The 72089-nt window shown below is 43.7% G+C and overlaps 1 protein-coding gene across 1 annotated transcript; it reads left to right on the forward strand.

Annotated features, from left to right (window-relative positions):
• Nucleotides 1-23262: 23262 nt before the first annotated feature.
• Nucleotides 23263-51724, forward strand: LOC132217311 (carcinoembryonic antigen-related cell adhesion molecule 21-like). The gene is made up of 5 exons (XM_059667398.1): nucleotides 23263-23347; nucleotides 24413-24586; nucleotides 25804-26049; nucleotides 49868-50221; nucleotides 51447-51724. Exons 1-5 carry the CDS (start codon nucleotides 23263-23265, stop codon nucleotides 51722-51724), a joined length of 1137 nt encoding a protein of 378 aa, XP_059523381.1.
• Nucleotides 51725-72089: the final 20365 nt, after the last annotated feature.

Below are 72089 nucleotides of genomic sequence, written 5' to 3' on the forward strand. Positions count from 1 at the left end.
TTAGATGCAGAGTCTCTGATTCATCGCACACCTGCCGAGGCAGAATCTGCATTTTTAAAAAATATTTTATTGATTTATGTTTTACAGAGAGGAAGGGAGACTGATAGAGAGTTAGAAACATCGATGAGAGAGAAACACTGATCAGCTGCCTCCTGCACACTCCCCACTGGGGATGTGCCTGCAACCAAGGTACATGCCCTTGACCAGAATCGAACCTGTGACCCTAGAGTCCGCCGGCCAACGCTCTATCCACTGAGCCAAATCGTTTAGGGCAAGAATCTGCATTTTAACAGGATGTGGAGACCCTCCCTGTGCACAGGAGAGGGGCAGGGCCCCCCACCCTCACATCATAGGGTCTCATCCTGGCATCCATGTTGCTGGGCAGCTGCAGAAGCAGCCTTTCAAAAATGTCACCAGTGCATCCCAATCCTTTCAAAGTTTCACAGGTGATCCAATGCAGAGCCAGGACATCCCTGCGACAATTTTCCTGAGGTGGCCCCAGAACTCTTGCACTGAAGAGAAAACTCAAATGTGCACTGACAGGAAGCTGTACAAAATGACCAGGAACTGGACGCCCCAGGCCAGTGCTCTCTGGGCAACTGTCTGTGCATGTGTAAGTTTGTGTTTGTATGTGTGTGTGTTGTCAGAGTCTTCAGGAGTTCCAGGGAATCAAAATACAGAGTAAAGGTAAAATGAAAAGGGCAACAGGGTTGGAAAAAATGAGGGGAGGAAGAGGGAGGTTCCTGGGCCCTGACCCCTCCCTGGCCCACATGACCAGGGAGGTTATCTTGTCCCAGCAGGAGGCTCAGCACACAGGAGGAGGGACAGCACATCCCACCTGTCTGGACAGAGGTGTCTGGGAGCCTTACTGGACCTCACGATCTTCTCTCAGAGAAAGGGATGGAGCAGGCAGCAGTCCCCATGGAGTTCCCTGCAGCTTCTGCCCACAGAGGACGTGTCCCCTGGCTGGGGCTCCTTCTGGCCGGTAAGGAGGGGACGATCCCTGGGAATGGAAGGGAAGTTGGGAGTTGGGGACTGGCCAAGGTCTCTTGGGGAGGATAGTACTCTATGAGGGAAGAAATGGCTTCCCTTTGGACCTGAGTGAAAGGACTGGGGTGTAGAGTCAGATGATAGAGGGGACTCAGCAACAGGATTATCTCAACATGTAGAAGTGGTGAGTGGTAAGAGGCAGGAAAACCTCAATTGCGGTTCATTTGCTAAGTGATTCATCCCTGAGTATTAAATTTTGACAACTGACCACAGTCATGACAATTTATTTCAGGTGATACCAGAATCATTTTAACCAGGGGTGTAAACATTGTCCCTCCAACAGCTACAAATATGGGAAAATACAACATGGGACGTGGACAAGTCTGGGGACACCCATTCATTCACCCACAGGTTTTTGCAGCCTATTGCAGGCACTGGGGGCACAAGATCACAAAATCCCCAGCCCACATGCAGCTCACATTATATGGGGAGAAAGGAAACAAGAAGAGATCCACGTGTGACATCAGGTACCCACAAGTGCCCTGAATTTCACAGAGCGGGGACAGGTCAGAGATTGAAGATAGAGGATCTTTAGAGGATGTGGTCAGGGAAGGTCTTCCAAGAAGGCCACCGAGAGTCAACAGGGATCTGAGGGAAGTAAGGAGGACAGCCACATTCACAGTTAGGAAATAGAATTGTAAACAAGAAGCATAGGTTCTGAGGTGCTGAAGCCATGGTGGACATGTTGCTGACCTTGACCAAGGAGATGCACACACGAACTCACATGAAGACTAAGGCTGAGAGATGAAGGGAAATGCCTCATCTCTCCATCCCAATGCATAGATCAAAATACTGATCAAATTCTCTCTTCCCTTCTAGCCTTCCTCTTAACCTTGTGGATCCCGCCCACCATTGCACGATTTGCTATTGTCTCTAACATTGCTGTTGAACAGCAGGATGTGATTCTACGTCTCCGCAATACGCCTCCCAATGTTACAGGGTTTATGTGGTACAGGGACTTTGAGATGAAGTACCAAAATTTCATTGCGTCTCGTGCAGGGTATTACAGTGATATCTAACAGGTACCGAATACAGTGGTCGAGCGGAAATAAACCTTGATGGATCCCTGTTCATAAGAAATGTCACTGTGTGGGACCAAGGATTCTACATGGTAGTAGCTGTACTTCCAAATTCACGAACAGTTAAACGATTTGGATGGCTCAAAGTATACCGTGAGTGATTGCTCTCTGACTCTAGGTGTCAGGTGGGGTGAATTCTACTTCACACACAGGACTGCCAGCCCTGGACTCTCCTCTATCCCCCACTTCATCGTGTCCCAAGCTGGGTTTGGGAATTTGTGCAGGAAACACACAGGGGAGACAAACATCCTAAGGTCAGAGTTTCCTTCCCAGATTCCAGCCCCACAGACATTCACCACAGAGAGAAGGAGCAATTTGAATGGAGTGAGTCAGCAGAGGGAGAACAGTCTCAGTCCAGGTCCCTGGGCCCCTTTCCCTAATCATTTCCCTGAGATAGAACATGCAGGGATCTGTAAGGACCTGGCCTGAGCGGCTCTCTGGGTTCCTCACAGAGAAACTCAGCTTGGGCAGCCACTCTCCAGGCCCCTGTCACAATGTCCTGACTGCATAGTCCCTGGGTAGTTGGTGTCAGGTTGGGTTTTGCCTTCTGTGAAGGGCTGAGTGAAAGCAACATTTTCCCATGTGCCAGAGTCACAAGGCACTTGAGCTGTTCACCAGTTTGGGCTGAGCCCTCCTTCACCTGAGAATGTGTGTGGAGAGCACAACTGGACTAGCTCCCCAGATTATTATCTGACTGTTCTACGGGACTTAGGAGAGTCCAGAGAAACATCAGTGCCCAAGGGAAGAGCAGGAGAAAAGATGCTCCTGGAAGCTGCTCATCTACCAGGGATCAGCCCAGAGGATTCTCTCTTGAAGTCCATCAGTAACAGATGCCTCTGATTTGAGCAGTTTTCCTTTCCAATATTTATGTCAAATACTGTGAATATTTTATGATTAGTACATAGTCAGCCTGGCAGTCAAATATTCATTTTTCTTCACTGAGGGGAAGTTTAGGCACAGGTAGATACAGTTCCTAAGCAGAATCACAAAGACCATGAAAAATTCATCTGAGTCACTTGAGGTCTATTTGCAGCCATAGCCCCATCTTTTCCTCCAATCCTAGTGGCTTATTACATGTCTTTGGATTCCCTACGTCAATCATTGGATCATATCCTTCCTTCTTATTGGTCTTAGGCTCAGATGGGTAGATTTGGTGTGGGGAGTGATGGCACATTTAGAATTAATTAATTTTAACTGTGGAACCAAATTACCTCAGAACCATCAGAGTCAGTGCTGATATTTTGAGGAAAGAGCATTGCCCCAGGTCTCAAGCCCACACTCAATCAAACTCTCCCTCTATTTCTTCACAGGGCAAGTAAGTGTGCCCACACTCTAAGCCAGCAACACCACAGTCACAGAGAATGAGGATGCTGTTGTCATGACTAGCCACACACATGGAAGCTCTCCCAACTGGTTATTCAATTATAGGAGTCTGCTGCTCAGGGAGAGAATGAAGCTAACAAAGGACCGCAGAACCCTCTTCATAGACCCTGTCAGGAGAGAGGATGCTGGGAGCTATCAGTGTAAAGTCTCCAACCCCTTCAGCTTCACTGAAAGTGCGCCTGTGTAGTTAGATGTCAAGTACTAGTGATCTTCCTCCCTTCCCCTATGTTATTAAAAATTAAAATTAAAATTAAAATGCACCTCTTAGATTTCTTGTGGTGGATGAAATTGCTTAGACAACTTGCTTTGAATCAATAAGTACTAAAAAATGTGAGCTGCCATTGTCATTATTGTTGATGTAATGTAACAATGCACACTGTACCCCATCTCTGGTTGGTTCCATTTGCGCCATCTCCACAATGGAGGGGACACCATGTGCTTCACAGGAGGGGCAGTCATTGTGTGATGACCCTCAGGAGTAATCTGACAGGAACATGAGCTCGCTCCCATTTCCAGGGAGGCCTGTGGAGGTGCCTGGACACTGGTGATGATGGGAATAGAAAAGAGTACACCTATGTGAGATGCAACAGTGACTTTGTTTCCCTGTTTGATTGTCCCAAAAAATTATTAATGCCTTCTGGAGTATTCTTTTGTTTATAGCAATAGACTTATTTGCATGAATTCAGTAGCACTCTGTCCTCTTTGTTGATAGAATAATATTGGGAATGTTGATAATGCCGCCATGGCTTAGCAAATGTTGTAGTTCAAACTGATGCCCACAGAATTATAAACTACCTCACGTTTTATGGAGCTATTTTTGACCGGTTGAAGACTCATAATCTGTATGAGAGAAGGGCATCACCCAAACCTAGAGACTTCAGGTAATGTGTGAGGGTGAGGCCATATAACCTCAAGAGGTTGTTAAATCCTCTATCTGAGTTTTCATAGAAAAACCATCATCAGAGCAAACTATAAGGTGAATGTCATTCCTCTGCACTTAGGTCATTAATCAGGGCAAATTGAATGACACCATGCATATATGTGATAGGAACAAAATACTCTTCTTCCTTGGAGCTGACCGTTGATCAAAGGGAAGGTGACTGTAGAGAGAAATGTAATGTCTGCATGGAAAACTCCGAAGGACAGCCTTCTGGGAGATCAGATGACATCTGTGTTCAGTTTCTCAACTATTTGGCATCTATTTCTAAATGGCTAGAAACTTGCACTTCTTTATAAATTGCAGTAACTGATGGTAATGCAAACTGGGACTTGGCTGAAAGGTTTTAGTTCTGTTTTCTACACTGTGCCGAAAGAAGCTGTGTTATAAACAAGAGTCCTAATTATTCCCTCATAATCTTTAATTTTTCTTCCTGACTAGGACTCTTATCTCTATTATTTTTTAAGCATTTCTTTACAAGTGTAACTGCAATTTGTAATTGCAGATTCTTTCTATCCTTTCAAAATATACCTAAGTCGCCGAAACCGTTTTGGCTCAGTGGATAGAGCTTCGGCCTGTGGACTGAAAGTTCCCAGGTTCGATTCTGGTCAAGGGCATGTACCTGGGTTGCGGGCATATCCCCAGTACGGGGTGTGCAGGAGGCAGCTGATCGATGTTTCTCTCTCATTGATGTTTATGACTCTCTATCTCTCTCCCTTCCTCTCTGTAAAAAATCAATAAAATATAATATATATATATATATATATATATATATATATATATATATATATATACCTAAGTCTCCTTAAAAGCTTCTTGCCTCCCGGCTGGAGTGGTTCAGTGGTTTGGCATGAACCCAAGAACCAGGAGGTCATGGTTTAATTCCCAGTCAAGGCACATGCCTGGGTTTCAGGCTTAATCCACAGTAGGGGTGGGCAGGAAGCAGACAATCAATGATTCTCTTCATCATTGATGTTTCTATTACTCTCCCCTTATTCCTTCTTCTCTCTGAAATCAAGAAAAGTCTATTTTTAAAAAACACAACTTCTTGCCAGTGATATGATTTCTAGAAAATCTGCCTGGAGGGTTTGGGTGAATTCTGCTAAAATTTAATTGTCCTGTTTTCTGTGTTTCAGTCTCTGAGGAAGTGTAGGAGTTTAACTTGGGTGGGGACATTTAAAACCAAGATGTAAGAAATCCTGCTTACCCTCACCAGTGTGGCCAAGTTGGTTGGCACTTTCTCCCAAACACTTGAAGTTTGCATGTTCAATCCTCGGTCAAGGCATTTTGGGAGGCAACTAATTATTTTCTCTCGCCTCTCTCTCTCATCTCTCTCATAACTAAAAACTTAACCATGAACGAGGTTTAAATGTAACAATAATGAAAACACTCCTGTCAGGATTTCAGGAGTTTAATTTATCTCTTGTGTCAATCCAATTAGCAAACACGGATGCCTATGATTCCTTCCCCTGTTCTTAAAATCTCTGCAGCCTTTTATTTGAAAGGTGTTGAGGTCAGTCTCAGTGCCCTGCTGAGTGACCATCAAAAGTGTTCTCATTCTATATACATTTTCACTGCACCTTCAAAGAACAATATCACAGAGAATTAAACAAATATTCAGTGATTAAAGAACAACTCCAGTAAACATGCACGTCCCTGTGATGTCAGCCACCTGCAGACCTACACTGGACGACCCTGTTTCCAGCCCTCCATGACCCAGATCTCAGGCCAGACATCAGGGTCCTCATTCTTTGTCTCTTTTTTTCACTTGCTTTGCAAATTCGATATGCCTGGCTTTAGAGAGTCAACAGGGAGAACCTATGAAATGGAAATAAATCCCTCCTCTGGTTGTGTTTTGTTTCATGCTTATCGTGGCCTCTAGGGTATTTGGTGGAATATTTTGGAGACCTGGCCTTAGTTGGATTCTGGATAAGCAGAAGGGAGCATAGGAAGGGGACTTGGAAGGTTGGAGTTCGTTCAGAGTCAGGATGGGAAATTATAAAGCTTGGGAGGTTTAGGGGTGAGAGGCTTTTTATGACTTCAAAGGCACCTAGGGGTGTAATGTAGGAAGGCTCTCTACTTGTGAGTGTAGGTTGGGCTGAGGAACTCGAGAGGGGTTGACCTACCTGTTGAGAAAGCAGCCAGTGGAGCTAGTGCAGTGGTATTGGGGTGCCATTCCCCCAGAGCTAGATGGATGTGAGGGTTGAGACATAGGGTTTAAAGGAAGAATAAGGTCTTGGAGGCTTAGATTACTGCCCTGACATTGGGACAGGTGGGGCACCAGATGTACAGGCTGACAGGATGGATGGTACAGAAAACTTGGGACAAGAAAGAGAAGGAGAGAGAATTCAGATTGGTGGTTTTGAGGGATAGGGGCTGGGGAATGTTAGCAACCTCTCATTGGGTACAGAGTTTTATATGGGGGATGAAAATGTTTTAGTACTAGGTAACATGGTGGCTGAACAACATTGTGGCTATACTGCCAGTGAAATATTCACTTTAAAAGGATTAATATCTTGTTATAAGAATTTCACCTCATAAAAAATAATTATGCTTACTGAAGAAACCATATCATAAGGAGAGAATATGATATAATTACATGTATATAACCTTCTAGAAATTGCAAAATTATCTATCAAGAAAGACAGGATGAATGATTGCCTGATGACTGTGTGGTGTGGTGCAGAGAGAGGGACTATAAAAGCACATGAGAAACTTCTGTGTGACAGGGAGTGTGTATTTACGTATCTGTGGTTTATCGCCTGTCACTTATACCACAGTTGAAGCAGAAGGTCCCTCGGGGGTGAGGACGATGGAGCCCCAACACGCTAGGGCGTCTGCATGCACGACTCCAGAGACCAGGTTCAGCGACACAGATCCATTTTATTGTGGAATTACAGGGATATATATAGCATGAGGGGACCAATCAGAGGGAGACACATTGCTACAGGCGACCAATGGCTGAAAGGCTGGGGTACTGTGCACGTAGGTCTAGGAGTTCATTCAGGCTGGCGTTGCTACTTCCTGGTGTGCTGAGGAAGCAAGCATGTCATGGTGGAGTGTGCTCACACCATTGCATGAGCCACAGGGCTGAGACATACTTCCCAAGCTCTACCTACACACAGTCAAGCTGTAATAGGCTTGATGTCATGAATTGCTTGTGTAGTTTGGGAGGGAAGAACCCCTTTATTCTGTTATTGTTGTTCCCAGGAGGGCAGACCCTGGATGTGCAATAATGACAACAGCTGGCCTTTCTCCGGCACACACTGTGTACTGGGCCCTTCAGGTCTATTAGCTCATTTAATCAGCCAAATGAGTCAGTTTAATTCATTTACTTCACTCGACTATCCAACCTCCTGGCATTTGCATCTGCTGTGCCCTTTGCCTGGACCTCTTACTCCTGCCCCTCCATCTGCTCTAGGTTAGCCGGGGCCCTTGCTCTATTAGATGCCACTCTTCAGGAAAGTCTCTGTGGTCCCTCAGTCTAGGTCAGAATCTGAGTTATGTGAGGTAATGATGCTCCATATTTCACCCTTTCAACCATGATCACATGTGTAACTTCTTTACTCACTTATCAAAGAAGACCTACCTACTGTTCACCATCTGCTGACACTGCTCTAAGCACAGGGGGTGCAGGTATGAGACAGAACAGACAAAATCCCAGTCCTCATGGACATGGCCTGCTGGTGGGGTAGGCGCCCAGTAACCCACACAGCAACAACAGTAATAATGTGATAGTACATTAGAGTGAAATAAAGATGTGTGGGTTTTTTTTATTTCTTTCCATTTAAAATGTTTGGACAGCCAAAAGGAGGCAAGGTGGTTGGAACAGACAGAGCTGGAGATGAGAGAAGATGGAATCAGAGAGGGAGGGGCCATAGTCAGTAAACTGGTTTTCCTCTAAGTGACCTGAGGAGCCTGTAGAGGGGTCAAAGCCCTGTGAGCATGAGTGATCTGTGTTTAGTGAAGGCCTCCAAAATTTAGCCTTTCTGAAGTTCCTATTTGGGATATTGATTTTAAGCTTTTAAGAAACAAATCTCAGTAAGAACTTATGACCCCTCCCCACCCCCACCCCCCACCCCATTCCTGCCATAAATTCAGAAAGAAAAACTTGCACAACAAAGAATCAGGATGTTCACCTTAGCCTACATTCCTCAGCACCTGTGTGGCTTCTGGGTGGAGGGCAGGGAGCCCAGTTAGGAGGCAAGTGCAGTCATCAAGGTGACAGGTGAGGGTGGTCAGACAAGCATGGGAAGAAGGGGTCAGTTTCTGTATTTGTTGAAAGCATGGATTCAAGAGGATTTGCTGAAAGATTGGATGTGGGGTGTGGGGGATAGAGAAAGAGATTCAGGCAAATTCTTGAGGAGCACATTGAGGTCAGAAGTTTGGCGGGGTTCAAGGATCTTAGGGCATCTTGAAGTGCCTTTCAGATATTAGTTTTCAAATAAAGGGTTGGACCTCGGCAATAATGTCCAGTTTGTCTCCCTCATCCACTCTCGTGCCTCTAGGGCAGTGGTTCTCAACCCGTGGGGGCGACCCCTTTGGGGGCGAAAGGACCCTTTCACAGGGGTCACCTAAGACCATCGGAAAACACATATTTTCCATGGTCATAGGAACCAAGACAATGCTCCTTTATCCGTCTGAAGGTAGGTCTGCCCACATGCAGATATGCCCACATATGAATACCGGGCGTGATGACATCATCGAGCCAACCCCATCACATACACCTGGTACAACTACAGGTATATGTGACAGGGTTGGCGCCATAATGTACTTATGCAGACCAGCTACACATGTGTCGAGAGCAGCTACTGTGTAGAAAGCAGTAGTATTGGATGTAAAATGACACTTCATGATTTATAATTACTGGATAAATATAAAATCATGTACTGTAAAATCATCAACTACTGCAAAAAAAAGATCTGTACCATGGGAACTTAATCTGGATGCTGATCTTTCTTTTTATATTCAGCTGTGGTTAATGTGAATACTGCCCCCTTGTGATAGTAACTGGTATGTAAAAAACAACAACACAGAGAATGGTAAATCATCGGAAACTTTAATGCACTGTATTGACAGAACTATGCCATGTATCATCTTTTGTATTATTAAAGCTATTATTATATATTATTTTCATTAGCAAACCATCCCATGACTATGGTTCGTGTAGAGAAGAATGCTAAGAAAAGAAAATATAGTGAGGATTTTTTACAGTATGGTTTTACCTCAATAATTACAGCAGGAATTGAGAAACCGTGATGTGTTATTTGCTGTGAAGTTCTATCAGCTGAATCAATGAATCCGAACAAACTAAAACACCATTTTGAAAGCAAGCATCTGAGCTTGGCCAGCACGGATACCAACTATTTTCGAAGCAAAACTGATGGACTCAAGAAAGCCAGACTTGACACTGGTGGCAATTACCACAAACAAAACTTAGCAGCCATTGAAGCTTCATATTTGATGGCACTCAGAATCACCAGAGCTATGAAACCTCACACCATTACTGAGGATTTACTGTTGCCAGCAGCCAAAGACATTGTTCGAGTTATTATCAGAGATGAATTTGTTACGAAATTGAGTTCAATTTCCTTATCTAACGACACTGTCGGCAGAAGAATAGATGACATGTCTGCTGATATTCTTGATCAGGTAATCTAGGAAATTAAATCTGCTCCACTTCCAATATTTAGTATCCAGCTTGATGAGTCTACAGACGTTGCAAACTGTTCAGTTACTGGTTTACGTGAGGTATATAAATGATGGCGACTTTAAAGTTGAGTTTCTTTTTTGCAAACCTCTTGAACTGACAACTACTGCATGAGATGTATTTGACACAGTTGGTTCATTTCTTAAAGAGAATAAAATCTCTTGGGAAAAGGATTGTGGTGTTTTCAAAGATGGTATTCCAGCTATACTAGGATGTCAATCTGAATTTCAACATTTGGTACTGAATGAGTCATCAAAAGTCATCACAACTCACTGTATGATTCATCAGCAAGTATTAGCAACAAAGACACTGCCACAAGAATTACAAGAAGTAATGAAAAGCGTCATAAGTTGTGTCAATTTTGTAAAGGTGAGCACTTTAAATAGTCAACTGTTTTCGCAACTGTGCAACCAGTTGGATGCGCCAAACAATGCTCTGCTATTTCACACTGAAGTGAGATGGTTGTCGAAAGGAAGTTTTTTAATCAGAAAGCAAGACCGCAGTTCGAAGCCCTTTTCGGTGATAAAAGTGAACTGCAGAAAATAGCTTACTTGGTTGACATCTTTGCCATCTTGAACGAGTTAAATTTATCACTGTAAGGACCAAAAGCAACATGCCTCTATTAGTCTGAAAAGTTCCCGAACACTCCAAATGAAACTTCAGCTTTGGCAAAAAAAAAAAAAAATTGTATGAAAATACAATTTACATGTTGCCTACCTTATCTGCTTTCTTTGAGAAAAATGACATTGAACCACACAAAAGGATTACGATGATAATTTCTGTGAAAGAACACTTGCACATGTTTGCAGACGAAATTTCATCGTACATTCCAAATGTACCTGACACCCCTTTTGCACTTGCCAGAAGCCCATTCACAGTCAAAGTTGAAGATGTTCCTGAAACAGCACAAGAGGAGTTCATTGAACTTATTAACAATAAAACAGCGAGAACTGATTTCTCTACAATGCCAGTTAGAAAATTCTGGATCAAGTGTTTGCAGTCATATCCTGCTCTGTCTGAGACTGTGTTGCGCCTTTTCTTCCATTTCCAGCAACATATCTTTGTGAAACAGGGTTTTCCAGCTTGTTGGTTATCAAGTGTAAATACAGAAGTAGACTTGTTGTGGAAGATGATCTTTGTTGTGCTCTTGCAAAGACTGCCTGAAGAATTTCTGATAGAGAGAAAAAAAAACTGGGGAGGTTTAGAGGATCGTGTTGGTGCCTTGTCCCGGAGCAGATAAGGGCGAGCAGCTGAAACGGGTAACATACAGTCCAAATAAGCAGAGGAGATTCAGCTGAGAGACAGTCTGCAGCCAGGAAAGACAGAGAACTCCTAGAAAAAGGGAATGGGTAGAGTTTGAGGCTGAAACCTCTCCGTTTTCACAGGCTCAGCCATGGAGACTGCACCATCTTGAGTGGCTGTTACTGGAATCCAGAGATTGGCTACTAACCCGGAAGCAACGGCTCTCAAGCAGCTCGACTATGTGAACTCAGAGGAGCCCTGCTTCTCCCCACAGAAAGGTTAGATTTCCCCCAAAGGTGCCATTTGCAATTTAGGTTATAGCATGGAATGCGCGGCGGGGGGGGGGGGGCTGAAATCTGCGCCCCACAAAGTCCACGGCCATTGGGGCCAGTGTGACCCACGAGTGTGGAAGGGCTCCTCCAGGGCTCCTGGCAGAATGGAACACTATAAATAAGCCCAAAATTGGACTGGATGCAAATGGGCAGCCTCAGATTCTGCCAGTCTGCTGGCTACTTGATTTCAGGGGCCAGAGAGCGTGCACAGAGACTCCACGCACATCTGGAAGGTGGAGCCCTGTTCACACAGCTTCCCAGGCTCTTGTTTGTACACTTCCTCTGAAATCTGTGTGTTTCATTGTTGAACCCAGTGCATGGGATTACCCAGGTGGGGTCAGTCGCAGATCCTGTAAGGGAAGGTTGTTTTTGGGGAGCCTGGGAAACAGAGCAGGGAGTGACAGCTGGAGAACCAGCTCTGGGCAGAAGACTTTCCCAAGCCAGTTTCAGGTACAATAGAGAACACCTTGTCAGAGAGGACTTACAGCCTCAGAGGTCAATCCCGACAAACTTCCACCCAGAGGCAGAGCCACGAACTGACTCTTCTGTAAATACAGATAAAGGCGGTCTAGGAAACCAATATGGCCTGCTTTAAAATCAGGACTGTGGCTTACAACACGGAGTAACAGTGTATCAGAGGGAAATTCAACATTCTCCTGAATGCCTGGCATGCCAAATAGAAGAGTAGAAGATCTGAAGCACCTTCATTACTGCACATTTTTAATTATTATTTTTATTATTTTTTCACCTTTTAACTAAGAAACCATTTTTTTTTCCTTTTTTATCACCTGATTTTACTCTTTTAATTAGTACATTTTTATTTTTAACCAGTATTATTACTGCTACCATTTTACCATTTTTTAAAGTGTCATTTTATTTTCTCTTTATTTTATTTTGGGAATAGTGTTCTCCATTCCATTTTCATCGTTCCTTTAGCATCATTTTTCTTTACCTCAATTTTGCCTCTGTGCTAAAACCCTCTTCCTCACTTTTCCCCTTTTGCTGTCCTGTTTCTCGTACCTTATTCCTGCTTTAGATTTTCCCTATTCTTTTTACTCCCTGTCTAAATTTCACCCTACTTATATATCCTATTTCCAATCACCTACTCTAAATCCTTATACACTTCTCCCTTATCTTTCTTCACTATCCAAATTTTTTTCCTTATTTTCTCTATTGTTTTGTTGTTGTTTGCTTGATTGTTTAGTATATTGGGCTTTTTTAAGGATTGTTTGTGAGGTTGTTCTGCTTTTTATTTTTATTTTTCTTTTTCCCACCCCAACCCCATCCCCCGGTTATATTTGTGCTTCTGTTTTCCCTTGCCTCTATTGCTATTATTGGTTGCTTGTAGTTTGTATTCATCTCCAGGGATCCGTTGCTGGAAATTATTGGGATTAGTGGCGGTTCTATGGCGGTTTTCTCCTCATATGAATAGTCTCCTCCCCTCTTCTACTTCATTCTCTTTTCTCTCTTACTTTCTTTTTCCTTCTGTTTTCTCTTCTATCTTTTTCTCTTCTTTCTTCCTGATCCTGCAACTCTCTTAGCTCATGTGGCCACCTTTATTTGCGGTTATTAATACCTTAAATACATTTGTGTTCAGTGCCTGGTACGTTGTGCCTTGTTGTGTTGTATTTTGTGCCTTTAAATCAACGCAGCAGATCCAAGAAACAGCAGCTGCCTGATCATCACACGCTCTCTCTGAGGAACAGTTGCTGTGTGTGAAGCCTCCCTCCACCAGCCACAAGAGCCACCACAGCTGTGAACAGCACCCATCAGAGGACCTGCTAACAATGGAGGTGCAGCTGCTACCACAACCGCCCAAGGAGCAACCACAGCCCGTGGAGGCACTGCCACCTAGGGAGCAGCCACTGATCGACTCATTATCTATATTTGTCGGTGAGATCAAACATGGGTAGAAAAAGAAACCCCCAAAGGAAAGAAAAAGAGGACTCTCCAGAAAAGCAGCTAAGTGATACAGAGGCATGCAACATGACAGAAAAAGAATTCAGACTAAGGGTCCTAGAGTGCATAAACCAGATGGAGGAAAAAATCAACAACGTACACAAGAAGCAAGAAGAAACAGATGAAATAATCAACAACTTAAGTAAGACCCAAGAGGAAATGAAGAGCGATATAGCTGCAATAAAAAAAACACCATTGAAAGTATCAACATTAGACTAGAAGAAGCGGAGGACCGAATTAGTGAATTTTCAGATGCTTTTAATCTCCCTTGGCCTAAAGCCCTTCTTATGGTTCTTCTCAACCTGGAATCTCCTTTTTTGGTAAACACATAGCTTTTCTCTTCATTAAGTAAACACCAGTAACCCCATGTATCTAGATGAAGGGACATATGAATCAACCTTATGAAAAAGGAGACATTCTGCATTATTATTAAAATCTTATTAACCAGCTTATATGGACAGATACATTAGTGACATTTATTTACAGGAGTGCTCTCAGCGCATGAAGACTTCAAAGACTGTGAATTATTTTGTCAATTATAAAGACATCAATGAAAGACTCCCCAACATTGTTTGAGGGGACTTTATCAAGTGCCCAACCACAAATGGACATCTGCCCTGTCTCTGACACTTGCCTCCACCTACAGTGAACAAAGACTTTTGAGAATGAGAGGTCACTGACATCAGAGATCAACAACTCTCCCAGACACCGACAAGGCCTGTATAACTACAAATTGATTATCTTTACCTGTCTGTGAATACTAGTGATAATAATAGTTACACTTGTTCTTTGGACTTTTCTCAAACATTGTATATATAGCCCAATTTTTAATAATGACTAAAGGTATATATGATAACTTTTGTATTATTAATAATACTTTTTTATGTTTTCTCTTTTTGAGACAGGATAGTACGAAGCTAGGAAAATTCCTTGGCAAGTGGAATAAAGTAACTGAGACAGACAGCTGAACAAACTGGACAAGCAATTTACAAGCAGATGCAGAAGGCCATCAGGGTGGAGAGCTCCGGGTGCCTAGTAATGGGCAAAACTGCCCCCAGGGAGGCCTTCCCTTCCCTGTAATATTGCTGATAATGAGGTTTGGACCGCCTTCCCTGGCACTGACCTGTTATTAGAGAACAGGACCCTTAAAAGGGACATCTGAGAAAGCTAATGAAAATTTTATTGAGATCTTCCCCTGAGACCTCCACTAAATGTGCACCTTTGGAAAGTAAATAAAATCGCTCAAGACAAAGAAGCCAGTGTGTGCCCTCCTCATGGCACCCCCACCCCCCAAATCTCCTAGTTGAGTGAATTTTCTTTCTTTTAATCTCTATGAGGTCCCCATGAATCTTGTAACCAGGGTAGGAATGGGCAGTAGCATCTTCTCCGGGACTAATTCCATCGACGTGTCCCCCAAAATCTTTTACCTGTGAGCTGACAGCAGCCCCACCTAGACTCACTTCATTCCCATGTTGCTAGAGAGCCCAAACCATCCTGCTTATTCTCCCTCCTACTGTCTCTACCCTAAGCCTTTCCTTGTTTCACTGTTCCAAGCTTTAAAAAACATTCTTTCAAAATCACCTGAACTCATGTTATAAAATCTTTTTGCACCAAATCAAGAACCCACACACTGCAGTCCAACTCTAAGCAAATCAGTTCAGGACCTGGCTCCATTTCTGGTAACATTTTGAAATTTAGAAGGGATGCTATTGCAAAGGAAAGGAATGGGTTGTGTGTGTGTGTTTTTTTAAGAGAATTTAAAAGTAAGTAGTTTTTCCTAATCAGTAGGTTTTTGAATAAATATTTTTATTGATTTCAGAGAGAGGAAGGGAGAGGGAGATAGAGAGAGAAGCATCAATGATGAGAGAGAATCATACATAGATTGGCTCCCTTGTGCAAGTCCCCTGCGGGGGGAAGGAGCCCAAATAATAGGCATGTGCCCTGACTGGGAATTGAACTGTGACCTCCTGGTTCATGGGTTGGTGCTCAACAACTCATCCACACTGCTGGGCAAGTTGGTTATTTTTTTTTTAAGATTAAAAGCACTTTTATGCTTTTAAAGAAATTTAAATTTTTTATTGTTTAAAGTATTGCATGAGTTTCCTTTTACTCCCATTGTCCGCCCCCCCCCTCCCGCCGGCTTCTTCCACCCACCAGCACATGCCCTCACCACCTTTACTGTCAGTGTCCATTGGTTATGCTGATATGCATACATACAAGTTCTTTGGTTGATCTGTTACCCTCTTATCCAGTGTCTTCCCTCATTGGTTGGACAGTCTGGTGCTTCTATGTCTCTGGTTCTATTTTTTTTCATTAGTTTGTTGTTCATTATATTCCACAAAAGAGTGAGGTCATGTGATATTTATTTTTCTCTGACTGGCTTATTTCACTGAGCATAATGTTCTCAACTTCCATCCCTGCTGTTGCAAATGGTAAGAATTCCTTCTTTTTTACAGCTGTGTAGTATTTCATCATGTAGGTGTACCAATGTTCTCTAATCCACTTGTCTGCTCTTGAGCACTTAGGTAGTTTTCATATCTTAACTATTGTAAATTGTGCAGTTATGAATGCTGGGGTACAACCCCAGCAGGTCCAGGGGTCCCCAAAGGTGTGCACAGAGTCGGCGAAGAAGGAATGACACGGAGACAGCGTTCAGTTGATCAGCAGCCTAGCCAGGATCTCTAGCCAGGATCTCCAGCCAAGTTCTGGTCTGGATCTCCAGCGAAGTTCTGTTCAGGATCTCCAGTGAAGTTCTGGTTAGGATCTCCAGCCAGGTTCTGTGTCCATGTTCTCTTGCTAGGTTCTCCAACCAGGTTCTGTCCAGATTCTCCAGCCAGGTTCAGTAGCCAAGTTCCTCGCTAGGTTCTCCAGCCAGGTTCTCCAGGTTCCCCAGCCAGGTTGTATAGCCAGGTTCTGTCTCTAGGTTCTTCAGCCAGGTTCTCTCGCTAGGTTCTGTCTCTAGGTTCTGTGGCCAGTTTCTGTCCAGGATCTTTTGCCATGTTCTCTCCAGCAAAGTTCTTCTGTCTCTAGGTTCTGTGTAGGTTCTGTGTCTAGGTTCTGTGTCATGTTCTCTCACTAGGTTCTCTCGCTAGGTTCTGTCTCTAGATTTTGTCTCCAGTTTCTGAGGCCAGTTTCTGCCCAGGATCTTTTGCCATGTTCTTTCCAGGGAAGTTCTTCTGTCTGTAGGTTCTGCGTAGGTTCTGTGTCTAGGTTCTGTGTCCTGTTGTCTTGTTACATCTGTATTTATACCAGTTGATTCCAATCCTATCAATCTCCATTCCAAGGGTTAGGGCATTTGTTATCTCCATTCCAGGGAGTAAAGTTTATGTACCTTAAGCATGATTGTTCTTAGTTAAAGTGATTAATTACCCGCCTGGCACTTAGTTAAGGGGTTTTATTCCCTCCCTAACTTCAGGGGAAAATACCTACATGGGGAAACAACCTTTCTCAGAGAGGTGACCTTGGTTAAAACACATAGTGCCAAGAAGGTGAGCAAACATATTAAGAACAGTATGCCATATATGCCAGGTCCCTTGGAACAGCAAGGATGGACAAGCTCCCGGCAATGAATATAGGGGTGCATATATCCTTTCTGATAGGTGTTTCTGTTTTCCTGGAATATATTCCTAGAAGTGGAATTAATGGGTCAAATGGAAGTTCCATTTTTAATTTTTTGAGGAACTCCATACTGTTTTCCACAGTGGCTGCACCAGTTTGCATTCCCACCAGCAGTGCACGAGGGTGTCTTTTTCTCCACATCCTTGCCAACACTTGTCATTTGTTAATTTGTTGATGATAGTCATTCTGACAGTGTGAGATGGTACTTCACTGTCATTTTAATTTGGATATCTCGGATGATTAACAACTTGAGCATGTTTTCATAAGTTGATTATTTTTGAATGACTAAAAAGCGATAAACCAAGAAGATCATGGGAAGATCTAGAAAGCTAGTTGAAAAGAAATATTGAGAAAGATATTTTTCTTTAAAAATGCTAGAACGTGATTATGGGAATAAGCTTACACTTCAACATATCAAGGATTACTAAACTATATTAATTAAAATAGAAGCTTTACAAACAAGGCCATCTATAATAGCTGCTGAGACATAGGAAATTTACTGATTAAACATTACTGTCTTTCTTGACTTTGGAATGTTTAGATGGTAATCTTAATTTATAGCATTGTGTTCCTAGAGTCTTGTTTTTGTATATATCTTAAGAATATAGCTTCCAATTGCAAAGCTAGCAGGAATCAGATCAATAATGAATAGCGCTTGTGCATTTACAATGGGAAACATAGGGACCATAGAAAATGGGAACCCATCTCCTGCTCAGATTATAATAATTGAAGAGTTGTATAGTTTGTCCTCAAACTATGAGTATATGTCATACTAGATGCAAAACACAGAGAAATGAGACAGAGAGTAAAACTTGGATTATAGGTTAGAAATAATCCAGAGTGATTTTATTTGGTGAAGTCCCATGGAACCTTCCTGCCTCCCATGTACCTGCTTTTCACTTTTAAGAAAATTCAGCCTTGACTTCCATCCAATGCTACAGTCTTGACCCATCCCCAATGTTTGGTTGTTCAGCAAGACAAATGCTTACACTAAGACTTCCTAGGAATGAGCCTTCCTAGCCCTGTGGGAACACATTATCCAATCAAAATATTTGTCATTAATGCATCCTTTAGATTGACTTATGACAAAAATATGAACGTGTTGACAAAAGGGCCACATACTCAACCTGAAAAGCTCAGGGGAGGCCTGTGGTGGGGATTTACAAACTCAGAGACCTACAGTAACCACATAGGATGGTCTGAAATGAACATTTTCTAAACAAAAGCTAGCCATGGGACGTTGTCATGTGTTTGGCCAATCTCTTCCCTAACAAAGGCCAATCTTCAGTTTAACGGAGCCTGTCTACAATAGCATACCTATGGAATGTTTGTGTAATTTCTTTATTTCCAGACTGCCTACTGCACTGCAGAACCCCTCATTATTATTGTCATCGTGTTAATTGTTAACTGTTAACTATACTGCACCCTCCCATATAAAATTACTATGTGTCTACTTGTTTTCCTTTTTATCAAATCTCAGAGATTTCCCCACTTTGATTTCTCCCACCTTCTAATATTTCACCAATGGATTTCATGTAACCCCTTAAGCCTTCTATTTTGGGTGTAATGTATAATATAAGAAGTAACACTACCAAATGAACTCATAAAAATTATCTACAGATTTGAACACTTCTTACATTGGCAGCAAAAATTCCCACACATTTTATATACCCTCATCTCTTCAGGGAAATTCCAGCTTCTAAGCAAGGTTTTGTCTTTATGGTGACCTGCCCTTACATTGCATCTATCCAGAGGCCTGTCAGAGTTTCTTCATCATCACAAAAGAAAATTTAATCAACCCTTATAAATCAGAAAATTCCAAGTATTTTTGTTGCTCAGTTCTAAGAACCTGGAAATAACACCAATTATCTTTGTGTGATATCACATAGGGAAACTGAAGATTTTTGAGGTGGGATCACTTGCCTAGAGTCCCACAGTCTGCATGTGGGCTCAGACATGCCATGTATTGACACATGATATTTATATTGCACCCCTTTCCATGTTCTCTCTGATATCAGTTATACTGAAAGGTTAAATACTCCATTCCCCCACTCCTTGTGATGAGAATCGAGATGTGAATTAAACTCAGCCTCTGAGATGCACTTGTGTGTAATTTGGAAGCTGGAAAGGAGATGGGCTCATTATTTCTGTTACTGTGATGACTGATGGGTGGCCTCTGGCAGACACAGCTAATTCTTTGCCTGTGGGAGGGGGCTGTGCCAGCGGGACCTTTAAACCCAACTTCCATTGGCAACTCTTCCATTTCCATTTTTCTAGCCCTTTGATAATTTTACAAGCACCTAATTCTTTGTGTGAAAGACTTTTCTACACAAATGTTTATGGAACATTTATCTTAGAGCCTGTCTCTCCTTACAAGTTAAACTCCATGAGCCCAGGTCCCACGTATTCCTGCTCTCTGTGGTGTTCCCAGGGCCCAGCCCTGACCACACACACCACAGATACTCAGTAAACACTCATTAAATGAATGAGGGAAGCCATATAATGGAAGCAGGTCACGCTGTGTGACACTTGCAGTCAGATCATGTTCCTTATCCACACGAAGGCCTTGGTGTCAGCCTGGGAGGAGGCCACAGCCTCTTTCTTACCAGAGGATGTTCCAGGGACAGGTGTTTATCCCACTTAACAGTCAGGAAGAGGGACAGGAACCTCCTAACAGTGAGAGGCCAGACCACTATGATTTCATTGCCAGGAAATCATAGCCCTACCCACCCCTCATCCCTCCAGGGTCTGAAAAGCAGCTTATGTTCTTCCTTTTATCACAGATCCCTGACATGGCAGACATTCTGAGTTCTCCATTCAAGATAGAGTTTCTACCAAGACAGGAGGGTGGTCACACACACCTCAAGGAAATTAGGCAATGAGTCCCCATTCCCAAGGTTTCTGGTCTGTAAACAGCTGCCAGTGGCCCCTAAGAACATCTCACCATCCCACGGTGACCTGGGAAACAAGGGGAACTTCCTCAGAAGGATGGGAAAGGAGGACCCAGGATCTGGGGTTGCTTCATCTCAAAGGTGCTGAGGGTACCACAGGGGGCTCTCCTCCTCTAACAGAGGAACTCACAGTGTCCCCTGGTTGACGTTCTATGTGGAGCTGCTCCAGAACCTGGGCCCTGTGGGGAGGCCTAGAGCAGATGACAGACAGGAACACAGGGGACTGGATGCAACATCCTAATGCTGTGATGAGAAACAGAGGGCATTTGCGGATCAACCATCCAGGCCTGCACCCTCTCCCAAAAGAGCCTCACCAGACCCTGGCTTTGAAAACTTGGAACTGCACATCCTCCTGAAACAGCACATCCACCAGAGGTGACTGCTCCCCAGACACTGGACTCATAATACTCTGGACAAAGCCAGTGCTCTCCCTGGGCACAGCCTGCCCTGGGATGCAGTCAGGAAGCATGAGACACAGAGGAACCAAGCCCCGAATGGCTGGCTCTTAGTCTAGCTGTCAGAGCTCACCTCTGTCCAGGGCTCACAATGACCTCCTGTCTTCTGGATCCTGGGCAGAATTCCTAGTGCAGTACCTGACATTGCCTGCAGGTCTCCTTTTGCCTTACAGGGGGCGATATTGAGAAGCAAATACAAAACACAGGAAATCCACACTTGAACTGGGCTTTGCCTAAGGAGGTGCAGAAGACCTATTTCCATTCCCAGACTAACAGATTTTACTGGTCCCCTCCGTCATGCCTGGGCTGTCCCACCTGCTCTTTCCAGAAACTGTGATTGAAAAAGGTGCTGTGCAAGGAACCTGATAATGCCAGGGGACCACATGACTGGCCTGAGACGCTCAGTGACGCACAGTGTGGTCTGATCACAAATGCCTCACTGGGCAGGTGATGGCAGGTAGTCATGTGTCCGGCCTACAACTTCCTTAGCAAATGTCAGACTTTACCTCAAGTGAGCCCTTTCCCTGTTCTTATGCATCATGGATAACATACCTTTGATATCACATACCTCTAGGAAATTTTCTTTGCTAGACCCATTGAAGAGGCTGTGGTACCAGAATACAAGACCACAGAGCACTCATGTTGCCTGGTTATCTGCACAGTCTCTGTACCTGCTGTAAATGTTAAATATCCTGGACCCTCCAAAGTAAAAATAATATGTGTTTCTCCATTTTGCTTTTTATTTATTTCTAAAGATCTCCCTGCTATGCTTCCCCTCACTTTCCCATAGATTTCATGGAAACTTTTTCATCTTCTTTGATTTTAATGTATAAAATAAGCTACGAAACTGCTGTTCTTCTCAGTATTTGAGATCTTGTTTACAGTCATATAACATCAATTCAGCTGAAATACTCATAACAATACTCAACAGGTTTGGACATTTCTGACCTTGACAGTGTCTAGGAGATCCTGCTTCTTCAAGGATCTCTATGCTGCTCCCCAATTCATAACTGGAATCACACATGTATAAGGCGAAGTGACCTCAAAACAGTCCCTCAGGCAGAGGACAGGGGCTGCCCAAACAATAAGGGAGGACATGGAGAGGGTCAACCAACAAAGAGAGGGAGGGTCTCCTTGAAAACATTCCCCAAGGACCACGGAGCCCACAGCCACCTGGGCTCCCACCACAGTCCTTGCTTCACACCTTACCGTTCACATCTGGAAACTGCAGATCCTTCTGAGACACTTGGTGATGTGGTCCTGTCTCTGGAAACAACGGCCAGGCTGGTGACAACCTGAGCCAGAGGGAACATCTCCTCTGCTGTCATCACCCAGCTTGACGCCATCTCACCCCCAGTCCCCTCTGAGGCCTTCCTGCTGGGAGGAAATCCCAACTTCCTAGGGCATTTGAAAGCACAGAAAAGAACCGGTGCCCAGCTTTGTTTCTGTGTCACCACCAGGAAAAGTCTCCAGTTTGGGGCCTGTGGGGCTCTCTGTGTGGTGTTTATGGACACAAGACCAAGCTGTAGCAGGGGCCAATGCTGGAATGAGAGGGTCATCCTCTCAGGAGGCCATGTGCCTCCATCGGCCTTGGTGTTGCAAGTGGGATCCACAGGCCAGTAAGATCCACCTCACCTGAGAGCTTGTTAGATGCAGAGTCTCTGATTCACCACACACCTGCCGAGGCAGAATCTGCATTTTAAAAAAATATTATATTGATTGATTTTTTACAGAGAGGAAGGGAGATGGATAGGGAGTTAGAAACATCGATGAGAGAGAAACACTGATCAGCTGCCTCCTGCACACTCCCCACTGTGGAAGTGCCTGCAACCAAGGTACATGACCTTGACCAGAATCAAACCTGTGACCCATGAGTCTGTAGGCCAACGTTCTATCCATTGAGCCAAGACTTTTACGGCTAGAATCTGTATTTTAACAGGATGTGGAGACCCTCCCTGTGCACAGGAGAGGGGCAGGGCCCCCCACCCTCACATCATAGGGTCTATTCCTGGCATCCATGTTGCTGGGCAGCTGCAGAAGCAGCCTTTCAAAAATGTCACCTGTGCATCCCAATCCTTTCAAAGTTTCACAGGAGATCCAATGCGGAGCCGGGGCATCCCTGGGACAATTTTCCTGAGGTGACCCCAGATATCTTGCACTGAAGGGAAAACTCAAATGTTCACTGACAGGGAGCTGTGGAGAATGACCAGGAACTGGATGTCCCAGGCCAGTGCTTTCTGGGCACCTGTCTGTGCATGTGTAAGTTTGTGTTTGTAAGTGTGTGTGTTGTCAGAGGCTTCAGAAGTTCCAGGGAATCAAAATACAGAGTAAAGGTGAAATGAAAAGGGCAACAGGGTTGGAAAAAATGAGGGGAGGAAGAGGGAGGTTCCTGGGCCCTGACCCCTCCCTGGCCCACATGACCAGGGAGGTTATCTTGTCCCAGCAGGAGGCTCAGCACACAGGAGGAGGGACAGCACATCCCAGGAGTCTGGGCAGAGGTGTCTGGGAGCCTTACTGGAACTCGCGCTCTTCTCTCAGAGAAAGGGATGGATCAGGCAGCAGTCCCCTTGGAGTTCCCTGCAGCTTCTGCCCACAGAGGACGTGTCCCCTGGCTGGAGCTCCTTTTGGCCGGTAAGAGGGTTCGATCCCTGGGAATGGAAGGGAAGTTGGGAGTCCGGGACTGGCCAAGGTCTCTTGGGGAGGACAGCACTCTGTGAGGGAAGAAAGGGCTTTCCTTTGCACCTGAGTGAAAGGACTGGGGTGCAGAGTCAGATGAGAGAGGGGGCTTAGCAACAGGAATATCTCATCATGTGGAAGTGGTGAGAGGTAAGAGGCAGCAAAACCTCAATTGCGATTCATTTGCTAAGTTATTCATCCCTGAGTATTAAATTTTGACAACTGACCACAGTCATGACAATTTATTTCAGGTGATACCAGAATCATTGTAACTAGTGGTGCTAAACATTGTCCCCACCACCAGCTACAAATATGGGAAAATACAACATGGGACGTGGACAAGTCTGGGGACACTCATTCATTCTCACACAGGTTTTTGCAGCCTATTGCAGGCACTGGGGGCACAAGATCACAAAATCCCCTGCCCACCTGCAGCTCACATTATATAGGGAGAAAGGAAACAGGAAGAGATCCACGTGTGATATCAGGTACCCACAAGTGCCCTGAAGGTCACAGAGTAGGGACAGGTCAGAGATTGAAGATAGAGGGTCTTTAGAGGGCGTGGTCAGGGAAGGTCTTCCAAGAAGGCCACCGAGTGTCAACAGGGATCTGAGGGAAGTAAGGAGGACAGCCACACAGACAGTTGGGAAATAGAATTGAAAACAAGAAGCATAGGTTCTGAGGTTCTGAACCCATGGTGGCCATGTTGCTGTCCTTGACCAAGGAGATGCACACACGAACTCTCATGAAGACTAAGGCTGAGAGATGAAGAGAAATGCCTCATCTCTCCATCCCAATACATAGATCAAAATACTGATCAAATTCTCTCTTCCCTTCTAGCCTTCCTCTTAAACTTGTGGATCCCGCCCACCACTGCAGTATTCGCTATTGTCTCGACCATTGCTCTTGAAGGGCAGGATGTGATTCTACGTCTCCGCAATACGCCTCCCGATGTTACAGGGTTTATGTGGTACAGTGACGTAGAGATGAAGTACCATAATTTCATTGTGTCTCTTTCAGGGTATTACAGTGTATATCTAACAGGTACCGAATACATTGGCCGAGCGGATATAAACCTTGATGGATCCCTGATTATAAGAAATGTCACTGTGTGGGACGAAGGAATCTACATGGTAGTAGCCGTACTTCCAAATTCACGAAGAGAAGTAGGATTTGGATGGCTCAAAGTATACCGTGAGTGATTGCTCTGTCTCTAGGTGTCAGGTGGGGTGAATTCTACTTCACACACAGGACAGGCAGCCATGGACTCTCCTCCATCCCCCTCTTCATCGTGTCCCAATTTGGGTTTGGGAATTTTGTGCAGGACACACACAGTGGAGACAAACATCCTAAGCTCAGAGTTTCCTTCCCAGATTCCAGCCCAACAATCATACACCACAAAGAGAAGGAGCATTTTGATGGGAGTGAGTCAGCAGAGTGAGAACAGTCTCAGTCCAGTTCCCTGGGCCCCTTTCCCTAATCATTTCCCTGAGATAGAACATGCAGGGCTCTGTAAGGACCTTGCCTGGGGGGCTCTCTGGGTTCCTCAAAGAGAAACTCAGCTTTTGCAGCCACTCTCCAGGCCCCTGTCACAATGTCCTGACTGCAGAGTCCCTGGGGAGCCTGTGTCAGGTTGGGTTTTGCCTTCTGTGAAAGGCTGAGTGAAAGCAACATTTTCCCATGTGCCAGAGTCACACGGCTCTTGAGCTGGTCACAGTTGGGGCTGAGCCCTCCTTCACCTGAGACTGTGTGTGGAGAACACAACTGGACTAGCTCCCCAGATTATTATCTGACTGTTCTACGGGACTTAGGAGAGTCCAGAGAAACATCAGTGCCCAAGGGAAAAGCAGGAGAAAAGATGCTCCTGGCAGCTGCTCATCTACCAGGGATCAGCCCAGGGGATTCTCTCTTGAAGTCCATCAGTAACAGATGCCTCTGATTTGAGCAGTTTTCCTTTCCAATATTTATGTCAAATACTGTGAATATTTTATGATTAGTACATTGTCAGCCTGGCAGTCAAATATTCATTTTTTTCATCACTGAGGCGAAGGTGAGGCACAGGTAGATACAGTTCCTAAGCAGAATCACAAAGACCATGAGAAATTCATCGGAGTCACTTGAGGTCTATTTACAGCTATAGCCCCATCTTTTCCTCCAGTCCTAGTGGCTTATTACATGTGTTTGGATTCCCTAGGTCAATCATTCATTCATATCCTTCCTTCTTAGGGCTCTTCAGCTCAGAGTAGTAGAATTGGTCTGGGGAGTGATGACACATTTAGAATTAATTAATTTTAACTGTGGAACCAAATTACCTCAGAACCATCAGAGTCAGGGCTGATATTTTGAGGAAAGAGCATGACCCCAGGTCTCAAGCCCACACTCAATCAAACTCTCCCTCTATTTCTTCACAGGGCAAGTAAGGGTGCCCACACTCTTAGCCAGCAACACCACAGTCACAGAGAATGAGGATGCTGTTGTCATGACTTGCCACACACATGGGAGCTCCCCCAAATGGTTATTCAATTCCAAGACTCTGCGGCTTAAGGAGAGAATGAAGCTAACAAAGGACCGCAGAACCCTCACCATAGACCCTGTCAGGAGAGAGGATGCTGGGAGCTACCAGTGTAAAGTCTCCAACCCCTTCAGCTCCGCTGAAAGTGCGCCTGTAGAGTTAGATGTCAAGTACTAGTGATCTTCCTCCCTTCCCCTATGTTATTAAAAAAATTAAAATTAAAATTAAAATGCACCTATTAGATTTCTTTTGGTGGATGAAATTGCTTAGAAGACTTGCTTTGAATCAATAAGTACTAAAAAATGTGAGCTGGCATTGTCATTATTGTTGATGTAATGTAACATTCCACATTGGACCCCATCTCTGGTTGGTTCCATTTGTGCCATCTCCACAATGGAGGGGACACCATGTATTTCACAGGAGGGGCAGTCATTGTGTGATGACCCTTGGGGATAAGCTTACAGGAACATGTGCTCTCTCCCGTTTCCATGGAGGCCTGTGGAGGGTGCCTGGACACTGGTGATGATTGGAATAGACAAGAGAAGACCTATATGAGATACAACAGTGACTTTGTCTCCTGTTTGATTGTCCCAAAAAATTACTAATGCCTTCTGGAGTATTATTTTGTTTATACCAATGGACTTATTTGCATGAATTCAGTAGCACTCTGTCCTCTTTGTTGATAGAATAGAATTGGGAATGTTGTCAATGCAACCATGGCTTAGCAAATGTCCTAGTTCAAATTGATGCCCACAGAATTATAAACTACGTCACCTTTTATGGAGCTATTTTTGACCTGTTGAAGACGCATAATCTGTTTGAGAGGAGGGCATCACCCAAACCCAGAGACTGCAGGTAAACTGTGAGGGTGAGGCCGTATAACCTCAAGAGGTTGTTAAATCCTCTGTCTGAGTTTTCATAGAAAAACACGCATCAGAACAAACTATAAGGTCAATGTCATTCCTGTGAACTTAGGTCATTATTCAGGGCAAATTGAATGACACCAGGCATATATGTGATAGGACCAAAATACTCTTATTCCTTGGAGCTGACGATTGATGAAAGGGAAGGTGACTGTAGAGAGAAATGTAATGTCTGCATGGAAAACTCCAGAAGCACAGCCTTCTGGGAGATCAGATGCCATCTCTGTTCAATCTCTCAACTATTCGGCATCTATTTCTAAATGGCTAGGAACTTGCACTTCTTTATAAATTGCAGGAACTGATGGCAATGCAAACTGGGACTTGGCTGAAAGGTTTTAGTTGTGTTTGCCTACACTGTGCAGAAAGTAGCTGTGTTATAAACAAGAGTCCTAATTATTCCCTCAGAGTCTTTAATTTTTCTTCCTGACTAGGACTCTTATCTCAATTATTCTTAGAGCATTTCCTTTACAAATGTAACTGCAATTTGTAATTGCAGATTCTTTCTATCCTTTCAAAATATACCTAAGTCTCCTTAAAAGCTACTTGCTTCCCGGCTGGAGTTGTTCAGTGGTTTTGCATGAACCCAAGAAACAGGAGGACATGGTTTAATTCCCAGTCAAGGCACATGTCTGGGTTTCAGGCTTGATCTCCAGTAGGGGCGGGCAGGAAGCAGACAATCAATGATTCTCTTCATCATTGATGTTTCTATTTCTCTCCTCTTCTTCCTTCCTCTCTCTGAAATCAAGAAATGTCTAGTTTTAAAAAACACAACTTCTTGCCAGAGATATGATTTCTAGAAAATCTGCCTAGTGGGTTTGGGTGCATTCTGCTAAAATTTAATTCTCCTGTTTTCTGTGTTTCAGTCTCTGAGGAAGCGTAGGAGCTTAACTTGGGTGGGGACATTTAAAACCAAGATGTAAAAAATCCTGCTTATCCTCACCAGTGTGGCCAAGTTGCTTGGCACTTTCTCCCAAACACTTAAAGTTTGCATGTTCAATCCTCAGTCAAGGCATTTTGGGAGGCAACTAATTATTTTCTCTCGCCTCTCTCTCTCTCTCTCTCTCTCTCTCTCTCTCTCTCTCTCTCTCTCTCTCTCTCTCTCTCATCTCTCTCTCTCTTTCTCTCTCTTTCTCTCTCTCATCAATAAAAACTTTTCTATGAATCAGGTTTAAATGTAACAATAATGAAAACCCTCCTGTCAGGATTTCAGGAGTTTAATTTATCTCTTGTGTCAATCCACTTAGCAAACACGGATGCCTATGGTTCCTTCCCCTGTTCTTAAAATCTCTGCAGCCTTTTTTTTTTCAAAGGTGTTGAGGTCAGTCTCAGTGCCCTGCTGAGTGACCATCAAAAGTGTTCTCATTCTATATTCATTTTCACTGCACCTTGGAAGAACAATATCACAGAGAATTAAACAAATATTCAGTGATAAAAGGACTACTCCAGTAAACATGCATGTCCCTGTGATGTCAGCCACCTGCAGGCCTACACTGGAGGACCCTGTTTCTTCCAGCCCTCCATGACCCAGAGCTCAGGCCAGGCATCAGGGTCCTCATTCTTTGTCTCTTTTTTGTACTTGGTGTGCAAACTCGATATGCCTGGCCTTAGAGAGTCAACAGGCAGAACTTGAAAATGGAAATAAATCCCTCCTCTGGTTGTGTTTTGTTTCCGCTTTATTGTGGCTTCTAGGATATTTCGTGGAATATTTTGGAGACCTTGCCATAGTTGGATTTTGGATAAGCAGAAGGGAGCATAGGAAGGGGACTTGGAAGGTTGGAGTTTTTTCAGAGTTAGGATGGGAAATTGTAAAGTTTGGGAGGTTTAGAGTGAAAGGTTTTTATGACTTCAAAGGCACCTAGGGGTGTAATGTAGAAAGGCTCTCTATGTGTGAGTGTAGTTTGGGCTGAGGAACTCGAGAGGGGTTGACCTACCTGTTGAGAAAGCAGCCACTGGAGCTAGTGCAGTGGTATTGGGTTGCCATTCCCCCAGAGCTAGATGGATGTGAGGGGTGAGAAACAGGGTTCAGAGGAAGAATAACGTCTTGAAGGCTTAGATTAGTGCCGTGACATTGGGACAAGTGGGGCACCAGATTTACAGGCTGACAGGATAGATGGTGCATAACACTGGGGACGGGAAAGAGAAGGAGACAGAATTCAGATTGTTGCTTTTGATGGATAGCGGCTGGGGAATGGGAGCAACCTCTAATTTGGTACAGAGTTGTATTTGGGGTGATGAAAATATTTTAGTACTAGGTAACATGGTGGCTGCACAACATTGTGGCTATACTGCCAGTGAAATGTTCACTTTAAAAGGATTAATATCTTTTTATAAGAATTTCACCTCATAAAAAATTATTATGCTTACTGAAAGAAGCCATACCAAAAGGAGAGTGTACGATGTAATTACATGTATATAACATTCTAGAAATTGCAAAATAATTTATCAAGAAATACAGGATGAGTGATTGCCTGATGACTTTGAGGTGGGACTGCTGAGAGAGGGACTACAAAAGCACATGAGAAACTTCTGTGTGACAGGGAGTGTTTATTTACATATATGTGGTTTATAGCCTGTCACCTATGCCACAGTCAAGTTGAAATTAAGACTTGATGTCATGGATTGCTTGTGTAGTTTTTGAGGGAAGAACTCCTTTATTCTGTTATTGTTGTTCCCAGGAGGGCAGACCTTGGACGTGCAATAATGACAACAGCTGGCTTTTCTGAATCACACACTGTGTACTGGGCCATACAGGTCTATTAGCTCATTTAATCACCCAAATGAGTCAGTTTAATTCATTTACTTCCCTTGAATTTCCCACCTCCTGGCCTTAGCATCTGCTGTGCCCTCTGCCTGGACCTCTTACTCCTGCCCCTCCATCAGCTCTAGGTAAGCCGGGGTGCTTGCTCTATTAGATGCCACTCTTCAGGAAAGTCTCCCTGGTCCATCAGTCTAGGTTAGAATCTCAGTTGGTGAGGTAATGACGCTCCATATTTCACCCTTTTCAAATATGATCACATGTGTAACTTCTTTACTCACATATCAAAGAAGATCAACCTATTGCTCAACATCTGCTGACACTGTTCTAAGCACTGTGGATGCAGGTGTGAGACAGAACAGACAAAATCCCAGTCCTCATGGACATGGCATGCTTGTGGGGGAGTCGCCCAGTAACCCACACAGCAACAACACTAATAATGTGATAGTACTTTAGAGTGAAATAAGGGATGTATGGAGTGCTTTTATTTCTTTCCATTTAAAATGTTTGGACAGCCAAAAGGAGGCAAGCTGGTTGGAACAGATAGAGCTGGAGATGAGAGGAGATGGAATCAGAGAGAGGAGCCATAGTCAGATATCTGGTTTCCCTCTGAGTGACCTGAGGAGCCAGTAGAGGGCTCAGAGCCCCAGTGAGCATGAGTGATCTGTGTTTAGTGAAGGCCTCCAAAATTTAGCCTTTCTGAAGTTCCTATTTGGGATATTGATTTCAAGCTTTTAAGAAACAAATCTCAGAAAGAACTTATGACCCCTCCCCACACTCAACCCCTCACCCCATTCCTGCCATAGATTCAGATAAAAAAACTTGCTCAAGAAAGAATCAGGATGTTCACTTTAGTCTACATTCGTCAGTACCTGTGTGGCGGCTGGGTGGAGGGCAGGGAGCCCAGTGAGGAGGCAGGTGCAGTCATCCAGGTAACAGGTGAAGGTGGTCAGACAAGCATGGGAAGAAGGGGTCAGTTTCTGTATTTGTTGAAATCATAGATTCAAGAAGGTTTGCTGAAAGATTGGATGTGGGGTCTGGCAGACAGAGAAGGAGATTCAGGAAAATTCTGGAGGAGCACATTGAGGTCAGAAGTGTGTTGGGGATCAAGGATCTTAGGGCATCTTGAAGTGCCTTTCAGATATTAATTTTCAAATAAAGAGTTGGGCCTCAGCAATAATGTTCAGTTTTTCTCCCTCATCCACTCTCGGGCCTCTAGGAGAGTGGTTCTCAACCCGTGGGGGTGACACGTTTGGGGGTGAAAGGACCCTTTCACAGGGGTCACCTAAGACCATGGGAAAACACATATTTTCCATGGTCATAGGAACCGAGGCACTTCTCCTCTATACGTCTGAAGGTAGGTTTGCCCAAATGAAGATATGCCCACATATGAGTACTGGGCGTGATGACATCATTGAGCCAACCCCGTCACATACACCTGGTACAACTACAGGTATATGTGACAGGGTTGGCGCCATAATATACTTATGCAGACCAGATACACATGTGTCTAGAGCAGCTTCTGTGTAGAAAGCAGTAGTATTGGATGTAAAATGACACTTCATGTATTATGATTACTGGGTAAATGTAAAATCATGTATTGTAAAATCTTCAACTACTGCACAAAAAAATCTGTAGCATGGGAACTTAATCTGGATGCTGATCTTTCTTTTTATATTCAGTTGTGGTTAATGTGAATACTGCCACCTTGTGATAGTAACAGGTATGTAAAAAAAAAAGTCAGGGAATGGTAAATCATAGGAATATTTAATGCACTGTATTGACTGAACTATGCCATGTATCATCTTTCGTATTATTAAAGCTATTATTATATATTGTTTTCATTAGCAAACCTTCCCATGACAATTGTTCGTGTAGAGAAGAAGGTTAAGAAAATAAAATATAGTGAGATTTTTTACAGTATGGCTTTACCTCAATAATTACAGCAGGGATTGAGAAACAGTGATGTGTTTTTTTCTGTGAAGTTCTATCAGCCGAATCTATGAATCCGAACAAACTAAATCACCATTTTGAAAGCGAGCATTTGAGCTTTTCCAGCAAGGATACCAACTATTTTAGAAGCAAAGCTGATGAACTCAAGAAAGCCAGACTTGTCACTGGTGTTACGTACCACAAACAAAACATAGCAGCCTTTGAAGCTTCATATTTGGTGGCACTCAGAATCACCAGAGCTATGAAACCTCACACCATTACTGAGGATTTACTGTTGCCAGCGGCCAAAGACATTGTTTGAGTTATGATCAGAGACGAATTTGTTACAAAATTGAGTGCAATTTCCTTATCTAAGGACACTGTCCGCAGAAGAATAGATGACATGTCTGCTGATATTCTTGATCAGGCAATGCAGGAAACTAAATCTGCTCCACTTCCAATATTTAGTATCCAGCTTGATGAGTCTACAGATTTTGCAAACTGTTCAGTTACTTGTTTCTGTGAGGTATATTAATAATGGCGACTTTAAAGTTGAGTTTCTTTTTTTGCAAACCACTTGAAATGACAACTACTGCACGTGATGTATTTGACACAGTTGGTTCATTTCTGAAAGAGCATAAAATCTCTTGGGAAAAGGTTTGTGGTGTTTGCACAGATGGTGTTCCAGCTATACTAGGATGTCAATCTGCATTTCAACATTTGGTACTGAATGAGTCACCAAAAGTCATCGGAACTCACGGTACGATTCATCGGCAAATATTAGCAAGAAAGACACTGCCACAAGAATTACAAGAAGTAATGAAAAGCGTCATAAGTTGTGTCAATTTTGTAAAGGTGAGCACTTTAAGTAGTCGAGTGTTTTCGCAACTGTGAAACCAGTTGGATGCACTAAACAATGCTCTCCTATTTCACACTGAAATGAGATGGTTGTCGAAAGGAAGTTTTTTAATCAGAAAGCAAGACCGCAGTTCGAAGCACTTTTCAGTGATAAAAGTGATCTGCAGAAAATAGCTTACTTGGTTGACATCTTTGCCATCTTGAATGAGTTAAATTTATCACTGCAAGTACCAAAAGCAACATGCCTCTATTTGTCTGAAAAGATCCGAACACTCCAAATGAAACTTCAGCTTTGGCAAAAAAAATTGGATGAAAATACAATTTACATGTTGCCTACCTTATCTGCTTTCTTTGAGGAACATGACATTGAACCACACAAAAGGATTATGATGATAATTTCTGTGAAAGAGCACTTGCACATGTTTGCAGACAAAATTTCATCGTACATTCCAAATATACTTGACACCCCATTTGCACTTGCCAGAAGCCCATTCACAGTCAAAGTTGGAGATGTTCCTGAGACAGCACAAGAGGAGTTCATTAAACTTATGAACAACAATGCAGCGAGTACTGATTTCTCTACAATACCAGTTAGAAAATTCTGGATCAAGTGTTTGCAGTCATATCCTGCTCTGTCTGAGACTGTGTTGAGCCTTTTCTTCCATTTCCAGCAGCATATCTTTGTGAAACAGGATTTTCTAGCTTGTTGGTTATCAAGTCTAAATACATAAGTAGACTTGTTATGGAAGATGATCTTTGTTGTGCTCTTGCAAAGACTGCCCGAAGAATTTCTGATAGAGAGAAAAAAAACTGCGGAGGTTTAGAGGGACGTGTTGGTGCCTTGACCAGGAGCAGATAAGGGCGAGAAGGTGAAACCGATACATACAGCCCGAATAAACAGACGAGATTCAGCTGAGAAACAGTCTGCAGCCAGGAAAGATAGAGTACTCCTAGAAAAAGGGAATGGTTAGAGTTTGAGGCTGAAACCTCTCTGGGTGCACAGGCTCAGCCATGGAGACTGCACCATCTTGAGTGGCTGTTACCAGCATCCAGAGATTGGCTACTAAAACAAAAGCAAGGGCTCTCAAGCAGGTCGACTATGTGAACTCAGAGGAGCCTTGCTTCTCCCCACAGAAAGGTTGGACTTCCCCCAAATGTGCGGTTTGCAATTTAGGTTTGAGAATGGAATGCGCTCGCGGGGAGGGGGCGGTGAACTCTGCGCCCCAAAAAGTCCGCGGCTGTTGGGGCCAGCATGACCCACGAGTGTGGAAGGGCTCCCCCAGGGCTCCTGGCAGAAGGGAACACTGTAAATAAGCCCACAATTGGACTGGATGCAAATGGGTAGCCTCAGATTCTGCCAGTCTGCTGGCTACGTGGTGCCAGGGGCCAGAGAGCATGCACAGAGACTCCACACAGATCTGGAAGGTGGAGCCCTGTTCACACAGCTTCCCAGGCTCTTGTTTTTACACTTCCTCTGAAATCTGTGCGTTGGATTGTTGAACCCAGTGCATGGGATTACCCAGGTGGGGTCAGTCGCAGAGCCTGTAAGGGAAGGTTGTTTTTGGGGAGCCTGGAAAACAGAGCAGGGAGTGACAGCTGGAGAACCAGCTCTGGGCAGAGGACTTTCCCAAGCCAGTTTCAGGTACAATAGAGAACACCTTGTCAGAGAGTACTTATAGCCTCAGAGGTCAATCCCAACATACTGCCACCCAGAGGCAGAGCCACGAACTGACTCTTCTGTAAATACAGATAAAGGCTGTCTGGGAAACCAATACGGCTTGTCTTAAAATCAGGACTGTGGCTTACAACACGGAGTATCAGTGTATCAGAGGGAAATTCAACATTATCCTGAATTCCTGGCGGGCCGCAAAGAAGAGTAGAAGATCTGAAGCACTTACATTACTGCACATTTTTAATTATTGTTTTTATTGTTTTTTTCACCTTTTAACTAATAAACCATTTTTTTTTCCTTTTTTATCACCTGATTTTACTCTTTTAATTAATACATTTTTATTTTTAACCAGTATTATTACTGCTACCATTTTCCCATTTTTTAAAGTGTCATTTTATTTTCTCTTTATTTTATTTTGGGACTAGTGTTCTCCACTCTATTTTCATCGTTCCTTTAGCATCATTTTTCTTTACCTCAATTTTGCCTCTGTGCTAAAACCCTCTTCCCCACTTTTCCCCCTTTGCTGTCCTGTTTCTCGTACCTTATTCCTGCTTTAGATTTTCCCTATTCTTTTTACTCCCTGTCTAAATTTCACCCTACTTATATATCCTATTTCCAATCACCTACTCTAAATCCTTATATATCTTTCCCTTATCTTTCTTCACTATCCAAATTTTTTTCTTCTTTCCTCTATTGTTTTGTTGTTGTGTGCTTGATTGTTGAGTATATTGGGGTTTTCCTAAGGATTGTTTGTGAGGTTGTTCTGTTTTTTCTTTTTATTTTTGTGCCCGCGGAGTCTCTGTGCATGCTCTCTGGCCCCTGGCACCAAGTAGCCAGCCGACTGGCAGAATCTGAGGCTGCCCATTTGCATCCAGTCCTATTGTGGGCTTATTTACAGTGTTCCCTTCTGCCAGGAGCCCTGGGGGAGCCCTTCCACACTCGTGGGTCATGCTGGCCCCCAGATATTTTTGTGCTTCTGGTTTCCCTTGCCTCGCTTGATATTATTGGTTGTTTGTAGTTTCTATTCATCTCCAGGGATCCGTTGCTGGAAATTATTGGGATTTGTGGTGGTTCTATGGGGGTTTTCTCCGCATATGAATAGTCTCCTCCCCTCTTCTACTTCATTCTCTTTTCTCTCTTACTTTCTTTTTCCTTCTGTTTTCTCTTCTATCTTTTTCTCTTCTTTCTTCCTGATCCTGCAATGCTCTTAGCTCGGGTGGCCACCTTTATTTGGGGTTATTAATACCGTAAATACATTTGTGTTCAGTGCCTGGTACGTTGTGCCTTGTTCTGTTGTATTTTGTGCCTTTAAATCAACACAGCAGATCCAAGAAACAGCAGCCTCCTGATCACTACACGCTCTCTCTGATGAACAGTTGCTGTGTGTGAAGCCTCCCTCCACCAGCCACAAGAGCCACCACAGCTGTGAACAGTACCCATCAGAGGACCTGCTAACAATGGAGGAGCAGCTGCTACCACAACCGCCCAAGGAGCAACCACAGCCCGAGGAGCCACTGCCACCCAGGGAGCAGCCACTGAATGACTCAATATCTATATTTCTTGGTGAGATCAAACATAGGTAGACAAAGAAACCCCCAACGGAAAGTAAAAGAGGACTCTCCAGAAAAGCAGCTAAGTGATACAGAGCCATGCAACATGACAGAAAAAGAATTCAGAATAAGGGTCCTAGAGTGCATAAACCAGATGGAGGAAAAAATCAATAACGTACACAAGAAGCAAGAAGAAACAGATGAATAAATCAACAACTTAAGAAAGACCCAAGAAGAAATGAAGAGCGATATAGCTGCAATAAAAAACACCATTGAAAGTATCAACAGTAGAGTAGGAGTAGCGGAGGACCAAATTAGTGAATATTCAGACGCTTTTAATCTCCCTTGGCCTAAAGCCCTCCTTATGGTTCTTCTCAACCTGGAATCTACTTTTTTGGTAAACACATAGCTTTTCTCCTCATTAAGGAAACACCAGTAACCCCATGTACCTAGATGAAGGGACTTATGAATCAACCTTATGAAAAAGGAGACATTCTGCATCATTATTAAGAACTTATTAACCAGCTTATAGGGACAGATAAATTAGTGACATTTATTTACAGGAGTGCTCTCAGCGCATGAAGACTTCAAAGACCATGACTTCTTCTGTCAACTGGAAAAGATATCAATGAAAGACTCCCCAACATTGTTTGAAGGGACTTTATCAGGTGCCCAACCACAAATGGACATCTGTCCTGTCTCTGATACTTGCCTCCACCTATATTGAACAAAGACTTTTGAGAATGAGAGTTCACTGACAACAGAGATCGACAACTATCCCAAGACACTGACAAGGCCTATATACCTACAAATTGATTATCTTTACCTGTCTTTGAATACTAGTGATAATAATAGTTACAATTTTTCTTTGGACTTTTCTCAAACATTGTCTATATAGCCCGATTTTTAATAATGACTAAAGGTGTATATGATAACTTTTGTATTATTAATAATACTTTTTTATGTTTTCTCTTTTTGAGACAGGATAGTAAGAAACTAGGAAAATTCCTTGGCAAGTGGAATTAGGCAACTGAGACAGACAGCTGAACAAACTTGCCAAGCAATTTTCAAGCAGATGCAGAAGGCCATCAGGGTAGAGAGCTTCGGGTGCCTAGTAATGGGCAAAAATGCCCCCAGTGAGGCCTACCCTTCCATGTTATATTGCTGATAATGAGGTTTAGACTGCCTTCCCTGGCACTGACTTGTTATTAGAGAACATGACCCTTAAAAGGGACACCTGGGAAAGCTGATCAAAATGCTGTTGAGATCTTCCCCTGAGACCTCCACTAAATCTGCAACTTTGGAAAGTAAATAAAATCGCTCAAGACAAAAAAGCCAGTGTGTGCCCTCCTCGTGGCACCCCCACCCCCCAGATCTCCTAGTTGAGGAATTTTCTTTCTTTTAATCTCTATGAGATCCCCATGAATCTTGCAACCAGGGGAGCAATGGGCAGTAGCATCTTGTCCGGGACTAATTCCATTGACGTTGCCCCTAAACTCTTTTACCTGTGAGCTGACAGTAGCCCCACCTAGACTCACTTCATTCCCATGTTGCTAGAGAGCCCAAACAGTCCTGCCTATTCTCCCTCCTACTGTATCTACCCTAAGCCTTTCCTTGTTTCATTGTTCCAAGCTTTAAAAAACATACTTTCAAAATCACCTGAACTCATGTTATAAAATCTTTCTTGCACCAAATCAAGAACCCACACACTGCAGGCCGGCCTTAAGCAAATCAGTTCAGGACCTGACTCCATTTCTGGTAACATTCTGAAATTTAGAAGGGATGCTATTGCAAAGAAAAGGAATGGGTTGTGTTCTTTTTTTTTTTTTTAAGGGAATTTAAAAGTAAGTAGTTTTTCCTAATCAGTAGGTTTTTTGAATATTTGTTTTTATTGATTTCAGAGAGAGGAAGGGAGTGGGAGATAGAGAGAGAAGCATCAATGATGAAAGAGAATCATACATAGATTGGCTGCCTTGTGCATGTCCCCTGCGGGGGAAGGAGCTCACTGAATAAGCATGTGACCTGAGTGGGAATTGAACTGTGACCACCTGGTTCATGGGTTGGTGCTCAACAACTCATCCACAATGGCTGGGCAAGTTGGTTATTTATTTTTTTTTAAGATTAAAAGCACTTTTTTATTGCTTAAAGTATTACAACGGCTATTACATATGTGTCTTTTTTTCCCCCTCCACCGTTGACTATCCCCTAGCCTCACCCACCCCCCAGCATCCCATGTCCATTGGTTATGCATATACGCATGCCTACAATTCCTTTGGTTGATCTCTTATACGCCTCCCTCCTGCCCCCCAACTTCCCCCGGCCTTCCCACTTCATTTTGACAATCTGTTTTAGGCAGCTCTGCCTCTGTATCTATTACTGTTCAAAAGTTTATAATGGTCTCTATTATCCATGAATGAGTGAGATCATGTGGCATTTTTCCTTCATTGACTAGCTTATTTCAATTAGCATAATGCTCTCCTGTTCCATCCATGCCGTTGGAAATGGTAGGAGTTCCTTCTTTTTTAAAGCAGCATAGTATTCCATCATGTAGATGTACCACAATTTTCTAATCCATTCATCTACTAATGGGCACTTAGGCTGTTTCCAGGTCTTAGCTATGGTGAATTGTGCTGCTATGAACATATGGGTGCATATATCCTTTCTGATTGGTGTTTCTGGTTTCCGGGGATATATTCCTAGAAGTGGGATCACTGGGTCAAATGGGAGTTCCATTTTTAGTTTTTTGAGGAAACTCCATACTGTCATCAATAGTGGCTGCACCAGTCTGCATTCCCACCAGAAGAAAAGCACTTTTATGCTTTTAAAGAAATTTAAATTTTTTATTGCTTAAAGTATTACATGAGTTTCCTTTTCCTCCCATTGTCCTCCCCACCCCACCCCCTGCCAGCCGCTTCCACACACCAGCACATGCCCTCACCACCTCTACTGTCAGTGTCCATTCGTTATGCTCATATGCATACATAAAAGTTCTTGGGTTGCTCTCTTACCCTCTTATCCACCGTCATCCCTCATCGGTTGGACAGTCTGTTCGATGCTTCTATGTCTCTGGTTCTATTTTTGTTCATTAGTTTGTTGTTCATTATATTCCGCAAATGAGTGAGGTCATGTGATATTTATTTTTCTCTGACTGGCTTATTTCACTGAGCAAAATGTTCTCCAGTTCCATCCCTGCTGTTGCAAATGGTAATAATTCCTTCTTTTTTACAGCAGCGTAGTATTCCATCATGTAGATGTACCAATGTTCTCTAATCCACTCGTCTGCTCTTGAGAACTTAGATAGTTTTCAGATCTTAGCTATTGTAAATTGTGCTGTCATGAATATAGGAGTGCATATATATCCTTTCTGATAGGTGTTTCTGTTTCCTGGAATATATTCCTAGAAGTGAAATTACTGGGTCAAATGGAAGTTCCATTTTTAATTTTTTGAGGAACTCCATACTGTTTTCCACAGTGGCTGCACCAGTTTGCATTCCCACCAGCAGTGCAGGAGGGTTTCTTTTTCTCCACATCCTTGCCAACACTTGTCATTTGTTGATTTGTTGATGATAGTCATTCTGACAGTGTGAGATGGTACTTCACTGTCATTTTAATTTGCATATCTCGGATGATTAGCGACTTGAGCATGTTTTCATAAGTTGGTTATTTTTGAATGACTAAAAAGTGATCAACCAGGAAGATCATGGGAAGATCTAGAAAGTTAGTAGAAAAGAAATATTGAGAAAGATATTTTTCTTTTAAAAATGCTAGAACATGATTATGGGAATAAGCTTACACTTCAACCTATGGAGGATTACTAAACTATATTAATAAAAATAGAAGCTTATAAACAAGGTACTCCATAATAGCTGCTGAGACATAGGAAATTTACTGATTAAACATTACTGTCTTCCTTGACTTTGGAATGTTTAGATGGTAATTGTAATTTATAGCATTGTGTTCTTAGAGTCTTGTTTTTGTATATACCTTAAGATTATTGCTTCCAATTATAAAACTAGCAGGAATCAGGTCAATAATGAATAGCACTTGAGCATTTCCAATGGGAAACATAAGGACCATAGAAAATGGGAACCCATGTCGTTGACAGATTATAATAATTGAAGTGTTTTATAGTTTGTCCTCAAACTATGAGTATATGTCATACTAGATGCAAAACATAGAGAATGAGACAGAGAATAAAACTTGGAATATCGGTGAGAAATAATCCAGAGTGATTTTTTTTTAGTGAACTCCCATGGAACCTTCCTGCCTCCCCTTAACCTGCTTTTCACTTTTAAGAAAATTCAGCCATGATTTCCATCCAATGTTACAGTCTTGACCCATCCCCACTGGTTGGTTGTTCAGCAAGACAAATGCTTACACTAATAGTTCCTAGGAATGAGCCTTCTTTGCATTGTGGGAGCACATCATCCAATAAAAATGTTGGTCATTAATGCATCCTTTAGATAAACTTGCGACCAAAATTTGAAAGTGTTAACATAAACAGGCCATATAGTCAACCTGACAAGCTCGGGGAGGCCTGTGGTGGGGTTTACAAACTCAGAGACCTACAGTAACCAGTTAGGATGGTCTGAAATGAACATTTTCTAAACAAAAGATAGCCATGGTGTTTAGTCATGTGTTAGGCCAATCTCTTCCCTAACAAAGGCCAATCTTCAGTTTAATGGATCCTGTCTACAATAGCATACCTATGGAATGTTTGTCTAATTTCTTTATTTCCAGACTGCCTACTGCACTGCAGAACCCCTCATTATTATTGTCATCCTGTTAATTGTTAACTGTTAACTATTCGGCACCCACCCATATAAAATTACTATGTGTCTACTTGTTTTACTTTTTATCAAATCTCAGAGATTTCCGCACTTTGCTTTCTCCCACCTTCTAATATTTCACCAATGGATTTCATGTAACCCCTTACGCCTTCTTCTTTGATTGTTATGTATAAAATAAGAAGTAAAACTCCCATTCTCTGAAACATTTTCTCAGTCTATTGAGTTTTGGCTTTCCAGCAATTCTCATCAGTTTGGCTCAAATGAACTCATGAAAATTATCTTCAGATTTAAACACTTCTTATATTGGCGGCCAAAAATTCCTACACATTTTATGTACCCTCATTTCTTCAGGAAAATTCCATCCTCTAAGCAAGGTTTTGTCTTTATGGTGACCTGCCCTTACATTGCATCTATCCAGAGGCCTGTCAGAGTTTCTTCATCATCACAAAAGAAAATTTAATCAACCCTTATAAATCAGAAAATTCCAAGTATTTTTGTTGCTCAGTTCTAAGAACCAGGAAATAAACTAATTATCTTTGTGTGATATCATATAGGGAAACTGAAGATTTTTGAGGTGGGATCACTTGCCTAGAGTCCCACAGTCTGCAAGTGGGCTCAGACATGCCATGTATTGACACATGATATTTATGTTCCACCCCTTTCCAGGTTCTGTCTGATATCAGTTATACTGAAAGGTTAAATACTCCATTCCCCCACTCCTTGTGATGAGAATCTAGATGTGAATTAAACTCAGCCTCTGAGATGCACTTGTGTGTAATTTGGAAGCTGGAAAGGAGATGGGCTCATTTTTTCTGTTACTGTGATGGCTGATGGGTGGCCTCAGGCAGACACAGCTAATTCTTTGCCTGTGGGAGGGGGCTGTGCCAGCATGACATTTAAACCCAACTTCCATTGGCAACTCTTCAACTTCCATTTTTCTAGCCCTTTGATAATTTTACAAGCACCTAATTCTTCCTGTGAAAGACTTTTCTACACAAATGTTTATGGAACATTTATCTTAGAGCTTGTTTCTCCTCACAAGTTAAACTCCATGAGCGCAGGTCCCATGTATTTCCTGCTCTCTGTGGTGTTCCCAGGGTCCAGCCCTGACCACACACACCACAGATACTCAGTAAACACTCATTAAGTGGTTGAGGGAAGCCATATAATGGAAGCAGGTCACCATGGGTGACACTTGCAATCAGATCATGTTCCTTATCCACACGAAGGCCTTGGTGTCAGCCTGGGAGTAGCCACAGCCCCTTTTTACAAGGGGACGTCCCAGGTCCAGGTGTTTACATCATTTATAGTCAGGAAGCTGGATATTTACCTCCTAACAGTTAGGGACCAGACCACTCTGATTTCATTACCAGGAAATCACAGCCCTCCCCAACCCTCATATCTTCAGGGCCTGGAAAGCAGGCCATGTTCTTCCTGTTATCACGGATCCCTGACCTTGCAGACATTATGAATTCTCCATACAAGATAGAGTTTCTACCAAGACAGGAGGGTGCTCACACCCACCTCAAGGAAATTTGGGGATGACTCCCCATCTCCAAGGTCCCTGATCTGTATACAGCTGCCTGTGGCCCTTAAGGACATCTCACCATCCCAAGGTGTCCTGGGAAACATGGGGAACTTCGTCAGAAGGATGGGAAAGGAGAACCCAGGATCTGGGGTTGTTTCCATCTCAAAGGTGCCGAGGATTCAACGGGGGCTCCCCTCCCCTAACAGAAGAACACACATAGTCCCCTGGTTAACACTCCCTGTGGAACTTCTCCAGAACCTGGGCCCTGTGGGGAGTCCTATAGCAGATAACAGATAGGGACACAGGGGACTGATGGAACATCCTAATGCTGTGATAGGAAACAGAGGGCATTTTGGGGATGAACAATCCAGGCCAGCACCCTCTCCCAAAAGAGCCCTTATCAGGCCCTGGCTTTGAAAACTTGGAATGGCACATCCTCCTGAAACAGCATATCCACCAGAGGGGACAGCTCCCCAGACACTGGACTCATAATACTCTGGACAAAGCCAGTCCTCTCACTGTGCTTAGCCTGCCCTGGGATGCAGTCAGGAGGCATGAGACACACAGGGACCAAGCCCCGGATGGCTGGCTCTTAGTCTAGAATCAGAGATCACCTCTCTCCAGTGCTCACACTGAGCTCCAACCATCTTGAGCCTCGGCTTCATTCCTTGTGCAGTACCTGACATTGCCTGCAGGTCTCCTTTTGCCTTCCAGGGGGCAATATTGAGAAGCAAAAACAAAACACAGGAAATCCACACTTGAATTGGGCTTTGGTTAAGGAGGTGCAGAAGGAGACCTATTTCAATTCCCTGACCAACACATTTTTCTGGCCCCTCCGTCATGTCTGCACCGTCCCACCTGCTCTTTCCAGAAACTGTGAATGGAAAAGAGGCTGCGCAAGAAACCTGATAATCCCAGGGGGCCACAGAGAGGCCTGACAAGTTCAGTGACGCACAGTGTTGTCTGATCACAAATGCCTCATTGGGCAGGTGATGTCAGGTAGTCATGTCCCAGACCCACAGCTTCCTTAGCAAATGTCAAACATTACCTCAAGTGAGCCCTTTTCCTGTTCTTATGCATCATGGATAACATACCTTTGATATCACATACCTCTAGCCAATTTTCTTGTTAGACCCATTGACGGCAGAGCCAGTGGAACCAGAATACAAGACCACAGAGTGCTTATGTTGCCTGGTTCCCTGCACAGCCTCTGTACCTGCTGGAAATGTTAACTGTCCTGAGCCTCCTAAGCAAAACCAGTATGTGTTTCTCCATTTTGCTTTTTATTTATATCTACAGATCTCCCTGCTATGCTTTCCTTCACTTTCCAATAGATTTCATGCAACTTTTTTCAACTTCTCCTTCTATAATAATGTATAAAATAAGCTACAGAACTGTTGTTCTCCTCAGTATTTGAGATCTTGCTTGCAGTCATGTGACACCAATTCAGTTGAAATACTCATTACAATCCTTCACAGTTTTGGACATTTCTGACCTTGTCAGGGACAAGGGGCAGCTGCTTTTTCAGGGATCTCTATGGTGCTCCCCTACTCATAACTGGAACCACACATGGATAAGGCGAGGTGACCTCAAAAAAGTTCCCCAGGCAGAGGACAGAAGCTGCTAGAACAGTCAGGGCGGACATGGAGAGGGTCAACCCACAAAGAGAGGAGGGTCTCCTTGAAAACATTCCCCAAGAACCATGGAGCCCACAGCCACCTGAGCTCCCACCACAGTTCTTGCTTCACACCTTACCCTTCACACCTGGAAACTGCAGGTCCTTCTGAGATTCGTGGTGATGGGGTCATTGTCTCTGGAAACAACGGCCAGGCTGGTGACAACCTGAGATAGAGGGAGGGTCCCCTCTGCAATCATCAACCAACTTGATGCCTTCTCTCCGCCAGTTACCTCTGCGGCCTTCCTGTCAGGAGGAAATCCCAACTTCCCAGGGGATTTGAAAACACAGAAAAGACCAGGTGCCCAGCTGTGTTTCTGTGTCACCACCAGAAATAATCCCCAGTTTGAGTCCTGTGGGGTTCTCTGTGTGGTGGTGAAGGACCAAAGACCAAGACGTATCAAGGGCAAAAGCTGGAGTGAGAGGGGCATCCTCTCAGGAGGCCATGTGCCTCCATCAGCCTTGTTGCAAGTGGGCTCCGCAGGAAAATATATTCCACCTCCCCTGAGAGCTTGTTAGATGCTGAGTCTCTGGTCCACCACACACCTGCCGAGTCAGAATCTGCATTTTAACAAGATGTGGAGACCCTCCCTGTACACAGGAGAGGGGCAGAGCCCCCCACCCTCAAATCATAGGGTCTCATCCTGGCATCCATGTAACTGGGCAGCTGCTGAAGCAGCCTTTCAAAAATGTCACTTGTGCATCCCAATCCTTACAAAGTTTCACAGGAGATCCAATGCAGAGCTGGAGCATCCCTGTGACAATATTCCTGAGGTGGCCCTGTGCTTGGCTGCATATCTGGCGCGTCGGCCAGATGCGTCATGCTGTGCTGTCTCTTCATAAAACACATAGAGAGGAAGGTACTGACATCAGACCAGGCCTTGAGATATGGTCTCATGGCCCCTTACCTGCATGCAGGCCTTCTTTCTCAGAAGGCCTGGAAGTCTCATTCCAAATTTGGGAGACAACGGACTAGAAAAAAGTATAAATAAAGAGAGTTTCCTCCATATTGGGGGGCCCAAAATTTGAAAGACACATTTTTCTCTGGGCCTCCACAGAATTTAATAATAAAAAGTAACTCTTGCAGTCAGCGCTGCAGTTCGGCCTCTGCTTCGGCAGGGTGCTGTAGCTGTAGTCAGCTGGCCAGCTTAATAAAGGCTCTTAAATTTAAATTCTGAGTCGGTGGTCTATCTCGCTGAGTGAACCCATAATATTTGGAGGCCCCAGCGAGATCCCCGGTAGGGGTGTGAGGGACCCCCTATTTAAGGCAGGAGGCTCTCTCCCATTTATGGCCAGGCATGCAGTGAGATACCCCACATCACTGTGGGGAACGACTATCAAGGAGGCCTCTAGTCTCCATACCTGGTCCCAGGGAGCTGGAGGAGACTCCATCCAAAACTTTCAATTTGGAAACTGAGCCACCTGGACTCTAGAGAGCGGTAAGGAAGACCGGTCATTAATCTGGAATTGGGACGTCCCACGGAAGGACCTATATGGAGGGCTGGACGCAGCGGTACTCCTGGTCCTAACCCGCGGCCATGGCAGTAGCCAGGACCCCTGATTTGTGTGGCTTTAGGCTGCACCGGGTTTGTCTGTCTGGTGTTTGTTGTCTTTGTTCCTTGTTGTCTTTGTCTTTGTCAAAATAGGTCAGGGTCAGTCATCTCCGTCGACCCCCTATCAATCAGGCCCACTCGAAGTGAGTGGAAGGGGATCATGACCACCTCCCGGGAAGACATGGAGCTCCCTTAGGCAATTAGTCAGGAATTGGTTGGATTGCTTAAACTCTAAGTAAACATTTGGTAGAAGTCAAAAACTTGAACTGTCTGGTGTATGAATGTAAGTGTAAGAGTCTATATGAAGTGAAACCTAATTTGTGCTGTCTGGCTGTACACATAAGAGTATTTGTTATCTCTTTCTGTTGTTTGTTTAAAGATAGGGCAAACCCTGCTTTAAGGGGAAGAAAGTAGAGAACTTTTAATTGCTTTTCCCTAATGTATAATTTTGCTGTGTTAGGTTAAAATTTTAGAAGTCTAGGGTTAATTTAAAGGTATAAGGTTGCAACCCAAAGAAGTTTAAACAAAGGCTTAATAGGTTAAGATTAGTACATTTTCTTATAGCCTGTATAGGGTGAGGGAGAGGGACTGCTGGATATTTATCATGTGGTCCCGAGACCTATGACTTGCCTGCCCTTCCTGATAGATTTACAGTAGGTCTCTGTTGGGGACAGCATCCACTCTAACTGGGGGAGTAAGAGAGCTGAAAATTGCTCCAGAGCGGGTGTGAGATGTGGTAATAGTGGTAGGATTCACTAGATAGGGTGGTAGGCTCTCAGCCTGCTGAGATGGAGGAGCCCTAGGCTGGGGGACAGGGGGATAGTCAGAGAGGTCAAAGGTGGTAAAGGAGGAGAAGAATTTGAGCCTCTGGGGCTTAGAGTAGAGAAGAAAAATCTAGGAGGGAGAGCAGCTAAGGAAATGGTTAATGCAGAAAAGCAGACCAGAAGTTTTGTTTATTTTTTTACTTATCTGAACTATGCTGGACTCAAGGCTGAAAGCTGCTACTGAGCACAGTAAGTTTTTCTCTGCCCCGTTTTGTTCTCTAACCCTTCCAATACTAAATTAGACTAATACAATCTAAGAAATACTGGCTATTTACTTTACAGTAATCATTAAGGGATTGAGGTTTCTAAGAATAAGGAATTACTGAGTAGAAGGTCTGAGGATAGTTATGCATTTTTAAAGGACATAGAAAGAAGGTTTAAAGGCTAATTTAGAAGTATAAAATTTAGAAAGGTTGTGTATGTGATAAGAAGGAGAAGAGAAATATTGAAAGGAAATTAATCAAATGGTACAGGCCAGTAAGCCAGAGAGAGTAAATAGTTATGCCAAAGTACATAGAGGGGGCTGATAAAAGAAATACAACAGTTACTATTTTGTTATAACTCTGGAGAGTCCTTAAAAAGGACTGACAAGGAAAATCAGAAGATCTTAAGGCAGGTCAGTGGCTTTTTCTCCTTAAATAATTCCTCCGAAATTTGGCAATGCTAAATAAATCATGGCAACATATTTCTTTGAATAAATTCAATAAAACCAGTTTCCTATAGTGGTTTTATTAATTGGAAACTTTGACTGGAGTATCATATTTTAAAGAGTCCTGTCTGAGCTCTGAAGACTTGAAGCCAATAAGAGTGCCATGGAGAAAGTCTGGTATCCTGCTTGAGAGCCCTGAAAATAGCTGGCGCTGGCAGTGGCGTCAGACCCATGCCCTACCATCACTGGCGGTTGGTCAGAGTAGAAGGGGAGCCCAGAACCCCCATGGACTATGGGCCACGATGAGTAGGAGGGCTGCTGAGAAGGGCCTGAAGCAGGGACAATGGGCAGCAGGTACTGCAGACAGGCCTGATGGCAGCTGGATGGCTTGGCTTCTTGGCCCTATGGGGCACATTAAGATTCAATAATATTATTCCAGCAAAGGTAGTTGGTTACCATTCTTGTTATGTTTATGCAAACAATCAGGCCAAATTGAATACAGTAAATAAATTAGTATTTTAATAAAAAGAGGGGTAATTTTAAGGAGAAAAAAATCTATATTTCAATAGAGGTTATTAAAACTGAAATGTTTTCTTTCCCTCCCACAATACCATTTGTTATAGTTTGTCTCCGCCAGGTCAAAAGCCCACCTCCTCCTGTGCCCAGGCCTCATTGTCCCTTTGACAGACAGCAAGTATCCCTTGGCTCTGAGAGAAACTTCTGACCCTCCTCAGCTCAAAGCAGTTACAGAAGAAATCCAACGCCCTTTTTCCATGAAAGAATTCAGAACCAGGATCCTTGAGGTAATATAGTAGGCAGTTAGACAAACATGAGCAGAGCAAGGACGATGGGACAACTGGCACGAACTCCCCAGAAGCAAGAGGGAACTAGGTTGCAGATGAAGCAGCCCGAGAGGCTGCCCTAAAACCAGCGGGGCCTTTACAGATTCTAGTGACTCTTCCAGACCCTGAACAACTCATCTCACCAGTTGCTCAAGTTCTTTCAAGCTTTACAGTCTACCCAGAAAGCAGACCAGAAGCACATCCAAGATGATCTGCCTTTATCCGGTTCCTCCCTTCCAACCTGGTGACTCTGTTTGGGTAAAGAAATTTGTCACCCAAGGACTGACTTCTTCCTGGAAAGGACTACCCCCACAGCAATCAAGGTCGACAGGATCCTGACATGGCTTCATAACACACAGCTTAAGACAGCCCAGGCAAAATAAAAAGTCCAGGATTCAGTAGGCCCTCATTCCAGGCCCTAATCTTATAAACAGGTCCACTGACTTTATTTGGCAAAGAATTAATTCTATAGTCCTCAGTGGTCAATATAACTCCCTCCCCAACAATAACCGAAAAGAGTCAATGATTTGACTCATGTACATAAAACCAGTGGGGAATGTGCTGGGCTGCATATCTGGCGCTTTGGCCAGATGGGTCATGCTATGCTGTCTGTTCCTAAAACACATAGATAGGAAGGTACTGACATCTGACCAGGCCTTCAGATATGGTCTCATGGTCCCTTACCAGCACGCAGGCCTTCTTTCTCAGAAGGCCTGGAAGTCTCATTCCAAATTTGGGAGACAAAGGACTAGAAAAAGTATAAATAAAGAGAGTTTCCTCCATATTGGGGGGCCCAGAATTTGAAAGACACATTTTTCTCTGGGCCTCCTCAGAATTTAATAATAAAATGTAACTCTTGCAGTCAGCGCTGCAGTTCATCCTCTGCTCTGGCAGGGTGCTGTAACTGTAGTTGCTGGCCATGGAAGTTGGCACTGCACTTCAACCTTTGCTTCGGTAGGTTGCTGTAGCTGTAGTCAGCTGGCCAGCTTAATAAAGGCTCTTAAATTTAAATTCTGAGTCGCTTATCTATCTCGCTGAGTAGACCCATAACAGCCACAGACCTCTTGCTCTGAAGAGAAAAGTCAAATGTGCACTGACAGGGAGCTGTGGAAAATGACCAGGAACTGGACACCCCAGGCCAGTGCTTTCCGGGCATGTGTCTGTGCATGTGTAAGTTTGTGTTTGTATGTGTGTGTGTTGTCAGAGGCTTCAGCAGTTTCCAGGAAACCAAAATACAGAGTAAAGGTAAATTCAAAGGGGCAACAGGGTTGGAAAAAATGAGGGGAATGTCCTGGGCCTTGACCCTGCCCTGGCCCACATGACCAGGGAGGTTATCTTGCCCGAGCAGGAGGCTCACACACAGGGAGGAGGGACAGCACATCCCACCAGTCTGGACAGAGGTGTCTGGGAGCCTTACTGGAACTCACGCTCTTCTCTCAGAGAAAGGGACGGAGCAGGCAGCAGTCCCCATGGTGTTCCCTGCAGCTTCTGCCCACAGAGGACGTGTCCCCTGGCTGGGGCTCCTACTGGCCGGTAAGGAGGGGACAATCCCAGGGAATGGAAGGGAGGTTGGGAGTCGGAGACTGGCCAAGATCTCCTGGGGAGGACAGCACTCTGTGAGGGAAGGAAGGGGTTCCCTTTGGATCTGACTGAGAGGGCAGTTCTGCAGAGTAGTATGAGAGAGGAAGCTCAGCAACAGGAATATCTCATCATGTGGAAGTGGTGAAAGGCAGGGAAACCTCAATTGCAGTTCATTTGCTAAGTTATTGATCACTGAGTATTAAATTTTGACAACTGACCACAGTCATGAAAATTTATTTCAGGTGATACCAGAATCATTTTAACCAGGTGTGCTAAACATTGTCCCCACCACCAGCTACAAATATGGGAAAATACAACATCGGACGTGGACAAGCCTGGGGATACTCATTCATTCACCAACAGGTGTTTGCAGCCTATTGCAGGCACTGGGGGCACAAGATCACAAAATCCCCTGCCCTCATGCAGCTCACATTATAAGGGGAGAAAAGAGAGGGGAAAAGACCTACTTGTGACATCAGGTACCCACAAGAGCCCTGAAGGGCACAGAGCGGGGACAGGTCAAAGAGTGAAGATAGAGGGTCTTTAGAGGACATGGTCTGGGAAGGTCTTCCAAGAAGGTCACCGAGTGTCAACAGGGATCTGAGGGAAGTAAGGAGGACAGCCACACAGACAGCTGGGAAATAGAATTGAAAACAAGAAGCATAGGTTCCGAGGTGCTGAAGCCATGGTGGCCATGTTGATGACCTTGACCAAGGAGATGTACAAACGAACTCACATGTAGACTAAGGCTGAGAGATGAAGAGAAATGCCTCATCTCTCCATCCCAATACATAGATCAAAATACTGATCAAATTCTCTCTTCCCTTCTAGTCTTCCTCTTAACCTTCTGGATCCCGGCCACCACTGCGCGATTTGCTATTGCCTCAACCAGTGCTGTTGAAGGGCAGGATGTGATTCTACATCTCCGCAATACGCCTCCCAATGTTAAAGGCTTTATTTGGTACAGGGGAATAGAGACGAAGTACTATAATTTAATTGGGACTCTTGCATGGCAGTTTAGTCGATATCTAACAGGTCCCGAATACAGTGGACGAGAGAAAATAAACCTTGATGGATCCCTGATCATAAGAAACGTCACTGTGCAGGACCTAGGAATTTACGTCGTAGCAGCCGTCCTTCCAAAGTCACGAAGAGTAATAGGATTTGGACGGCTCAATGTATACCGTGAGTGCTTGCTCTCTGACCTCTAGGTGTTTGGTGGGTGAATTCTACTTCACAACAGGACTGCCAGCCCTGGACTCTCCTCCATCCCCCTCTGCATCATGTCCCAAGCTGGGTTTGGGAATTTAGTGCAGGGCACACACAGTGGAGCCAAACATCCTAAGGTCAGAGTTCCCTTCCCAGATTCCAGCCACACAATCATACACCACAGAAAGAAGGAGCAATTTGATAGGAGTGAGTAAGCAGAGGGAGACCAGTCTCAGTCCAGGTCGCTGGGCTGCTTTCCCTGATCATGTCCCTGAGACAGACCCTGAAGGGCTCTGTAAGGGCCTGGCCTGAGGGGCTCCATGGCTTTCTCACAGAGAAGCTTAGCTTAGGCAGCCCTCTCCAGGCCTCTGTCACAATGTACTAAGTGCAAATGCCCTCTGGAACCTGTGTCAGGTTGGGTTGTTGGGTTTTGACTTCTGTGAAGGCTGAGTGAGTGCAACAGTTTCCCATGTGCCAGAGTCACAAGGCTCCTGATCTGGTCACTAGTTGGGGCTGAACCCTTCTTCGCCTTATACTGTGTGTGGAGAGCACAACTGGACTAGCTCCCCAGATTATTATCTGACTGTTCTGGGGGACTGAGGAGAGTCTAGAGAAAGATCAGTGTCCCAAGGGAGGAGCAGGTGAAAAGATGCTCCTGGCAGCAGCTCATCTACAAGAGATCAGCCCAGGGGATTCTCTTGTAAAGTCCATCAATAACAAATGCCTCTTATTTGAGCAGTGTTCCTTCCTAATACTTATGTCAAATACTGTGAATATTTTATGATTAGTACATGGCCCGCCTGGCAGTCAAATATTCATTTTTCTTCACTGAGGGGAAAGTAAGGCATAGGGAGACACAGTTCCTAAACAGAATCACAAAGACCATGAGAAATTGAACTGAGTCACTTGAGGTCTATCTGCAGACATAGCCCCATCTTTTACTCCAATCACAGTGGCCTTATTAGATGTCTTTGGATCCCTAGATCAATCATTGGTTCATATCCTTCATGCCTAGGGATCTTCAGCTCAGAGCAGTAGATTTGGTCTGGGGAGTGATGGCAAATTTAGAATTAATTAATTTTTACTGTGGAACCAAATTAGCTCAGAACAATCAGAGTCAGGGCTGATATCTTTGAGGAAGGAGCATAGTTCCCGGTCTCAAGCCCACACTCAATCATTCTCACCTTCTATTTCTTTACAGGGCCACTAAGTGTCCCCACACTCCTAGCCAGCAACACCACAGTCACAGAGAATGAGGATTCTGTGGTCATGACTTGCCACACAGATGAGAGCTCCATCAACTGGTTATTCAATGCTATGAGTCTGCGGCTCAGGGAGAGGATGAAGCTATCTGAAGACCACAGAACCCTCACCATAGAACCTGTCATGAGAGAGGATGCTGGGAACTACCAGTGTAAAGTCTCGAACCCCGTCAGCTCCACTGAAAGTGCGCCTGTAGAGTTAGATGTCAAGTACTAGTGATCCTCCTCCCCTCCCTTATCTTCTTAAAGTTAAAAAAAATAAAAAAATGCACCTATTAGATTACTTGGGGTGGTGGAAATTGCTTAGAAGACTTGCTTTGAATCAATAAATACTAAAAAATGTGAGCTGGCATTGTCATTATTGTTGACATAATGTAACATTCCACATTGGATGCCATCTCTGGTTGGTTCCATTTGCACCATATCCACAAGGAGGAGATACCAAGTGCTTCACAGGAGGGACAGTTATTGTGTAATTACCTGCAGGAGTAATAGATAAACTGACAGGAACATGAGCTCTCTCACGTTTCCAAGGAGACCTGTGGAGGGTGCCTGGACACTGGTGATGATGGGAATAGGCAAGAGAACACTTATGTGAGATGCAACGGTGACCTTTGTCTTCCCCAAAGCTACTAATGCCCTCTGGAGTGTTCTTAAGTTTATGGCAATAAACTTATTTGCATAAGTTCAGTAGCACCCTGTAGCCTTAGTTGATAGAATAGAATTGGAAACATTGGTAATATAAGAGATGCTTAGCAAATGTCCTACTTCAAACTGATGCTCACAGAATTATAAAGGACCTCACCTTTTATGGAGCTATTATTGACCTATTGAAGACTCATAATCTGTTTGAGAGTAGGGCATCACCCAAAGCTAGAGAGACTGCAGGTGAAGTGTGAGGGTGAGGCCGCATAATCTCAAGAGGCTGTTAAATCTCTCATTTCAGGTTTCATAGAAAAACCTGCATCAGAGCAAAGTAGATGGTGAATGTCATTCCTCTCCACTTAGGTCACTAATCAGAAACCAGCCATGTTGGAGGATGTAGAATTCTCTTCTTCCTAGGAGACGAAGTTTGATCAAAGGGAAGGGGACTGTAGAGAGAAATGTAGTGTCTACATGGAAAACTCCAGAAGCACAGCCTTCTGGGAGATCAGATGCCATCTCTGTTCAGTCTCTCAACTATTTGGCATCTATTTATAAATGGCTGGGAACTTGCACTTCTTTATAAATTGCAGGAACTGATGGCAATGCAAACTGGGACTTGGCTGAAAGGACTTAGTTGTGTTTGCCTACACTGTGCAGGAAGTAGCTGTGTTATGAACAAAAGGCCTCATTATTCCCTCAGAGTCTTTAATTTTTCTTCCCGACTAGGACTCTTATCTCTATATTTTTAGAGTATTTCCTTTATAAATAAATGTAACTGCAATTTGTAATTGCAGATTCTTTCTCTGTCCTTTTGAAATATACCTAAGTCTCCTTAAAAGCTTCTTGCCTCCCAGCTGGAGTGGCTCAGTGGTTGAGCATCAACCCAAGAACCAGGAAATCATGGTTCAATTCCCAGGCAGGGCACATTCTGGCTTTCAGGTTTGATTCCCAGTAGGGGTGTGCAGGCAGCAGCCAATCAATGATTCTCTTTCATCATTGATGTTTCTACGTCTCGCTCCTTCTTTCTTCCTTTCTCTGAAATCAATAAAAGTGTATTTTAACAAACACAACCTCTTGCCAGTGATATGATTCATAGAAAATCTACCTAGAGGGTTTGAGTGCATTCTGTTAAAATGTAATTCTCCTGTTTTCTGTGTCTCAGTCTCTGAGGAAGTGTAGAAGCTTAACTTGGGTGGGGACATTTAAAACCAAGATGTAAAAAATCCTGCTTACCCTCACCAGTGTGGCGAAGTTGGTTGGCACTTTGTCCCAAACACCTAAAGTTTGCATGTTCAGTCCTCGGTCAAGGCATTTAGAGAAGGCAACTGATTATTTTCTCTCTCAAAACTCTCTCTCTTTCTCTCTCTCAACAATAAAAACCTATCTGTTAGCAAGGTTTAAATGTAACAAGAATGAAAATCATCCTGTCAGGAATTAATGAGTTTTATTTATCTCTTGTGTCAATCCAATTAGCAGACACAGATGCCTATGATTCCTCCTGTTTTAAAATCTCTCCAGCCTTTTATTTTAGTGGTCCTGAGGTCAGTCTCACTGCCCTGCCTCATGGTCTTGAATAAGGGCTTTCTTGCCTCCCTAAATTTTTCTGGCTCAAGTTTTACTTTGACATCATCTACCTGTAATTAGCTGAACCTGTCATCTTACAATGTCGATCCTTACCATATTTTCAGATTTTCCCATTTCTTTCCTTATGTGGCTACAATCCTCCAAGTAAATGTTTCCCACTTTTCTTCCTCCCCTCTGATGTGGTGTTTACAGCAATAGATGGCCTGGCTTCCCAGATCTTTCCCAGGTTGCCTCTGAGTGGCCCTTGCACCAGATCTGAGAAGACGCGACCTAACCATCAAAAGTGTTCTCATTCTATATTCATTTTCACTGCACCTCCGAAGAACAATATCACAGAGAATTAAACAAATATTCAGTGATTAAAGAACAACTCCAGTAAACATGCACGTCCCTGTGATGTCAGCCACCTGCAGGCCTACACTGGACGACCCTGTTTCCAGCCCTCCATGACCCAGAGCTCAGGCCAGATAACAGGGTCCTCATTCTTTGTCTCTTTTTGTTGTTGCTTTGCAAACTCGATGTGTTTGGCCTTAGATATTCAACAAGCAGAACCTGGGAAATGAAAATAAATCTCTCCTTTGGTTTTATTTTGTTTCCTGCTCATTATGGCCTCCGGGGTATATGGTGGATTGTTTTTGGACTTGGTCAAAGTCGGATTGTGGGTAAGCAGAAGGGAGCATAGGAAGGGGTCGTGGAAGGATGGGGTTTGTTCAGAGTCAGGATGGGAAATTGTAAAGCTTGGGAGGTTTGAGGGTGTGAGGCATTTTATGAATTCAATGGCACCTAGGGCTGTAATGTAGGAAGGCTCTCTATGTCTGGGTTTAGGTTGGGCTGAGGAACATGAGGGGGCTGACCTACCTGTTGATAAAGCAGCCACTGCAGCTGGTGAATTGGTACTGACGTGCCATTCCCCCAGAGCTAGAAGGATGTGAGGGATGAGAAATGCAGTTCAGAGGAAGAATAAGGTGTTAAAGTCTTAGATTAGTGCCCTGACATTGGGACAAGTGGGGCACCAGATGTACAGGCTGGCAGGGTGCCAGGAGCTGGTCCATCCTTGCTGTTTCAAGGGAATTGGCATATATGGCATACGGTTCTTAATATGTTTGCTCACCTTCTTGGCGCTGTGTTTTAACCAAGGTCACCTCTCTGAGAAAGGTTGTTTCCCCGGGTAGGGATTTTCCCCTGAAGTTAGGGAGGGAATAAAACCCCTTAACTAAGTGCCAGGCAGGTAATTAATCACTTTAACTACAAACAATCATGCTTAAGCTGCATAATCTTTACTCCCTGGAATGGAGATAAGAAACGCCCTAACCTTTGTAATAGAGATTGATAGGATTGAATCAACTGGTATAAATACAGATGTAACAAGACAGAAAGAGACAGACTTAGAAGAGAGAACCTACAGACAGAACCTACGCAGAACCTACAGGCAGAAGAACTTCGCTGGAGAGAACATGGCAAAAGATCCTGGACAGAAACTGGCCTCAGAACCTAGAGACAGAACCTAGCAAGAGAACATGGCAAAAGATCCTGGACTGATCCTAACCAGAACTTCACTGGAGATCCTGGCTAGAGATCCTGGCAAGGCTGCTGATCAACTGAACGCTGCCTCTGTGTCATTCCTTCTTCGCCGACTCCGTCCACACCTTTGGGGACCCCTAGGTAAGCCCCACTCTCGGGATGGATAGGACTCCACCGTAAGAAGGGGGTGGATAGTCTTCGCCGACTCCATCCACACCTTTGGGAACCCCTGGAACAGGATTCCCCTAGGTAAACACCTCCCCCCCCCCCCGCCATTGAGAACCCCACACTCGGGACTGATAGGACTCCACCAGGGTACTGCAGATCCCCCTATAGAGGATAAGTAGGGTAAGAAGGTGGATAGTACAGAACTTAGATTGAGAAGATGTGCCATACTGAGTCCAAAGAAAGAAGACTCTGTATGGATCTTTTAACACATATACTTGCTAGCAGAGGAATTAAGGTTACTCCCAGTCAGACAGAACGTTTTATACAAGAAGTATGTCCATGCTTTTCTGAGGAAGGAAAGGTAAATGTAAAGGCATGGGAGGAGGTAGGCCCAAGGAGCCTTATCCTTAACCCCACTGCAGCCTTTCCACCCTGGGAAAGTGTAGGATTGGCAAGCTCTCCCTGGGGTGATAGATCAGGACTCAGGTAATAGCGGAAAGCGCCAATCCTACTCTTAAAATGGATATAAGAGAACATTTGAGGTTTTTCTCTTTAATGCCTGCTTTTAAAAAATAAACAAGGGGGAATTTGCCGGAAGCCGGTCCATCCTTGCTGTTTCAAGGGACCTGGCATATATGGCATACGGTTCTTAATACGTTTGCTCAACTTCTTGGTGCTGTGTTTTAACCAAGGTCACCTCTCTGAGAAAGGTTGAATCCCCAGGTAGGGATTTTCCCCTGAAGTTAGGGAGGGAATAAAACCTCTTAACTAAGTGCCAGGCGGGTAATTAATCATTTTAACTATGAACAATCATGCTTAAGCTACATAATCTTTACTCCCTGGAATGGAGATAAGAAACGCCCTAACCTTTGAAATAGAGATTGATAGGATTGGAATCAACTGGTATAAATACAGATGCAACAAGACAACAACAGAAAGAATTCAGAAGACAGAACCTACACGGAGCCTGGAGACAGAAGAACTTCGCTGGAGAGAACATGGCAATAGATCCTGGACTGAACCTGACTATAAAACATGGCAAGAGAACCTGACTAGAACCTGGTGACTGAACCTGGCTGGAGATCTGAAGCAGAACCTCTCTGGAGATCCAGACCAGAACTTGGCTGGAGATCCTGGCTAGAGATACTGGCTAGGCTGCTGATCAACAATGCTGTCTCCATGTCATTCCTTCTTGGCCGACTCCGTCCACACCTTTGGGGACCCCTGGACCTGCTGGGGTTCGACCCCGGCAGCAGGGTAGATGGTACAGAAAACAGGGACAAGAAAGATAAGGAGACAGAATTCAGATTGGGGGTGTCCATGGATAGGGGCTGGGGAGATGGGAGCAACATCTCATTGAGTGCAGAGTTTTATTTGAGGTGATGAAAATGTTTCAGTACTAGGTAACATAGTGACTGAACAACATTTTGTCTATACTGCTACTGAAATGTTCACTTTAAAATGATTAATATCTTGTTATAAGAATTTCACCTCATAAAAATCATTATGCTTACTGAAAGAAGCCATTCCAAAAGAAGAGCATACAATGTAATTCCATGTATATAGCCTTATATAAAATGCAAAATAATCAATCAAGAAAGACAGGATGAGTGATTCCTGATGACTGTGGGGTGGGGTGCAGAGAGAGGGACTACAAAGGCAAATGAGAAACTTTTGTGTGGCAGGGAGTATGAATTTGCATATATGTGGTTTATCACCTGTCACTTATACCACAGTCAAGCTGTAATCAAGGCTTGATGTCATGAATTGCTTATGCAGTTTGGGAGGGAAGAACCCCTGTATTCTGTTATTGTTGTTCCCATATGGGCAGACCCTTGATGTGCAATAATGACAACAGCTGGCCTTTCACCGGCACACACTGTGTACTGGGTCCTTCAGATCTATTAGCTCATTTAATCACCCAAATGAGTCAGCTTAATTCATTTACTTCCCTCGACTTTCCCACCTCCTGGCCTTTGCATCTGCTGTGCCATCTGCCTGGACCTCATACTCCTGCCCATCCATCAGCTCTAGGTTAGCCGGGGCCCTTCCTCTATTAGATGCCGATCTTCAGGAAAGTCTCTCTGGTCCCTCAGTTTAGGTCAGTATCCCAGTTATGTGAGGTAATGATGCTCCATATTTAACCCTTTCAACCATGATCACATGTGTAACTTCTTTACTCATTTATCAAAGAAGACAAATCTACTGCTCACCATCTGCTGACACTGCTCTAAGTACTGGAAGTGCAGGTGTGAGACAGAACAGACAAAATACCAGTCCTCATGGACATGGCATGCTGGTGGGGGAGTCGCCCAGTAACCCACACAGCAACAACAGTAATAATGTGATAGTACGTTAGAATGAAATACGGGATGAGTGGGGTGTTTTTGATTCTTTCCATTTAAAAATGTTGGAGCAGACCCAGGGATCAGGTACAAACCCAGGAACACTGGATCTCAAGCAGAGCTAATAAGTGGACTCAGGCTAGCCCTGCTCCTCCTCTCAGAAAGGTCAGATTTCACCTAGATAAAGGTGCGGTTTGTAATTCAGGTTTGAGAGAGGAACGTGCAGGGAAATCTGCACCCCACAAAGTCTGAGGCCGTTGGGGCCAGCGTGATCCATGAGTTTTCAAGGGACCCCAAAGGGCTTCTGGCAGAAGGGAACTCAAAAAATCAGCCCATAGCTGAATTGGGTGCAAAAAGGCAGCCTCGTATTTTGCCAGTGTGCCGGCTGCTTAGTGCTGAAGAGAGGACCTGTAGAAGAGACTTTGGGAGAATTTCGAACAGAGCTGGATGGTGGAGGGTTGCGAGCTCACGCACCTACTCTGGCTCTTTTTTTCTTTCTTTTCTCCTTAAATCTTTGCTTTTGATTATTAAACCCAATACATAGGATCGTCCAATTGGGGTCATTCACAGAGACTGCAGGGGAAAGTTGTTTTTGTGGAAACTGGGAATCAGAGCAGGAGTAACGATCAAGGAACCAGCTCTGGGGCACTCAACTCTCCCAAACCAGTATTAAGTACGATAGGGAAAACAAAACCTAAATACTGGCTAGAGAGGACTTATAGCCTCAGAGGTCAATCCAGAAACACTGGCACCCAGGGGATGAACCATGAACTGACTCTTCTGTAAATACAAATAAAGGCAGTCTGGGAAACAAAGAAATACTGCCTGCTTTAAAATCAAGACTGTGGTTTACAACACGGAGGAACAGTGTATCGCAGGGTACTTCAACACGCTCCTGAATACCTGACAGGACTGATGTGTGCCAAACAGAAAAGTATAGGAAGTGAAGGACCTTCACTACTGCACATTTTTATTTTTTTCACCTTTAACTTAAGAAACTAAATTTTTTTCGTCACCTGATTTTACCTTTTTTAATTACTACATTTTTATTTTTAACCAGTATTATTACTACTACCATTTTACCATTTTTTAAAAAGTGTCATTTTATTTTCTCTTTATTTTATTTTGGGATTAGTTTTCTACATTCTATTTTCATCTTTTCTTTAGCATCATTTTACTCTATCTCAACTTTACCATTATGCCAAAACTCTCTTCCTCAATTCCCCCCTTTTAAAAAATATATTTTACTGATGTTTTTCAGAGAGGAAGGGAGAGGGATAGAGAGCTAGAACCATTGATGAAAGGGAAACATTGATCAGCTGCCTCCTGCACACACCCTAATGGGGATGCACCCGCAACCAAGGTACATGCCCTTGACTGGAATCAAACCTGGGACCCTTCAGTCTACAGGCTGAGCTCTATCCACTGAGCCAAACCGATTAGGGAACTTTTCCCCTTTTGTTGTCCTGTTTCTCCTACCGTATTCTGCTTTAGATTGTTCCTATTCCTTCTTTTTACCCCCTGTTATAATTTCACCCTGCTTATATATCTAATTTCCAATCCCCTGCTCAAAGTCCATATATACATCTCTCTTCTCTTTCTTCACTATCCAATTTTTTTTCTCTCATTTTGTTGTTTGCTTGATTGTTGATTGTATTGGGATTTTTTCTGCTTGTTTGTGAGATTGTTTCACTTTTTCTTTTTCTCTTTTTGTTGTTTTGTTTTTTCTGTTATTTTTTGCTTCTGTTTTCCCTTGCCTTGCTTGATATTAGTTGTTTTTTGTAGTTTTCATTCATTTCTAGGCACCTGCTGCTAGAAGGGAAACTGAGTGTTTACCCCTGATGTGCCTTTTAGAGTATTGATTTTGATATCCTCATTGGGAAAAATAAGGTTTAAGAAATAAGCCTTGGACCTTCCCACTAAACTGCCTACAATGTGTATAGATGGAGGACTAGCTCCAGGAGGAACATTCCCATTTGCTTTGGCATCTCTATGCCAGTGTTCGTGCCTTTTGAAGCCTAAAACCACAACAATCTTTCCCCCTTACCTGCAGAATGACATAAGCTGCCACCACCCATGCTTCCTTTGGTCTCCATTCTTATAGCTCCAGAATATTTGTTCATACATCAGACTTTGTATATTGTCTCCTGTTTAATCAGTCTGTTAATTTGATTTTTAGCACAGAGAGAAGAATTTAAAAGATGAGAGGAAGATTAACTTTTGTTCCCATAGCTGGATGTTTTGATTTCTTGTTAAAGAATAAATGGAAAATAGAACCTGGCAGGTGTGATAGGAAAGAATGCAGATGCGGCCTGGAGCATGGAAACTAGTCAGTGAAACAGGTTGCAGGAGATATCTTGCTCAAGATAAGAGAAAGATGTTGTCTGCTAAGCACAAGATGGATAGATGTTTTCTGATCTTAAGGTAACATAACCGACCCAAACTCAAAATGAGTTGCAGAACTTTGGGTTTCTACACAAAGGAAGACCTTTATGCCCCAATAACCAAAAACCCCAGCTGGGATGAAGCCAGGGAAAAAAAAGTCACATGAGTACTTGTAACTGACCAATACTCAAAACCAATGACTCTGAACACCACGTCATGACTTTTGCCCCTTAAAAGACCCTAAATATAAACCACTGTGAATTCTGGTTTTTGAGCATCAGTTGTACCATTCCCCTTCAATGGTATCTTTGTAACATATACTGTCTTTCCTTTCACTGCAACCTGGTGTCAGTTTACTGGCTGTCTAGGCATTAGGAGAACAGATCCCACCTCAGGGTGGACAATCATATGAATAGACTTACAGGCCTGTACCTCCAGTGCTCCTGGGATCAGAACCACTGCCTCAAGACTTGTTCTCTGAGAACAAAGAGGAGGAAAGGGGATGAAGGTAGACTCTGAAGGTGAGAGAGGGCTTAGTGAGAGAGGGGAGTGAAAGTCAAGTCTTCTCAAACTCCCTAGCACCTAATACAGGCAAATCACTGATAATATCATAATCACTTCTAGTATCACCCTGCCGAGTTGATTTATATGAGCTGAAGGTTTTGTTTCTGTTTTTTCCCATCAACAACCAATTCTCCAATGAGGTGGCCAACAAGTTATTTCAGTTCTGATACTAACTATCTGAAGTGGGTGCAGACCACATAGGTTCAAGGCTCAGTAACATAACTTCAGACACCATCACAAATGGGGAGCCCAGGTAACTCACATTTAGTCCTGGTTAACTTTAGATTTGGAGGTTCCCATGACCCCTCAGGCTTTATAATTATCTAAAAAACCCCACACAGTACTCAGGAAAGGACTTTACTTACTGTTACTGGTTTATTGTAAGTATACAGCTCAGGAATACCTAAATGGGAGATTCTGGCAGAGCAAGGCATGGGGAAAGGTGTGAAGCTTCCATTTTTCCCCTGAGCGCTCAGCCTTCCAGCATCAATGCAAAGATTTCTGAACCCCTTGTTTAGCATTTTTATTGGAAGTATCCTTATGTTGCCATAATTGATGAAGTAATTGGCCATTGGTAATTATTTCTAGCTATTCTCTCCTCCCAAGAGGTTAAGGAGTTGAGCTGTGTGAATGAAAAAGGGGCCACATACTCAACCTCATAAGCTCAGGAAAGGACTCTGTGGGGGCCCTAAAAACTCAGAAACCTGAAGTAACCCCACAGGATGGTGTGAAAATAAAACCACCTAACTTAAAGTGAGTCATGGTAGGTAGTCAAGTGCTAGGCTCATATCTTTCCTAGCAAAGGTCAGTCTTTACCTTAACTGAGCCCATCCATTGACTTTTTGCTTCTACAATAACATACCTTTGGAATGTCAGGGTGATTTTCTTTTTTCCAAACCCCTCACAACTCCAGAGGAGAGAGCACAGACCCCTCCATGTTATTGTTATCATTTGAATTGTTTACTGCTAACTACCTCATACTAACCAATATAAAAGAAGTATGCGATGATTGGTTTTACTTTTTATCTAATCCCAGAGATTCTCTCTATGCCTTGCTGTTTTTTCTTCTACCTCTCCTATCTTTAACCACTGGATTTCATGTCACTCCTTTTCCTTCTATAGATTTCAAAGTGTGTAGCAGATGTTCTAGTGTCTAAATATAACCCTGGAAAATCATTCCATGAACCCCAGGGTCATTTCCTACTTCCTGTAGATCCTTTTTAAAGATGGTAATTGAATTTTACCCAAGTGACACCATATCAGGAATACGGATATATGTTAGTTATTATTTGTATGTTATTCACACTAGGTTGAGGCATTCACTTGAAGGACAGCAACAGTTAAAATGGTAAATTATGATTTGGGAAAATTAACGACTATTGGGAAATTCCTGATTTGTTATGGTGACTGAGGGACACATTACCCTGTTCAAAAAATGCAATTGTTTTCTCATATTTGGCCTATTCTACTAGTCTTTTATTGAACTTATAACTCCAGTTCTCTGGATTGGTGTAATATACAAATAACATAATTAAAACTCAACTAGGTAAATTTTCAGAAGCTTTTAATCACCCTTGGCCTAAAGCCCTCCTTATGGTTATTCTCAACCTGGAATCTACTTTTTTGGTAAACACATAGCTTTTCTCTTCATTAAGTAAACACCAGTAACCCCATGTATCTAGATGAAGGGACATATGAATCAAACTTATGAGAAAGGAGACATTCTGCATTATTATTAAGAACTTATTAACCAGCTTATAAGGACAGATAAATTAGTGATATGTATTTACAGGAGTGCTCTCAGCACATGAAGACTTCGAAGACTGTGACTTATTTTGCCAACTGGAAAAGACATCAATGAAAGACTCCCTAACATTGTTTGAAGGGACTTTATCAGGTGCCCAACCACAAATGGACATCTGCCCTGTCTCTGATACTTGCCTCCACCTATATTGAACAAAGACTTTTGAGAATGAGAAGTCACTGACATCAGAGATCAACAGCTATCCCAAGACACCGACAAGGCCTGTATAACTACAAATTGATTATCTCTACCTGTCTGTGAATACTAGTGATAATAATAATTACAGCTTTTTTGACTTTTCTTAAACAGTGTCTATATAGCTCGATTTTTAATAATGACTAAAGGTTTATATGATAATTTCTGTATTATTAATAATAGTTTTTTGTGTTTTCTCTTTTTGAGACAGGGTAGTAAGAAGCTAAGAAAATTCCTTTGCAAGTGAAATTAGGCAACTGAGACAGACAGCTGAACAACCTGGCCAACCAATTTACAGCCAGATGCAGAAGGCCATCAGGGTGGAGAGCCCCAGGTGCCTAGTAATGGGCAAAACTGCCCCCAGAGAGGCCTTCCCTTCCCTGTAATATTGCTGATAATGTGGTTTAGACTGCCTTCCCTGGCACTGATCCATTGTTAGAGAACATGACCCTTAAAAGGGACATCTGGGAAAGCTGATGAAAATGCTGTTGAGATCTTCCCCTGAGACCTCCATTAAATCTGCACCTTCATAAAGTAAATAAAATCACTCAAGAGAAAGAAGCCAGTGTGTGCCCTCCTTGTGGCACCCACACCCACCAAATCTCCTTTTTGAGTGAATTTTCTTTCTTTTAATCTCTATGAGGTCCCCATGAAACTTGCAACCAGGGGAGCAATGGGCAGCAGCAGCTTGTCCGGGACTAATTCCATTGACATAACCCCCAAACTCTTTTACCTGTGAGCTGACAGCAGCCCCATCTAGACTCACTTCATTCCCATGTTTCTAGAGAACTCAAACAGTCCTGCCTAGTGTCCCTCCTACAGGATCTACCCTAAGCCTTTCCTTGTTTAATTGTTCCATGCTTTAAAAAACATACTTTCAAAATCACCTGAACTCAGGTTGTAAAACCTTTCTTGCACCAAATCAAGAACCCACACACTGCAGGCCGGCCTTAAGCAAATCAGTTCAGGATCTGACTCTGTTTCTGGTAACATTTTCAAATTTAGAAGGAATGCTATTGCAAAGGAAAAGAATGGGTTGTGAGTGTGTGTGTGTGTGTGTGTGTGTGTGTGTGTGTGTGTGTGTGTTAGGAGAATTTAAAACTAAGTAGTTTTTCCTAATCAGTAGGTTTTTTGAATAAATATTTTTATTGATTTCAGAGAGAGGAAGGAAGGGGGAGATAGAGAGAGAAGCATCAATGATGAGAGAGAATCATACATAGATTGGCTGCCTTGTGCATGTCCCCTGCGGGGGAAGTAGCCCAAAGAATAGCCATGTGCCCTGACTGGGAATTGAACTGTCACCTCCTGGTTCATGGGTTGGTACTCAACCACTCATCCACACTGGCTAGGAAGTTGGTTATTTTTTTTTTTAAGATTAAAAACACTTTTATGCTTTAAAAGAAATTTAAATTTTTTATTGTTTAAAGTATTACACGGGTTTCCTTTTACTCCTGTTGACCTCTCCCCGGCCCCTTCCAACCAGCAGCACATGCCCTCACCACTGCTACTATCAGTGTCCATTGGTTATGCTGATATGCATACATAAAAGTCCTTTGGTTGACCTCTTACCCTCTCATCCACCGTCTTCCCTCATCAGTTGGACAGTCTGTTTGATGCTTCTATGTCTCTGGTTCTATTTTTGTTCATTAGTTTGTTGTTCATTATATTCCGCAAATGAGTGAGGTCATGTGATATATATTTTTCTCTGACTGGCTTATTTCACTGAGCATAATGTTCTTAAGTTCCATCCCTACGGTTGCAAATGGTAAGAATTCCTTCTTTTTTACAGCAGCATAGTATTCCATCGTGTAGATGTACCAATGTTCTCTAATCCACTCGTCAGCTCTTGAGCACATAGGTAGTTTTCAGATCTTAGCTATTGTAAATTGGGCTGTTATGAATATAGGGGTGCATATATCCTTTCTGATAGGTGTTTCTGTTTTCCTGGAATATATTCCTAGAAGTGGAATTACTGGGTCAAATGCAAGTTCCATTTGTAATTTTTTGAGGACCTCCATACTGTTTTCCACAGTGGCTGCACCAGTGTGCATTTCCACCAGTAGTGCACGAGGGTTCCTTTTTCTCCATATCCTTGCCAGCACTTGTCATTTGTTGATTTGTTGATGATAGTCATTCTGACAGTGTGAGATGGTACTTCACTGTCATTTTGATTTGCATATCTCGGATGATTAGCGACATGAGCATGTTTTCATAAGTTGGTTATTTTTGAATGGCTAAAAAGCAATAAACCAAGAAGATCATGGGAAGATCTAGAAAGTTAGTCGAAAAGAAATATTGAGAAAGATATTTTTCTTTTAAGAATGCTAGAACATGATTATGGGAATAAGCTTACACTTCAACCTATCAAGGATTACTAAACTATATTAATTAAAATAGAAGCTTTACAAACAAGGCCCTCTATAATAGCTGCTGAGACATAGGAAATTTACTGATTAAACATTACTGTCTTCCTTGACTTTGGAATGTTTAGATGGTAATTGTAATTTATAGCATTGTGTTCTTAGAGTCTTGTTTCTGTTTATACCTTAAGATTATAACTTCCAGTTGCAAAACTAGCAGGAATCAGATCAATAATGAATAGCACCTGAGCATTTTCAGTGGGAAACATAGTGGCCAGGGAAAATGAGAACCCATCTCCTGGTCAGATTATAATAACTGAAGAGTTGTATAGTTTGTCCTCAAACTATGAGTATATGTCATACTAGATGCAAAACACAGAGAAATGAGACAGGGAGTAAAACTTGGATTATAGGTTAGAAATAATCCAGAGTGGTTTTTTTTAGTGAAGTCCCATGGAACCTTCCTGCCTCCCATTTACCTGCTTTTCACTTTTAAGAAGATTCAGCCTTGACTTCCATCCAATGTTACAGTCTTGACCCATCCCCAATGGTTGGTTGTTCAGCAAGACAAATGCTTACATTAAGATTTCCTAGGAATGAGCCTTCTTAGCCCTGTGGGAACACATTATCCAATCAAAATGTTGGTCATTAATGCATCCTTTAGATTGACTTATGACAAAAATATGAACGTGTTGACAAACGGTCCACATACTTAACCTGACAAGCTCAGGGAGGCCTGTGGTGGGATTTACAAACTCACAGACCTACAGTAACCACATAGGATGGTATGAAATGAACATTTTCTAAACAAAAGCTAGCCATGGTAGGTTGTCATGTGTTAGGCCAATCTCTTTCCTAACAATGGCCAATCTTCAGTTTAATGAAGCCTCTCTACAATAGCATACCTATGGAATGTTTGTGTAATTTCTTTATTTCCAGACTTCCTACTGCACTGCAGAACCCCTCATCATTATTATCATGGTGTTGTTAACTGTTAACTCTTCTGTACCTACCCATGTAAAATTACTATGTGTCTAGTTGTTTCACTTTTTATCGAATCTCAGAGATTTCCCCACTTTGCTTTCTCCTGCCTTCTAATATTTCCGCAATGGATTTCTTATAACCCGTTACGCCTTCTGCTTTGATTGTAATGTATAAAATAAGAAGTAAAACTCCCATTCTCTGAAATATTTTCTCAGCCTATTGAGTTTTGACTTTCCAGCAATTCTCATCATTTTGACTCAAATGAACTGATAAAAATTATCTACAGATTTAAATACTTCTTACATTGGCAGCCACAAATTCCTACAGATTATATGTATCCTCATCTCTTCAGGAAAATTCCAGTTTCTATGCAAAATTTTGTCTTTATCGTGACCTGCCCTTATCTTGCATCTATCCCGGCGCCTGTCAGTTTCCTCATCATCACAAAAGACACTTTTATCAACCTTATAAATCAGAAAATTCCAGGTATTTTTTGTTGCTAAGTTCTAAGAACCAGGAAATAACACCAAAGATCTTTGTATGATATCACCTAGGGAAACTGAAGATTTTTGAGGTGGAATCACTAGCCTAGAGTCCCCCAGCCTGCATGTGGGCTCAGACATGCCATGTATTGGCACATGGCATTTATGTTCCACCCCTTTCAGTGTTCCCTCTGATATCAGGAACACTGAAAGGTTAAATACTCCATTCTCCCACTCCTTCTGATGAGAATCTAAATGTGAATTAAACTCAGCCTGAGATGCACTTGTGTGTAATGTGGAAGCTGGAAAGAAGATGGGCCTATTATTTCTGTTACTGTGATAAATGACGGGTGACCTCTGGCAGACACAGCTAATTCTTTAACTGTGGGAGGGAGCTGGGCCACGTGACCTTGAAAACCAACTTCCATTGGCAACCCTTCAACTTCCATTTCTCTAGCCCTTTGATAATTTTACAAGCACCTAATTCCATGAGTGAAAGGCTTTTCTACACAAATGTTTATGGAACATTTATCTTAGAGCCTGTCTCTTCTTACAAGTTAAACTCCATGAGCGCAGGTCCCACGTATTCCCTGCTCTCTGTGGTTTTTCCCAGGGTCCAGCCCTGACTGCACACAACACAGATACTCAGTAAACACTCATTAAATGGATGAGGCAAGCCATATAATGGAAGCCGGTCACCCTGTGTGACACTTGCAGTCAGATCATGTTCCTTATCCACACGAAGGCCTTGGTGTCAGACTGGGAGGAGGCCACAGCCTCTTTTTACAAGGACATGTACCAGGGACAGGTGTTTCCCCCACTTAACAGTCAGGAAGAGGGACAGGAACCTCCTAACAGTGAGGGGCCAGACCACTGTGATTTCATTGCCAGGAAATCTTAGCCCTCCCCACCCCTCACCCCTTCAGGGCCTGGAAAGCAGCCTATGTTCTTCCTTTTATCACAGATCCCTGACATGGCAGACATTCTGAGTTCTCCATTCAAGATAGAGTTTCTACCAAGACATGAAGGTGCTCACACCCACCTCAAGGAAATTAGGGGATGACTCAACATCCACAAGGTCCCTGGTCTGAATACAGCTGCCTGTGGCCCCCTAAGACATCTCACCAGCTTCTGGTGTACTGGGGAATAAGGGGAACTTCCTCAGCAAGATGGGAGAGGAGAACCCAGGATTTTTGGGTGCTTCCATCTCAGAGGGGCAGAGTGCATTTTGTGGATCAACCATCAGGGCAGCACCCTCTCCCAAAAGAGCCTCACCAGGTCCTGGCTTTGAAAATCTGGAATGACACAACCACTTGAAACAGCATATCCACCAGAGGGGACAGCTCCCCAGACATTGGACTCATAATACTCTGGAAAAAGCTAGTCCTCTCTCTGGGCTCAGTCTGCACTGGGATGCAGTCAGGAGGCATGAGACGCACAGGGACCAAGCCCCGGATGGCTGGCTCTTAGTCTAGTGATCAGAGCTCACCTCTCTCCAGGGTTCACATTGAGCTCCTTCCTTCTGGAGCTTGGACAGCATTCCTAGTGCTGTACCTGACATTTCCTGCAGGTCTCCTTTTGCCTTCCAGGGGGCGATATTGAGACGCACCTACAAAACACAGGAAATCCACACTTGAATTGGGCTTTGCCTAAGGAGGTGCAGAAATAGACCTATTTCCATTCCCTGACTAACGGATTTTACTGGGCCCCTCCGTCATGCCTGCGCTGTCCCTCAAGCTCTTTCCAGAAACTGTGATTGAAAAAGGGGCTGTGCAAGAAACCTGATAACCCCAGGGGACCACATGACAGGCCTGACAAGCTCAGTGACGCACAGTGTGGTCTGATCACAAATGCCTCACTCTGCAGGTGATGGCAGGTAGTCAGGTCACAGGCCTACAATTTCCTTAGCAAATGTCATACTTTACCTCAAGTGAGCCCTTTTCCTATTCTTATGCATCATGGATAACATACGTTTGATATCACATACCTCCAGCAAATTTTCTTGCTAGACCCATTGAAGAGCCTGTGGCATTGGAATACAAGACTACAGAGAGCTCATGTTGCCTGGTTATCTGCACAGCCTCTGTACCTGCTGTAAATGTTAACTATCTTGGAACCTCCAAAGTAAAAATAATATGTGTTTCTCCATTTTGCTTTTTATTTATTTATAGAGATCTCCCTGCTATGCTTTCTCTCACTTTCCCATAGATTTCATGCAACTTTTTTCATCTTCTTTGATTTTAATGTCTAGAATAATCTACAAATTGCTGTTCTTCTCAGTATTTGAGATCTTGCTTGCAGTCATATGACATAAATTCAGCTGAAATACTCATTACAATCCTCTACAGGTTTGGACATTTCTGACCTTGACAGGGTCTAGGCGCTGCTGCTTTTTTAGGGATCTTAATGCTGCTCCCCAACTCATAACTGGAATCATACATGGATAAGGCGAGGTGACCTCAAAAAAGTTTCCCAGGCAGAGGACAGAAGCTGCCGGAACAGTCAGGGAGGACATGGAGAGGGTCAATCAACAAAGAGAGGGAGGGTCTCCTTGAAAACATTCCCCAAGGAACACAGAGCCCACAGCCACCTGAGCTCCCACCACAGTCCTTGCTTCACACCTTACCCTTTACATTTGGAAACTGAAGATCCTTTTGAGACACGTGGTGATGTTGTATCTGTCTCTGGAAACAACGGCCAGGCTGGTGACAACCTGAGCGAGAGGGAACATCTCCTCTGCTGTCATCACCCAGCTTGACGCCATCTCAACCCCAGTCCCAACTGTGGCCTTCCTGCTGGGAGGAAATCCCAACTTCCTAGGGGATTTGAAAACACAGAAAAGACCCGGTGCCCAGCTTTGTTTCTGTGTTACCACCAGAAAAAATCTCCAGTTTGGGGCCTGTGGGACTGTCTGTGTGGTGCTTATGGACACAAGACCAAGCTGTAGCAGGGGCCAATGCTGGAGTGAGAGGGTCATCCTCTCAGGAGGCCATGTGCCTCCATCAGCCTTGCTGTTGCAAGTGGGATCCACAGGCCAGTAAGATCCACCTCACCTGAGAGCTTGTTTGATGCAGAGTCTCTTGTCCACCGCACACCTGCTGAGTCAGAATCTGCATTTTTAAAAAATATTTTATTGATTGATTTTTTACAGAGAGGAAGGGAGACGGATAGAGAGTTAGAAACATCAATGAGAGAGAAACACTGATGAGCTGCCTCCTGCACACTCCCCACTGGTGATGTGCCCGCAACGAAGGTACATGCCCTTGATCAGAATCGAACCCTGGACTCTTGAGTCTGCAGGCCGACACTCTATCCACTGAGCCAAATCGTTTAGGGCTAGAATCTGCTTTTTAACAGGATGTGGAGACCCTCCCTGTGCACAGGAGAGGGGCAGGGCCCCCCACCCTCACATCATAGGCTCTCATCCTGGCATCCATGTTGCTGGGCAGCTGCTGAAGCAACCTTTCAAAAATGTCACCTGTGCATCCCAATCCTTACAAAGTTTTACAGTAGATCCAATGCGGAGCCGGGGCAGCCTTGCGACAATTTTCCTGAGGTGACCCCAGATATCTTGCACTGAAGGGAAAACTCAAATGTGCAATGACAGGGAGCTGTGGAGAATGACCAGGAACTGGATGCCCCAGGCCAGTGCTTTCTGGGCACCTGTCTGTGCATGTGTAAGTTTGTGTTTGTATGTGTTTGTGTTGTCAGAGGGTTCAGCAGTATCCAGGGAATCAAAATACAGAGTAAAGGTAAACTGAAAAGGGCAATAGGGTTGGAAAAAATGAGGGGAGGAAGAGGGTGGATCCTAGCCCTGACTCCTCCCTGGCCCACATGACCAGGGAGGTTATCTTGTCCCAGCAGGAGGCTCAGCACACAGGAGGAGGGACAGCACATCCCACCAGTCTGGACAGAGGTGTCTGGAAGCCTTACTGGAACTCGCACTCTTCTCTCAGAGAAAGGGATGGAGCAGGCAGCAGTCCCCATGGAGATCCCTGCAGCTTCTGCCCACAGAGGACGTGTCCCGTGGCTGGGGCTCCTTCTGGCCGGTAAGGAGGGGACGATCCCTGGGAATGGAAGGGAAGTTGGGAGTCGGAAACTGGCCAAGATCTCTTGGGGAGGACAGCACTCTGTGAGGGTAGAAAGGGCTTCCCTTTGGACCTGAGTGAAAGGACAGGGGTGTAGAGTCAGATGAGAGAGGGGGCACAGCAATAGGAATATCTCATCATGTAGAAGTGGTGAGGGGCAGGAAAACCTCTATTGCGGTTCATTTGCTAAGTTATTGATCTCTGATCTCTGAGTATTAAATTTTGACAACTGTCCACAGTGATGACAATTTATTTTAGGTGATACCAGAATCATTTTAACCAGGGTTGCTAAACAATGTCCCCACCACCAGCTACAAATATGGTAAAATACAACATGGGACGTGGACAAGTCTTGGGACACTCATTCATTCACCCACAGGTGTTTGCATCCTGTTGCAGGCACTGTCGGCACAAGATCACAAAATCCCAAGCCCACCTGCAGCTCACATTATATGGGGAGAAAGGAAACAAGAAGAGATCTACTTGTGACATCAGTTACTCACAAGTGCCCAGAAGGGCACAGAGAGGGGATAGGTCAGAGGGTGAAGATAGAGGGTCTTTAGAGGACGAGGTCTGGGAAGGTCTTCCAAGAAGGCCACAGAGTGTCAACAGGGATCTGAGAGAAGTAAGGTGGACAGCCACACAGACAGTTGGGAAATAGAATTGAAAACAAGAACCATAGGTTCTGAGGTTCTGAAGCCATGGTGGCCATGTTCTAACCTTGACCAAAGACATGCACACACGAACTTACATGAAGATAAGGCTGAGAGATGAAGAGAAATGCCTCATCTCTCCATCTCAATACATAGATCAAAATACTGATCAATTTCTCTCTTCACTTCTAGTCTTCCTCTTAACCTTGTGGATCCCGCCCACCACTGCACAATTTGGTATTGTCTCAACCATTGCTCTTGAAGGGAAAGATGTGATTCTACGTCTCCGCAACACGCCTCACAATGTTACAGGGTTTATTTGGTACAGGGGAATAGAGATGAAGTACCAGAATTTAATTGGGTCTCTTGCATGGCATTTTAGTGTATATCTAACAGGTCCCGAATACAGTGGTCGAGAGGAAATAAACCTTGAAGGATCCCTGATCATAAGAAACGTCACTGAGTGGGACCAAGGATTCTACATGGTAGTAGCCGTCCTTCCAAATTCACAAAGAGAAATAGGATTTGGACTGCTCAAAGTATACCGTGAGTGATTGCTCTCTGACCTCTAGGTGTCAAGTGGGGTGAATACTACTTCACACACAGGACTGCCAGCCCTGGACTGTCCTCCATCCCCCTCTTCATTGTGTCCCAAGCTGGGTTTGGGAATTTAGTGCAGGACACAAAAAACATCCAAAGGCCAGAGATTCCTTCCCAGATTCCATCCCCACAGAGATTCACCACAAAGAGAAGGAGCAATTTGATGGGAGTGAGTCAGCAGAGGGAGACCAGTCTCAGTCCAGG

This window comes from Myotis daubentonii, chromosome 15 (genome assembly GCF_963259705.1).
Source record: "Myotis daubentonii chromosome 15, mMyoDau2.1, whole genome shotgun sequence".
NCBI lineage: Eukaryota > Metazoa > Chordata > Mammalia > Chiroptera > Vespertilionidae > Myotis > Myotis daubentonii.

Coding starts and splice junctions, on each gene's coding strand:
- LOC132217311 (XM_059667398.1), top strand. CDS start 23,263: ATGGATCAGGCAGCAGTCCCCTTGGAGTTCCCTGCAGCTTCTGCCCAC. Junction 23,348..24,412: donor GCTGGAGCTCCTTTTGGCCG/GTAAGAGGGTTC, acceptor TGTCTCTTTCAG/GGTATTACAGTGTATATCTA. Junction 26,050..49,867: donor CCCCTTCAGCTCCGCTGAAA/GTGCGCCTGTAG, acceptor CTTCCCTTCTAG/TCTTCCTCTTAACCTTCTGG.